Source organism: Haliotis rubra, unplaced genomic scaffold (assembly GCF_003918875.1).
Source record: "Haliotis rubra isolate DU_JTF1 unplaced genomic scaffold, ASM391887v1 Scf62, whole genome shotgun sequence".
In the NCBI taxonomy this organism is placed as follows: Eukaryota; Metazoa; Mollusca; class Gastropoda; order Lepetellida; family Haliotidae; genus Haliotis; species Haliotis rubra.
Genome location: NW_025767324.1, coordinates 822,603 through 894,691, shown reverse-complemented (window position 1 = coordinate 894,691; position 72,089 = coordinate 822,603). Strand labels below are relative to the sequence as shown.

Genomic DNA, 72,089 nt, shown 5'->3' with positions numbered 1-72,089 from the left:
GATGAAGTATGGTTGTTGTTTAATGTCGCGATCCGAGTTTTTCCATGCTCAATGGCGTCTGTCTGGAAACTATAGTGTCCGGCACAGACAATCCTGTGATTGATATCGTGAGCAATCACGATCGGGGTACCGTAATCACGCAATCAAGCAAGTTTTGTCTCCCAATTCGACCAGCATTGATTGCAATTACTGGTGACCACTAGCAACCAGGAATTCCTTTCAGTTCGATATGTCTATATAATTTGGGCGGTGAGGTAGTGTTCTCTCGTCACGCTGAAGACCGGGTTCGATTCCCCACATGGTTACAATGCATGAGAGCTCATTTATGGTGTACCCCGCCGTGATATTGCTGGAATATTGGTAAAAGCTGCCTAAAACCATACTCACTCACTTTATAATTTTATGCCAATGCCAATCTATCAAACCTACTTTGAGCAAATTATTACTGTCTATCTTTGATGGCTGGACGTGGTATAATCCTAAACAGCTTGACAAAAGAGAGTCCCTTTAACCACCAGGCATAGATATACTCTTAGACAAGACAAATCTTATGGATAAGAACTTCTTGATTTATTTTTCACAACGTTTCTGGGCTAGGTCTTGCCCCTTCTTCAGATTTGTCTTGTATTACAACGCCAACTTCTAAATGCCTTTGAAGAATTTCATATACTCTCATGTTTATGGTGGCTAAAAATCAAACCAAGAAAGGGTTTTTCCATGGTGATGTATTTGATACGGGTTTCACGCTAGTGTCTGGGACCTTGCATTTGCTGTTTTCAGGGTAGCAACCTTTTGGTAACGTGAATATTGTTTGTTCAAATCCTTCTTCTTTGATATACTCCGAGCATATATATGACATAGCATTAAAATCAGGAAATATGATACACCCGGCTTTATCACCCACACTGCATATCTTGACCATGTTGAACACCAGTGCTTGTCATCGTCCATTAGATCATGTCGTCAACATTCATGCAGTTGGTCTATAAACATGTTTCAACAGTGGGGTAAACCTAGTTTGTTTTTAGTAACCTGATAGGGTAGGGTAATAGGACATACTTTAAGTACATAATTTTTCATATTGCAAAGTAATGAAAGTATAGTTGTATACATATGTTAGTTAAAATGGAAGGTGAAACAGTTACAAAGACAGGCAATGTTTTGTTTGTTAATTATATAAGTGGCATGTGGACAAGGTCGGCAAATTCAGGGAGAATTTACTTTCACCTGATATATCTAGATTGCTTGAAAGCTTTTGTGATAACGTTCTTTCAGTAACATTTCTTACAAATGCAATATGTCAAGCTGCACAGTGTATGAAACGCAAACATGGCATAAATAGACGAAATTCACAACCTTGGTTTGACAAAGAGTGCACATTTCTAAGACTTGAGAAGGACAGACTTCTGGGGTGTCTTAGGCATTTTAACGATGGAGCATCGCTACGAAAGCATGTACTTGCCAGAAACAAGTACAACTGTACTTTAAAATCTAAAAAAAGAACTTACTACGGATCTGTAAAAGATTAATTACTTACAAATCTGAATAACTCAAAATTGTTCTGGAACACCATGTGCAGGCTTTCTTCATCTAAGAATTTTATTCCCAACATGACACTTGACTCGTGGTATACACATTTCAAAAACATATTTCAACATACGGATTCATTTAATGTCGAATTACATTCTATCGATCATGATATTGAAGAGAAGATAGCCCAAGACAGCCCTAGTATACTTGACGCTCCTATTACAGGAGATGAGATTTGTGCAGCGATTACAGAACTAAAATCATCCAAGAGTGCTGGGCCTGATCATATCGTAGCATTTTTTTTTCCTCACAGGATATTTTAGTTCCCTATATTCAGTTGCTATTCAATGTTCTGTTTGATCGAGCGTATTTTCCAGAATCGTGGTGTATGGGTCTTATTGTACCTATACATAAAAAAGGGGACACTAGTGTAGTTAACAATTACAGAGGTATATCAATTACAAGTATCTTCAGCAAGCTGTACATACACATTCTGAATAATAGACTAACATTTTGGTGCTCTTGCTATGAAAAAATCGTTGAATCGCAAGCGGGTTTTCGCAAAGGTTACAGTACTATTCATAACATTTTTATCCTACAGTCCGTTATTGAACGCTATCTCTCAAAAGAGAGGTAAAGTGTATGCATGTTTCATAGACTTTTCCAAAGCCTTCGACTTCGTGAATAGGACAAAACTGTGGAATATTTTAAGGCTAAGAGGAGTAAGCAGCAAAATGCTTAAATCAATCCAAGCCCTCTATGCAAGTGTTAAAGCGTGTGTCAAATTTAATAATAATTTATCAACATGTTTTGATTGTCCATTGGGTCTACGACAAGGGTGTATCCTAAGCCCTCTTCTTTTTTCCATTCTTATCAATGAACAAGCTTATGAAATCGAAGCATGTTGCGTACCAGGAATTCAGCTTCATCCTGAACTTGTACAGTTATTTCTTCTTTTATTTGCTGATGATGTTGTGTTTATCTCTGATACAGTGTTTGGTTTACAGAAAAGACTTGATGTCCTAAAGATATTTTGTTCTGAGAATTGTTTGACGGTAAATATGGAAAAACAAAGGTAATAGTTTTTAAAAAAGGTGGAAGACTGTCGAAGTATGAAAAATGGTTCTATAATGGTGTACAAATAGAATGTGTTTCCTGGTACAAATATCTAGGTATTTTATTCAGTAGGTCATTAGTATGGACCAAACACATAGAAAATGTATGTCTGCAGGCTAAGCAAGTTTTATTTGGTATTTTTAGATCACTGTCAATGTTTAAGCCATTACCTTTTCACTTGTTCTTTAAGATTTTCGACACCAAAGTTTGTCCAATTTTATTATACGGTGCAGAAATATGGGGACTGAATGTTGTTAACGAAATAGAAGTTATACATGTAGCAGCTTGTAAACGATTTCTAGGAATTAAATCCTCTGTTTCAGCGCATGTTGTGCGAGGCGAATGTGGAAGATATCCATTGTATATTTATACCATCAAAAGGTCTATCAAATATTGGTGTAAAATATTGAAAATGTCAAATGAGCGATATGTAAAGAAATGTTATAACATGCTTGTACAAATGGAAAGTAATGGTTGCAGGAGCTGGGCATCTAGGATAAAGCATATATTAGAAGTCTATGGATTTGGATTTGTTTGACAAGACAAGATGGTTCGAAGTGAAACGCTATTTTTTAATGAATTTCTTGGTAGACTCAAAGTTTCGTATCAACAGGACTGGCATTCTGCACTAATAAAAGGCACAAAAAAAATTTGGATACACGTTGTTTAAACCTATGTTCGGTGTTGAATCTTATATCTTCATAGTTAGCTATTTTAAACATAGACGTGCTCTTGCTCAGTTTAGATCTGGGTCTCATAAACTACGAATAGAAACTGGCAGGTATATTGGTGAGGCTAGAAATGACAGATTATGTAATATCTGTAAATTGCCATATATAGAAGATGAATATCACTTCTTACTTATTTGTAATAAATATCAAGCATTGCGGCGACTGTATATCCCTTTACACTTTTATGAATATCCAACAATCCAAAAATTTAATACGCTTCTGCAATCATCAAATGCAAGCATCTTAAAACATTTATCAGCATATATATATATCAAGCTATGTTACTGAGACAGTCTTCATTATAACATATTTTCTCACTCTGTAATTCTCAAAGTGTAACCTGGGCCTATGGCCTGTATTACTTTTCTGAAATAAACAGCCATATATATAACGCCGCATTGAACGATATTCCCGCTAAATGGAGGCTGTGTGTAAATATTAGGGTCTGGATCAGGGAATCCAAGGAATGACATAATGAGCTTCGATCTACGCAATTTGGCAACGATGTCCCAACCAAGCCAGCGAGCCTGCCCAGTCGATCCCATTAGTCGCCTCTTACGACAAGCATGGGTTACTGAAGATCAATTCTAACCCGGATCTTCATGGGTCAAAAGGAAAAGACCATGTGTAACATGGCAATTCACAAATATGTGTTGACGGCGTAATGTGAGTGAATTCAGGAAAGACACCAGATGTGCATAGCTAAAAACATTTGAGATGCTTGATCAATAGTGGATTATGCCAGCATCACTGGCCAAACATTTATTTAATTGTCGTGGTTTGGTCCGAATCAGTCTCCTGGGGACTGTAAGCACATTTGCTAGTTCGTCGGATCTACAGATCAGATCAGTCCACATCAGAGCAGATCAAAGCAGAATTGTATTACTCTTAAGGCTTTGTGTACATAGCATGTGGACGATTAACAGATCAGAGTTATACTCAACAAGTTTAGAAACTTGACATCCCCATTGTTGGTAATAATTAGGATGGGGTTAATTCTTTTTAGATTCTTGTTTCGCCGCTCACATGACAATGCCATGCAGGCTATTTGAACAGGTTTTGGCGACTGAGGTAAAAACTTTGTTAATAAAATACGAAATGCATCAATCACGTGCATCTAGACACGTGGTCGCCTTAGCGATCGCACCTGTATTGGAATTCAAATCAGTAACATGAGCTTATACATTGGATATAAACTTCTTAATAAATGTTACATGGATACATATACACACACGAAAAAAACGTACGTGATTTCATTGTTATCGTATGTGAATTTATTGTTAACCTTTATACACAAGAAAAAACCGTATGTGATCTTATTGTTATCTAAAAAGCAACAAACAACTGGTCAAATCCCACAACCTGCGCGTATGCATATTCTAATCCAAAGCCTCGGACACATTCGGGCTGTGACGTCATAGTGGAGAGACATCTGCCATTTTCCTTTGTTTAGAGTGTTCATCTACATGACAATGGTATAATTGTCCCTTTATTATCGGTGTGCAGTAGACGCGAGACGGGATATTGAGTTGTGTGTGTGTCCTTGTCCATCGCAAAGAGGTACCAAGCGTTTTCATACTTCCATGCTAAGGACTGATCTAGCGAGGATGAATTTTGAATACTTTGTGTTGCTATTAATTATATTAATTACATAATGTTACACATATTATATTTAGGATTACACTTTCTAGGCAAAGTAGAGATTCTAGTGCTTTCATTATGTTGAGTCCAATCAGGGATTGAAACCCACACTCTCCGAGTCAGGCACCTAACCGCCAGCACACAAGGTCAGCAATCCAACCCACTCAGCCATCGCAGTTTCCACGAAAAGGAAGTCTGGCAACTGTAACCTAGATCATGTTCTTTGTGTACACCTCTGACAAGTGTAAACAGGCACGGCTCCCGAAAGCTGCGGAAGTGTAATCCCAAAGATATCAGATGCTACATTTGATCATTTTCTAACTGGCATTGTGTTTTCATAGCTTTATCACCCTTATCCCACCACGCCGTATATTTTATCTACAGTGTCAATAGTGTGCAGGAGTCTGTCAAGTATATTGCCACAGATCTATGTTGATGTTAATTTATAGTGTTGTTTCATCAGTATTTAACAGGGTAATGAGAACAGAAGATGTAGGTATGACAATATGCCGTCATTGTTGGTTGTCATTCCGTCGTTCTGTCATCCTGAGAACTATGGAGACTCGTGTTAAAGTGAGTGAGTGAGTGAGTATGGTTTTACACCACCTTTAGCAATATTCCAGCAATATCACGGCGGGGGACACAAAAAATAGACTTCACACATCGTACCCATGTGGGGAACCCGGGCCTTCGGCGTGACGAGCTGGCACTTTAACCACTAGGCTACCCCACCGCTCCTCTTGTTAAAAGGAAGGGACAGAGGAGATACGTTCTCTCCTTGTCTCACACCTTCACTACATGTGAACATGTCACTTGTTATGCCTTTACTTCATTCCTAACTACTCGCCTCTTTCCGTGACCTACAAGAAGAATGACACGAGTAGTTACGAATGGCCTTTACTTGTCACACATAATCTCAAAGAATAATGTTCATCAAAGCGTGAAACGTTGTTTTCTCGTGAAGATCCGGGTTAGTATTGATCTTCAGTAAACCATGCCTAGGCGACATAAGGATCTGGTGGTCAGCAAGCTCTCTTGATATCAGGAAGTGAAGACAAGACCTTGCAACATTAAAAAAGCTATGTTTTCACATGTGACTGGCTAAAGCTATTGCCATCCTTTCAGTTCCAGGACCTTTCAGGTTTCGAACCATACCCTAAAGAGATGATTTCCCACCGGAGACCCTGTGAACAATTTATTAGCAAGATGATGAAGTGAAATGTTAACAGCTCTGGTCTTAATAATTTTTTAATACATTTGTCATCACTTCGTTCTGTCACATCTCAGTTTCAGGAGAATTGACACTGTCTTTGAATGCTGGTCATACAAAGATTCTTTCACTTGATTATTTGTATGGTAAAGGTACACAGCCTACAAGCCAAATGAAAATGGAAAATGAATTGGTTTTATTTATGTTTTGTATTATATTTTTCCTGATAGAGAGGCGTATAAACGAGAACACCACGTACTAAATGAACCATCATATACCATACTGAGTATACTGTGTCTGGGTGGGGTATCCGGATTAAACTGCGGTATGGTATCTCAGACGACTAGCGCTATTAACCCGACATTAGGCCGGACTAGTACAGGCAGCAACACACGTCGTACCTTAAATACATAGTATTACTGCGACGTTCAATCTCATTTTTCGTCGAGAATAGCTGCAAAATTGCTGATATGTATCGGGAAAGTGTCAGTTCTTCGGTTTGGCTTGTTGTTCAACACCGCACTCAGCAATATTCCAGCTATATGGCGGCGGTCTGTAAATAATCGAATCAGGACCAGACAATCCAGTGATCAACATGCGTCAACCAAGTTGGCGAGCCTGACCACCCGATCCCGTTACTCACCTCTTACAACAAGCATGGGTTACTGAAGATCAATTCTAACCAGTATCTTCACGGGTCTGTCACTTTAAGATAAAAAGAACCGTAATTCAATATGTTATACAACGAATCTTTCATACGATCACGGTGCCGCTCGCAACACATCGTCTTATTATAACGCATTGAGAGGTCTCTCAAAACCTAATGAGTGAGTGAGTGAATGAGTTGGTTCTTCATGGGTAGTCAGCTCTTTAATTCATACCTCTAAAAAGTGCCGTGTGGCAAACGGGAGGTAAATACTTTATTATTGTAAATAAACAAATGTTAAACAATTCACATTTAAATACCTTCTTCTTCGAATCCCGGATAGGACTCAACCCAACAAAAGTACTAGAATTTGCACTTTACTAAGAAAGTGTAATCCCAAACATATGATATGTTACTTCTTCAACTCAGTATATACTCGAAATAGTCAAACATCGCGTGATCACATTTTGGTAATCTGATATGAACGATCACTAAAAAAATAATTGAGGTACAATTTAAAGTCACGTCTACATGATTTCAGCCATACCATGACATTATTCATGAGACACACTAAATTACCCATGAATATCGCGCTTTCTTTAGTCCCGAGTAAACTCTGTATAATTTATGGCCAAACTTGTAGTGTATGTTTTCATTGTAGATATATACTGAGTCAAAAAAGAAACTTCACATTCTTTCTTCAGGGCACTATAAAAGAACAAGAGATGGTAAGATGGTTAAATTGTTATTATTTCATTGCTGAGATCTGTGTGATGTACTCGATACACTGACAGTGCCATAATCAGTTCCATTAGGCTACACCGCCGTTCCAAAACATGGGTATACAGAATGTCAAGTCACAAGAATAAAAATGAGAAATTTCTCTGTTCAATATCGTGTATGGCCGCCCCGCGCATTCACCACTGCCAAACACCGTCTCCTCATCGACTGCCTGATGCTTGTGAACACGTGGTTGGGGATTCTGCGCCATTGCTCTTGCAAGGCAGCGCCAAGTTCCTGCAAATCCTGAGGTTGGTTCCTAAGACCACGAAGCCTTCTCCCAAGTGCATCCCAAACGTGCTCTATTGGATTAAGGTCAGGGGACCTCGATGGCCAGTCCATGACGTTGATTCCAGCGTTTTGAAGGAAATTTCGTGTCAACATCGCGGTATGCGGCCGAGCATTATCATGCTGGAACTGTAGACCTGGGCCATGAGCCGCCATGAAAGGAACGAGTTCAGGGGTGAGCACCTGGTCGCGGTAAGCAGCAGCTGTGAGGTTTCCACGGATGACCAGAAGTCGGGAACGGTTGTTCCCACTGAAAGCACCCCACACCATGCAACTTCCGCCCCCGAATCTGTCGACTTCCTGTACACAACATTGGACATACCGTTCACGACGTCGTCTCCAGACTCTATGCCTGCCGTCCGCGAATCTGAGGGTAAACCTGGATTCATCGCTAAAGACGACTCGATTCCAGTCTCTCTGGGTCCATCGGAGGTGACGTTGGGCCCACAGCAGACGTTGACGTTGATGAAACGGCGTCAATATTGGCCCACGATATGGACGTCGAGAATGGAGATTGGCAGCCCGCAACCGATTTCGAATGGTCTGTGAGGACAGTCGACTTCTAAACATCTCAGCCCTGGTTCGTGTAGCCGGCAGAAATCTGTCACGTAGGTGACGTAGGACGATTTGACGGTCTTCCGCTCGTGACGTCACACGTGGACGACCCGACCTTGGGCGATCAGAAGTGGTGCCAGTTTGTTGTAGACGACCTCGCAAGTCATACACAGTACGACGGCTGCAAACCATCGCTCTTGCGACGTCAATAACTGATCTTCCCGCTTGCAACATGCCAACGGCACGTTCACGTTGCACATTTGACAATCGTGGCATTTCAAGTACCGTTAGAACTGTGGTTTCAAAGTGTTTTTTCAATTCTTGAGGCCAATGCAAACACGTGCATATGAAGGAAACTTCGATGCGAAGATCATGTGATCAACTGCACGTGCAAAACCTGATTTGGCACTAACGTCATTTGCATGACGAATGGATGGGTTTGAGTGGGTTTTGCTAACGTTTTTCTAGAGTCGAAAGATAGGGATCCCATTTCGGATACATACATGTATCATCAGAGAAAAATTATTCATTATTTTTCAAATTACATTTTGTGAAGTTTCTTTTTTGACTCATATATTTGTATGGGAACAGTTTTATGAAATGCTTATCGAAAGAAGAGTGAGTGAGTGAGTTGGTGGGTGGGTTTTTGTGTGAGTGAGTGAGTGAGTTTAGATTTACGCCGCACTCAGCAATGTTCCAGCTATATGGCGGCGGTCTGTAAATAATCAAGTTTGGATCAGACAATCTAGTAATCAACCGCATGAGCATCATTCTACGCTGGCGCGATACAGAGTTGCGTCCCTTGGCCATTCTGATTCTGTGTTTGTCATACCCTTGCATGTAGGTTTCGTTTATGTCTACGATCAACGTTACTTTGGGATTTCCTCGCGTATTTAATAAAATGCCATGATATAACTGAAATACTGATCAAACCAAGCGCATTTAGTTACTTGTCGAGTTTCATTCGTACACATCTGTGACCTGCATTAGTTGGGGCTCACCTTCTACATTGGGCTGACACCGTAATAACTGCAATATCGATCAAACCAAGCTCATTTAGTTACTTGTCGAGTTTCATTCGTACACATCTGAGACCTGCATCAGTTGGAACTACGAGGGGCGATCAAAAGTATGTAGATTCACGAAGAAAACGATACCAATGCAGTTATTTTGTGTTTTATTTTTCTACATATTATTTGTCAAGCTCAAGCAATTTGGTTTTGCTATGTTCCAGTCTCACGATCCCCATTTTGTTTGACCTTTTATCTTGGTACCCTCAAAAAACGCAAAATCTACAATGAATGCATCAAAAACTTCAGGAAACAAAATATGCAAGAAATATTTGTGTGTTTGAGATTGTAAGAAGTCCCCTAGAATCACACTTAGACATTAAAGTTCATAAAAAGCAATTTGAAATTACAATCGCTTGTTAAAGTGACTCCCCCCTTGTTGACAGGAAGAGCTTGTTTTGGAGACACTACCCATCCCCCTTTCAGATGACGTAATCATGAGGGCATAGCTTATTCTAATGTTTTCACTTATGCATACATGATGCCAAGGGTTCAAACTAAATATCGAATGGTCACACAAGTGTCAGCTCAGTGCCAGCTTGAATATCTGGACACAATGTTTTTGATAGATTAAAATAGGGGTGTCCTTAAAAAATAGCCCCCGACTTAATATAAATCAGGCAATCCAAATCTTTGACTGTTGATCATGACGGGAAGTCATCCAATACTATACTGAACATATTTTATATGACATTATCTGAAGGCATAGCATTATCCAAGAGGTACCAAAAGATAACTCGTTTTTCATTTACTGCAATTTTGTTAGAAATATTAGACCCCAATGTGTTGTGATGGCAAATATCTGGTTAACCACATTACCCACATATGTGAATTTTGGATATGGCTTTGCTAACGATTCCTTCAAAAGATAAAGGAAGCTTTTCAAACATTGGACATCGAGAATATATTTAGGCTACGTACTTTTTGATCGACCCTAGTATGCTCCAACATTGGGTTGACACCGTGATATAACAGCAATACTGATCAAACCAAGCTCATTTAGTCACTTGTCAAGTTTTATTGCTACACATCTGAGCCCTGCATCATTTGAGGCTCACCTCCAACATTGAGCTGACACCGTCATATAACTGCAATACTGTGTAAAGCGGCATTAATCCCATCTCACTCCCAAGTCTCATGACGATCAATAAGTCCCTCACTACTTTGTGGATCGATGCAACGGGCGGCGAAGCTTCCTCCAACGGACGAGGCACTGAGACATCAGGACAACTGGATCAAAATTAACCTTCAACTAGCAATAATGGCCAATTTAATTATTGTCTGAAACCAGCTTGTCCCTGATGATTTTGCTTTTCAGTAATAGTACATATTTGATTGAGTGAGTGAGTTCCAAAAGTAATTCAGCAATATCGCGTCGTGGGAATTGTAAGCACTCGTTGCGGGTTGAACTTGAACTATACATATGGAAATTAATTAAGCCACACCCGTATTTTCTCAGACTGAGCAACTTTAATGAACTGGTGAAAAAAATGTGTAAAAAATTTCATGCAACATGAATTTTGTTTTCAAAAGAAAGGGCTGAGGAGAAACATATCTAAGATTACTATGACATAATCTGGTCAATTTGAAGACGGTACAGATTTGGAAAATTTCATGCAAAAACCTTACGAATTGCCAATTTTTTTTGCCACGCACACATCTTGTTCCCTGCACTATGAAGAATAATGTCTTGCAAGGCCAAGTACTGGCCTTTCCTCAGTATCTTGTGCAACCTAACTGCACTCGAACAATTGATTCTAGGCGCCTCCTTATTCCTTGGATGAACCTCCGGATTTGATTCTGAGGAATCCTGTTCCATTCCTCATGCAAAGCAGCAGTCAATGTATTGAGAGTCTGGACAGGTGGGTCTCTCTTTCGAACACGACGGCCTAAGTTGTCCCACAGATGCTCAATGGGATTGAGATCTGGACTATTGACTGGCCATGGGATGGTCTCAACAGTATTCTGTTGCAAGAACTGGGTGGCAGCACGTGTTCTGTGAATTCTGGCTAATCATCCAAAAAGATCAAAATTTGGGAAAACAGCCTTCTCAAGGATCCCCTGTTGATACCGAGGCCCATTAAGGTTACCCCGAATGTTAATGAGGTCCATCTTGCAGCCAAAGGAAATACATCCCCATACCATGACTGATGCCCTCCTTGATATTGCGGGCCCCATCACTGTGTTTCTTTGTCTCCAAACATGTGTACAACTATCCACCATATGCAATATGAAACGACTCTCATCGGAACCCTACGCCGTGATGCATAGTGAGTGAGTTTAGTTTGAGGCCGCTTTAAGCAATATTCCAGCAATATCACGGCGGGGGACACCAGAAATGGACTTCATACATTGTATACAAGTTTTTAATCGAACCCGGACCTTCGGCGTTATGAGCAAACGCTTTAACAACTGGGCTACCCCATGACCCCTGACCATCATTACATCTTTAAAAACTTAACTTAGTCCATGAATATTGTAATCTTGATCACATGCAAAATGAAGCTCTTTGAAGGTTTCTTAAAAATGCACAGAAAGGTTCGAATTTTGCTAAACATGAAGAGAAAGATGATTTTGGGGATGTTGACGTCATCTCTCCAGTTGAGTCATTTTGGTATTTTATTGTACTGTGAATCTGCATGAAAATATGAAACAAACGAGACGGTCTCTCTGATCTCCTTTACCAATATTTCAGGTGGGCAATTCAGTCAAAAGGATTTGATTGTAATGTTAAATTTTTTAACTAAACAAAATCAGATCATAGATATACCTGAAATTTAACTTCTTGTCTGGATGATATTGTAACGTGTTCTATTTGGGATTTCACTTTCTCAGTAAAGTACAGATTCTAGTACTTTTGTTGGGTTGAGTCCCATCCGGGATTCGATCCCACGCTCTCAGAGTCAAGCATCTAATCGCCAGGTGATATTGTCTTGACTTTGTCAAGCAGAACTGAAATGCCTAGTCTCATGACTAAAGAAACACATATCAGCAAGAAGGGGAGCACGATGTTCTGAAACGTGCGATGTCAACATTTTCGGATCCTTCGTTTAGAGAAGACGAACTTTTAATAGTGACCGTCAAACCCGTCCTTAACCCGTTTCATCAAGGGCGGTTGGGCGGTGGGCTTTAGTGGTTAAAATGTGTGAAGCCCATTTCTGGTGTCTACCGCAGTGATATTGCTGGAATATTGCCTGAAGCGGTGTAAAACCATACTCACTACATACATACTAATATTTGTATAGCGCCAATATCTACTTTGACTGCTCAAAGGCGCTTTGTTTTCCCTCGATCATTGGTTGTCAATCTCAACGGCGCATCGTAATTTCAATCTCAACTCCCTGGGGATCATGCAACACTTGCAGCCATTTAGGCGCACCATGCTTACTAGGTACCCATTCACAGCTGGGTGGACTGGGACACATAGTCACAGTAATTTGTCCAGGTTTACTGCACGTTGCTGTACCCGCAACTAAATGGAATACGTGCAACCGTCTGGTCATTTACCAACGGATTCGTGGGTTCTTTTAAGTGCACTGGATCGTGTACTGTACACTAGGGGTTGTGACAACACTGAAAGAGTCTGCACACAAAGATGACTCCAAGGATTTTTTACACCCAGTGACAGGTGGGCTCAATCCCGGCACGCTGGATCACTAGCCCGGCGCCTTAGCTAGCTCGCCCACCCGCTTCCATCCACCCCGCACCAAACAAAGTCACCCCCTCCCCATCACCATCCACCCTGCCCACCACCCCCTTGCGTTCACGAATTATGGCTCCCCAACACCTGTATATTCGTATTTAGTATGTCTACAGCGTTTACATTAATATTACCCAATAACATCGTTAATACATAGACAACGTAATTGAACACTACAGTCAAGTGTGTAAATATACATGGGTAATATACACCATTATTTTAATGATTACTTTAATAATAAATGCCTTTCGGGATGTTATTTAGGGTAGAATTCACAGAACATTCTAGGGTTACAGTATTTGACATGGTAACTATGGCAACAATTCTTCGTACAAAACGTATTCGATTCCGTTGTATTTGAAACAAAATACATCCGTAATTATTTATATCCACACAAACGTTTTGTGTATTGACGCATACATTAAGGGGATAGCTTATCTCCTGGCTTTCTTAGTGAACTCGTTACACCGTATACTTTGAGGGGTGTTCACTGTTAAATCGGAGGCAACTAAGAAAACCATTTAAAAACCTCTCATATTCTGTGGTCATGAATGATTCATGCTTCAAAGGATGTTTTTAGTGATGTACATACGTCTATTACGTCATCGCATTCCTGAAAAGATTTAAAACTGCCATGAAGAATTGAATTAGAAGTATTTACATATTTTATAGGAATATAATGATATGAATTTTTATTTATTTTCTCTTTGTGTACATATTACCTCTTTTGTCAAAGTTTTGTACTGGTGGCAATTGGTAAGATATGAATATATATTATATGTATTGAATATCATATGTGATAAATATTTATTCTACTATGACATTAAAGGAATGATGTATTTTGAATTTATAATTTTTATTAAATATGAAGTGGTTTATGACCGAGGACTACTTCTGAATGAACCACTGCACTGAATACGAGCACAAGAGAAAGAGCTTGTTTTAAAATTAGATTTTAGTCATGTTAGGATGGAGATAAACCTAATCTGTTAGAATTTTGAGGTGATTCGTCGTTGATTTCATATTGGCCGCTGTATGAGAACTAATGTTTGAACTAATGTTTGATGAAATGATGTGATGTGTGATAATGTGCTATGATCCAATAACATAAATGACAAATATATAACTGTATGCTCATTGGCATTGTATAAATATGTCAAATAACGTGCAACGAATGATGTGAAAAATGTTGAAATAGTGACAAACAAATAAATGGGTGGGGTGGGGGTGGGGGTGTCCGGGGATTTTGTCCGTTTTTTTGTCCGGTTACCCTAATCTTTTCCATGTAAACGATTGACTTTAAATGAATGAATGAATGAATGAATGAATGATTGAATGAATTGGAGGAATGAATGTCTCAGCTATTAGTTAGGCACCATCTTGAATTGTAACCGGCGCGGACGTGAGTTGAAGGCAATTTAAAATCCTAGGGGTTGAAACAACTAGCGTGGTTGAATTTTACAAATGTGAAGACGATGTAAACAGTTCAGTAGTATTTAAGCTCTCATGTCAGCATGTCAACAATCAACATTTAACGTTTTAATCATATTTAAATAACAAGTACAAACTAAAATTAGGCATTCTGTTTTGTTTTCATCCCAACACAACTATGTATTCTTGCCCGTGCGTCTTCAAATGAAAAAAAAAACGAAAAATGAAACAAACGTCAGAACATGAGTTTATATAAGGATACAATCAAACATGAAAACATGAAGACGTTCTATATACAAAGTGAATACAAACACCAAACAGACTCTGGAGTTCCTGTCATTCTAACATTAATTGCTTTTCCAGCAAACTAATTAGTGCAGTTCTATAGAAGAATAAGAACATGACGCTCTAGGCAACAGGATAATCTGCCTTTTGTCAAACATTAGAAATGCGTAATCTGTAAGACGATCTCACTGAGTAGAAGATTATAGATAAAATTTGTTAAAGAAATAACACTTCAATGAAAGATCGAAGCTCATGTATAATTTCACGTGGAATCTGATCACATATATTGATATTTCTGTGGTTGGAATAATAATATAACCATTATTTGAACATTTAACATTTATTTGACTTGTTCAATTATTAAGGGGTATGTTCACCAGCCAACAATAGTACGGTATGCGTGTAAGTAAAGTCGAGGTCATGTCCCAGAACACTGAAGTAAACAATAGGATATACAACATTAGTAAGGCGCGAGTCGGTGTCAACAGTGTTATACATTATTGTTACATCATTTCCGGCACGTGACACAATCTCCACACTTTGCGCATGTTCTCTGTCATGATGGCGCCTGATCAGTAAGGCGCGAGTCGATGTTAACAGTTCGTGTTATGCATTATTGCTACGTCATTTCCGGCACGTGGCACAATCTCCACACTTTGCGCAAGCTCTCTGTCATGATGGCGCCTCAATAGTAGGACGAGAATCGATGTCAACAGTTAGTACTATGCATTATTGTTACGTCATTTCCGGCACGTGACTCATTTTCCATACTTTGTTCAAGCTCTCTGTCTTGGTGGCACCTCTTGTCCGAGGGAGAGATTCCCGTATAAAAAATGTCTGGAGCTGGGATCAACATCAGCTCCACCGTGGTGTGTCTGCTAGACTGGGTTCACGGATTTTCACCTGGCTCTTGTCAGCGATGGTATCAAATGCCACCAAGATTACTGACAGTTATCACGACCCAAATGCGTTATTCATGAAGTACAATAGCGCTGATATTTTCTTCGATTATCTAGAGCGCAGGAACAATTTAAGAATCATCCAATGTTCACAACCAAAATACACGTGACTTCCTCGAACCGTACCGGAACGTATGTTTCACAGTCGTAAAAAAATATAAGGTATCCCAGTTTGGCCCACAATCCATACACCATGTCCATGTTATGAGGGCGCCAACCTCTCCCTTTTAGGCATCCCTTCATGCCTCTTAACCTGTCTTGGCATCCATTTTGAGAACTCTTCAGTCATATCAGTGAATCAGCTTGTACGAGCAAATTAGATGGGATATTTTTTATATAGAATGTATGAGAAGGTGCAGATAATCGTTGGGCTAAATATGTTATTGATTTGTCACTCTTTGCAAGAAAAAGAGACGGAAAATAAAATTCACTTCTGAAGACATGGCAGATGAATACCACATAATCATTTCATGCACCTGAACACCACTTATTAGCGGTCGGCATCCGGTACACCATACGCGAGTTGGCACCCTGTGACGTTGCCACTTTTGTCTTTCCTGTTCCTGAACGATAAATTTCCATTACAAAATGGTTGTTTTCAGCCGAAAATACACTGATAGAAACAAATAAAGGAACAGATGCAGGTACAGGAGTTCCCGTATTCATTTCCAGGGTTTTTTGCTTTGTCTTGCACTGAGGGTTGAAATAAGGGAATAGATATAGGAGTACTTGTAATTTCATGTGTTTCTTTTATTTGTTTCCATCAGTATATAGAGCACCAAATTCTTTATTTTAACCCTTCCTCTTCACCAGTCTTGTTAATCCTAAGGCCAAGTGTTTGATTTACAAAAGGTCCGCGTCACCATTACTATTTACACGAGTTATCCCCCTTGGTTTGCGTGTGTTGTGATGGGTTACATCTTCTCGACAGTTGTCGGCCTTGTTGAAGGATCGCTGGAGGATAGACTGATGACCGGTGACGTTGACGGACCGGTGTTGATGTCGTCGTATTCGCTGTCGCATTTACTTGCATCATCCAGTTTGTTGTTACGCCTGAAAATGCAGATTTAAGACCAAATATCAAAGATGATGATACACAAGCGAAAGGGTTGCACCAGTGGTTGTCACCCGAGTTTAGTCATGTTAGGATGGAAATAAATCTGTTAGAAATCGGAGGTGGTTCATTGCCGATCTGAAACAACGAGCCATTTCAAAATCTAGAACGGAATAGGTTCAGCTTCTTTGAGTGGAATAGGTTTAACTCATTATCAGAAATAATCTTCTCTCAGTGCTTCATGAAAAGGAGTGACTTAAAAAAACAACAAATATATGAATAGGTAAATGTTTAAATAAATCTTTCAATACATCCATCCATACATATATATATATATATATATATATATATATATATATATATATATATATATATATATATATATATATATATATATATATATATATATATATATATATATATATATATATATAAAGAAAGTGATGAGAATACCGAGCGTACAGTAGTACATATATAAGAAGAAGTTTCTGAAATAATCACACGACACGGATCTTCTCCAACATGTTTCACTTTTATCTTCAGGGAGAAGTGATTACAGTTAAACGGATTATGTTATGACGTCAATTTGTCATGACGTCACAATGCAACTGTATACAAATGTTGTGACGCGGCGTTGCCATGACGTCACATTGGCGGCTTTATATTGACAGTACTAGTAGCACAATGAAAACAAGTATAATTCAGACACATTGCGTTACCTATTTAACGATGGACACAATTCTTTGATGAAAAAGTTTTCTTTAGCTTTACGCTGCATGGCGTCAGCAGTATTCATTTTATAGAAAGGGAATATTTTAAATTTTATTTCCTTTCCTGCTGCGCATTTGTCAATGTGAGCGCTTAAGGGGATGCACCTTGTTTTGGGGTCCTTAATCTGTTGTTTATGGACGCGCATTCTGTCCCTCAAGCACTCCGTTTGTCCAATGTATTCTTCATGACACCCTTGGCATATAATAACATAAATAATATGTTTTGCGGAGCAGTCCATGTTAGAGCGTACATGAAATAATTGTTTCCTGTTTTTGAACTTTATACATGAAGTTTCAAGTATATATTCACAAGTTCCACAATTTCCCCGTTTACATTTTGAGACACTGAATTCTGTAGGTTTAATACATGAGTCGAATGTGGCACGTGTCAATATGTGTTTTAAGTTACGGCTTTGGCGTTTACTCTTTATCATTGTTACATTAGCCATAATTCGATTCATTTTCATATCAGCATTTAAAATTGGAACATTTTGTCTTATGATATGAAAAAGTTCCGGATTCTTGGGGTTGTGCGTTGAAACATAGGCCAGATTGACAGTGTTATTTATTTGTTTATCACGAACTTTCAACAGTGTCCTTCTGTCTATGTTTATTGCTCTTTTTATTCCATCTTCCAAGAAGAACTGGGTATCCACGGGACTGTAGATATGATTTTAGTTCTGCAAGTCGTATGTTCCTTGTCGGTATTTGTGACACAATCATGCAGATACGTCTTGCTAAGTTATAGGGAATGCTTCTCTTTATATGACTCGGGTGGCAAGATGAAAAATGAAGGTATTGTTTAGTATCTGTAGGTTTATAATATATATCTGTTTCTAGATTACGTCCACATAGTTTTACCATGATGTCCAAAAATGGAATTTCAGAATAATTTGAGTCCATGGTAAAATGTAAATGTAAACATGAAGATAAAAGTGAAACATGTTGGAGAAGATCCGTGTCGTGTGGTTATTTCAGAAACTTCTTCTTATATATATATATATATACATACATATACACATACATACATACATACATACATACATACATACATACATACATACATACATACATACATACATACATACATACACATACATACATACATACATACATACATACATACATACATACATACATACATACATACATACATACATACATACATACATACATACACACACACACACACACACACATACATACATACATACACACACACATACAAACATACATACACATATATATAATATCAGATATCAACTATGATGATAAACGAGCAAAGGGTTTGCGCCTGTGGTTGTCACCTGTCAACTCTGCTAACAAATACTTGCTTAAAGGCACTCAACAATATTCCAGGTAAATGACGGCTGTCTGTGAATACACGAGTCAGGACCAGACAATGACCAACAACATGAGCATCGATCTACGCATTTGGGATACGATGACATGTGTCAACCAAGTCAGCGAGCCTGACCACCCGATCCCGTTAGTCACCTCTTATGACAAGCACGGGTTACTGAAGACCAGTTCTAACCCGGATCTTCATGTGTCCTTTTCACTTTAAGATCAAACCAATCGTAATTCAATATGTTATCCAGCGAATCTTTAATATGATCACTGCGCCCCTCGCAACACATTATTACACATCTGATTATCCCGCATCGAGAGGGCTCCCTAAAACATAATGAGTGAGTGAGTGAGTGAGTGAGTGAGTGAGTGAGTTGTGCTTTTTATGAAGCTTTAAGTAATCTCACAGCTTATTACTATGTATGCTGACTGATCTGAGAAATTATGTTGAACAGTATCATACATGTAGCCTTCATGCATCCTACATGTAACACCAAGTGGGTGTAACAACCACACATCGGATACAACAGCTATATCATACCTATGTCGTAACTGTAACACCAACATGTCACCTGTATCATCGACAATATATATGTGACACGTACATACCGACTATGTAACCAACACCTACAGTTAACTGTAGCATCAAGATTATACCCATCATGTACCTAATTACAACCATCAACAAAACATCTTATAAACATCCCACAATAATGACAGTATTATGCCTGTTACGTACCTACATACCCCAAAATAACATAAACATTATGCCTGTTACGTACCTACATACCCAATAACGTAAACATTATGCCTGTTACGTACCTACATACCCCAATAACGTAAACATTATGCCTATTACGTACCTACATACCTCAATAACATGAACACTATGCCTGTTACGTACCTACATACCCCAATTACATAAACATTATGCCTATTACGTACCTACATACCCCAATAACAAAAACATTATGCCTGTTACGTACCTACATACCCCAATAACATAAACATTATGCCTGCTACGTACATACATACCCCAATAACGTAAACATTATGCCTGTTACGTACCTACATACCCTAATAACGTAAACATTATGCCTGTTACGTACCTACATACCCCAATAGCGTAAACATTATGCCTGTTACGTACCTACATACACCAATAACGTAAACATTATGCCTGTTACGTACCTACATACCCCAATAGCGTAAACATTATGCCTGTTACGTACCTACATACCCCAATAACTTAAACATTATGCCTGTTACGTACCTACATGCCTCAATAACGTAAAGATTATGCCTGTTACGTACCTACATGCCTCAATAACGTAAAGATTATGCCTGTTACGTACCTACATACCTCAATAACGTAAACATTATTCCTGTTACGTACCTACATACCCTAATAACGTAAACATTATGCCTGTTACGTGCCTACATACCCCAATAACGTAAACATTATGCATGTAACGAGCTAACATACCAGAATAATGACAACAGTATGTCCCACTAGGTACATCAACATTATAATCTGTCACGTACCTACATTTTACCAGTTAATTTGAACATTATACCTGTGAGTGAGAGAATGATGAGGGTTTTCAGTAGAATCTAGACGACGAATATCAGAAATATCCTTCACAAACTGTACTCATGTGGAAAATCGAACCCGGGTTTACGGTGTGAGGAACAAATAAAAACTCCATCGCCCCCATTATATATGTCACATACCTAGTACATACCAGCATACCACAGGTTACATAAACATACGTGTCTTTACAATGTGTCCATATGATGCCCGTGACTTACCTGCATAATACCTCTTGCACCTTCTCCTTGACCGTCTTGTCAGATGCGCAGTAGTTGACGTCCTTGCATAGGCAGAAAAGGAGGACGCCGATGATGATGGCGATGGCGCTGACGATGCCCCACAGCTGCACTTGTTCTATTCTGTTGAACAACAACGAAAAGTTTTGCAGATGATAAGAAATTATCCAATCTCTACGCCTGCTTTTAAGCTATAAAGGAGAGCTTTAAGCTATAAAGGAGAGGAGGGTGTGGTTCGAAAGGTGTCCGAAAAGGTCTAGATCTGAACCTATGATGAGCTGCGTTGATGGAATATGTTACTTATTATTTCTCAGCGTTATCTATGAGGTTCAAGCACTTCTCAATAGTGAGTGAATCCCACTAAAGGAGACGGTTTCCTGCTGGTGGTGTAAACAGGTATTTCACACCCGAAATGATGTCATTACCATTTGCACAACGCTAGCCAGACAGATCTTTCTTCAAGTTTGGGAAAAGGTGGAATTCCTCCCTCTGTGACGACTTTGCAATCTCTGGTGAACAGGGAGGATGTTTGATGAGTTCAGAGTCACACTCATGCATTATAACCATGGCAGTCTTGTGGACAGGTAAGCCATTCGGGTGGAACAACGCGCCATCGAGATTCCTTTGGAACCGATGGATCGGATTTTGCCTTCAAATATAGAAGAAAGTTTTGCTTTGAAAGTTTTTCAGTCTTTGACTGATCTTTGCCAAAAATCAGCTGGGTCTGCTGATAAGAGATGTTGAACCTGGGACATTTCCATTTAAGAGTGAGAAGACTTGGACATATCCAATTAGAACCTCAGAATGTTCTCAACGTATGCGAGATGGCTAGTATACTGGCCTGTTGTCTATCACCCGCAATAGCATCATTTATATTTTACAGTTTCAATAATGGTTGTCTGAAATCTTGGAAGACATATCCAATTTCAGCCTCAAAATGTTCTCAATTCATGTCCAGTGTACTGGTGAGTTGTCTTGAACCCGTAATAAAATCATTTATGTTTTACAGTTTCAATAATGGTGGCAGTTGAAGGTTTTCCTGATCATCTCCGAGGTTCTCCTCTTGAACTCAGTTGTCCACCTTTTAAATGTGGGAACGGAATGAGCATAGTCCCTGAAGTTCACACCATTGCCGCATTGATGGGAGTTGGAATCAGCCCTTTAACCTGGCGATACTTTTTCCATTTCTATAACAAAGATTACCTCGTCACTTTGATACCAGTAGGCAAATGGTGCCCGATTGTGTATTGGGTTCAAATGCAGCCTGTAATGATGAACAGTATTGTACTTGATATGTACAAACTCTTAAGGGTGTACTATACACCCTCCTCAGAACTCAGAACGTTTCCACCACCCTCGCTGTTTTGGAAAATAGGATAGACAAAGATGAACATTTGAGATTTCTGTGGGTAGCACTGACAAACATCACTCGTCAAAATCAACATTCTTGATATGTCTGAGGTGGCAGAAAGATAGTAATCGTAATCTGCAGGATCTTTACTGAAGGACGAAGTGCAGTCTAAAGATGAAAGGACGTTTGAGTTCATCACTGGGACCAACACCTTTGATCCCATCTCTGGGTTTAGAAGAAGGATAAATCAATGCAGTGCAAAAATTCGTAATTTCATGCTCCAGAAATGTTCTCCACTCACAGCTAGGAATGCTATGTCCACAACAGTATGGGATTTGAAGAGATATCATATCTGAGGGTTATTTGCAGATCGGGGCGGTGGGGTAGCCCAGTGGTTAAAGCGTTCGCTCGTCACATGGGTACAATGTGTGAAGTTTTTTTCTGGTGTCTGGTGGATATTGCTGGAATATTGCTAAATGCGGCGTAAAACTGAACTCACTCACTCACTATTGAGAGGTCAGTATTTCTCACACCAATATTCCATAGTTGCACAGGCTGCTGTGACTGACGGTGGCCTTGAACAGTTGAATCTTTCTCACACCCATATTCCATAGTTGCACAGGCTGCTGTGACTGAGGGTGGCTTTGAACAGTTGAATCTTTCTCACACCCATATTCCATAGTTGCACAGGCTGCTGTGACTGAAGGTGGCCTTGAACAGTTGAATCTTTCTCACACCCATATTCCATAGTTGTACAGGCTGCTGTGACTGAGGCCGGCTTTGAACACTTAATCCTCCCCCCCGAAGTCCACATTTCCGTAAGCTGCTGTTTGTGTTGGTCAGTAAAAACAACCCCTATCTGCAACTCAGACACTGCCACAGATGACTTGTATCTCTTTCAGCAACATAAGGGTAAAAGGTTTACAGACGGTAATGGCTTGAACTTGCCGTTAGTTAAGGGTAAATGGGACAATTAGTCTGAAGGTCAACTGGACAAAATGCATTGAAATGGAGGGTTATTATATAAAATACAATGGAATCCATGTAAACTGGATTGTTTTTGGACCGAAACGTATGGCCGGTTTTGTCACCATTCCGAATAAGCGAGAATTTTAACGTGAGATACAGACATAGAAAATAAAGATAATGACAAAGTAATGGTACATTTACAAAGTGCATTTGGTACCGTATTATTCAGAGCTCTGTTTCAACTCCAATGCACTTACAAATATACAATGAATTCATCTTTGTGGTCCTTGCTTTTGTATATGAATTGCAGAACATACTGAATGCCACAAAAAATGATTTTAAGAAACTTTCACGTGATCTAAAAGTGGAAAAGGGAAGACCACATGAGTGAGTATGCTTATGCCACAAATATCATGCCTGAAATTGGATTTACTCAATGTATCATTTTCAGGAATCAAATCCAAACTTTCAGCGTCACGAGCGAAGGCCTTTGCCATGGGTTACCCCATCGTCTTTATGAAATGGGCAAAGGATATATTACATATGTTTGTTTATTTGTTGATCATGTCTTCAATACGTAAACGAAATACTTACAAATTCCTGGTGGCAGCTGGCTCGCAACATGTAAAAGAGCTGTCCTTTTCACAACACTCTGGTTTTGTTGCATCCTCGCACTGATAGGTGTTCCCTGTAACGTCTCCAAGCTGCTGGTTCTTCAGACACTGCTTTCCCCAAACCACATCTGCCAACACAATTAAAACACATCAGTATGTTAAAACTAGACAGCAGATTTCAAGCGCTGCTTCCTCCTAAACGCCTTCATAAAAAGCTTTTTTGGCATACATTTTAATATATAATGTGAGTCTTAAATGATAGCTGCTAACTGCTAACGAAATTACATCGTCTCATTAACGTAACTGGACGCCATGTCCAGATGGTGGTTCCTCAAGCTTCAACTGTTTCTTCATCATGTTTAGATGGTGGTTCCTCAAGCTTCAACTGTTTCTTCATCATGTTTAGATGGTGGTTCCTCAAGCTTCAACTGTTTCTTCATCATGTTTAGATGGTGGTTCCTCAAGCTTCAACTGTTTCTTCATCATGTTTAGAGATTGGTTCCTCAAGCTTCAACTGTTTTTTCATCATGTCTAGATGGTGGTTCCTCAAGCTTCAACTGTTTCTTCATCATGTCTAGATGGTGGTTCCTCAAGCTTCAACTGTTTCTTCATCATGTTTAGATGGTGGTTCCTCAAGCTTCAACTGTTTCTTCATCATGTCTAGATGGTGGTTCCTCAAGCTTCAACTGTTTTTTCATCATGTCTAGATGGTGGTTCCTCAAGCTTCAACTGTTTCTTCATCATGTCTAGATGGTGGTTCCTCAAGCTTCAACTGTTTCTTCATCATGTTTAGATGGTGGTTCCTCAAGCTTCAACTGTTTCTTCATCATGTCTAGATGGTGGTTCCTCAAGCTTCAACTGTTTCTTCATCATGTTTAGATGGTGGTTCCTCAAGCTTCAACTGTTTCTTCATCATGTCTAGATGGTGGTTCCTCAAGCTTCAACTGTTTCTTCATCATGTTTAGATGGTGGTTCCTCAAGCTTCAACTGTTTCTTCATCATGTTTAGATGGTGGTTCCTCAAGCTTCAACTGTTTCTTCATCATGTCTAGAAGGTGGTTTCTCAAGCTTCAACTGTTTTTTCATCATGTCTAGATGGTGGTTCCTCAAGCTTCAACTGTTTCTTCATCATGTCTAGATGGTGGTTCCTCAAGCTTCAACTGTTTCTTCATCATGTCTAGATGGTGGTTCCTCAAGCTTCAACTGTTTTTTCATCATGTCTAGAAGGTGGTTCCTCAAGCTTCAACTGTTTCTTCATCATGTCTAGATGGTGGTATCTCAAGCTTCAACTGTTTCTTCATCATGTCTAGATGGTGGTTCCTCAAGCTTCAACTGTTTCTTCATCATGTTTAGAAGGTGGTTCCTCAAGCTTCAACTGTTTCTTCATCATGTCTAGAAGGTGGTTCCTCAAGCTTCAACTGTTTTTTCATCATGTCTAGAAGGTGGTTCCTCAAGCTTCAACTGTTTTTTCATCATGTCTAGATGGTGGTTCCTCAAGCTTCAACTGTTTTTTCATCATGTCTAGATGGTGGTTCCTCAAGCTTCAACTGTTTCTTCATCATGTCCAGATGGTGGTTCCTCAAGCTTCAACTGTCTCTTCATCATGTCTAGATGGTGAATTCTCAAGCTTTTACTGTTTCTTCATCATGTCCAGATAGTTGTTCCTCAAGCTCTAACTGTTTCTTCCTGTGTTTAGATGGAGGTTTCTCAAGCTTAAACTGCTTTGTCTGGCCCTTACCATTATTTAGAACTCGTCGCGATATTTCGGGAATATTATTTAATACTGCTTTGATCAGGTTTGTAAATATGCTTCACTCTTCAGGCACATGGCACAATGGTGAGTGCTACCGAAGTATTTTGACGAGCAATGTTAACTAAACACTGTGCTGATAGTGCTAAAACAAACCAGGAATGGTTACTCGATGGTGATGGATTCGATACTGGATTTATACTTGTTGTTGTTGTGGTGTGTGGTGGTGGTGTGTTGTTGTGTGCTTAGGGCTCAGGTCACAATTCAGTTGAAATTAAGCAACGTTGGGCACGAAGAGTCTTGGCTTGGTGACTGTGTCACAGCTTGACTCCTGAGAGTTTCTAGGACTTCAGTCCTGCCCCGCATCGAAGCACATGTGACACATGTGGTCTCACCTTAGGCAAGTGAGTTTGTTCAAATTTGCCTCTGTTCACCCAGCAGAAAATGGGTACCCAGTGCGACTATTAACCTTCTAGCGCCTAACATGCAGCTTGGATTATTCGGGGTAATACTGATCAGATTGAGCGTTTTGAGCAGGATATCCAGCTTGGAAAAGGCGAGTTAAATTAATAATAAATATAATAAATTTTCTGTGGACATAAAGTTAGTTAGTTGCGGTGACCATTTATAATAACGTTTTATACCCTTTTACTTGCTGTTGCTCGTCAGTGCATGTCGAGTTGTTTACTGAGCTGCGATTAAAGTGACAAGCGTTTTCCCATGTTGATACATCAATCACAGGGTTAGTAATACAATATTGGCCCATGGGAAACATGTTCAACCTGCTGGTGGCTAATTAAACAACGCTAAGTACATATGCCATTGTACACGTGAACCAATCGTGTACAAGGACGATGTCAGGGGAAATTTCAGATAATGGATCACATGACAAATATCCGTTAATCAACGCTCTATACAATCAGTTGTTTTTCTATCGCTCAGGGGCTGCGTCAACATCCTCAGTTTTGGCGAACACCTGGTGTCAATATCAGTTTTCAGTGATCCGTTCATCTATTTTGATCGCTGTATTGCCTTTGACAGAAAGACAGATTTATTCAATAAAGAGGCCTTGGGCCCATGATACATACTTTCTTGGTGATATCATGTAATAAATGAGTGAGAATATAGCTGCAGAGCAGGCACAGCTATACACATTTGTAATAAATATTATATGGACAACAAAATGCATTTATAAAGTGTTGGTTATAAATGATGACGAGCCTTACTGTGTACCAGTGATAACTGAAGGGCTAAGTGCTTTGGGTTTATAGTATTGGGTCAGTTTCCATACTTTATATAAACACATACGTATACTATGCAGGGTAGAGACAATACTGTGCACCAGTAATAACTGCAATGCTAAGTGGTTATGGATTAGTAGTGTTGGCTCTCAGTTTCCATACTTTATATAAACACATACGTATACTATGCAGGATAGAGACAATACAGTGTACCAGTAATAACTGCAAGACTAAGTGCTAATGGATTAATAGTGTTGGCTTGATGCTTAATATAATCTGTTTAGGCAGATTACGAAGGTTGGATATACTCTTGCTTCTACGTGCGCACGCACACACACACACACACACACACACACACACACACACACACACACACACACACACACACACGCAGACGCACGCACATGTTGGCTGCATGCGAAAGTAAATGTTCTGTCCACTTTAAAACTAAGGTACTTTTGACTGAATGAGGAACCATCCGATAATTTCCAAACTGTGGAATGATACAAGAATATTTTATAGCCACGAGACATTTATCTTAGGACTTTCAATGTATTTGATTTCTTTGCATTTACTGTAGGTCATGTGGGCAATTAAACACTGAATTAAATGCTGATCGTTAAAATATGAACTAATAACGTTTAAAACTTTCTCCAGCTTCTGGAACTGTCGATTTGGATATGCATTGATGTTTGATGGAGTGATGGTTTCCTTTTCTGTTAAATGATCGATATGTGTTGTTTATTTTGACAGCATTGCTGGTGGAGGACGTTATCTTCATGTTGTTACCGACGTCACACCCAGGTGTAAACGATATGTCAGTCACTAGGCAACGTGTTATAGATTGAAGCCATTGTATTTATAGTCTTAGTACGACAGTAATGACATGCCATACAGCATATTTCAAAACAATTTTAGCTGCGATATCATGAATAACCACACTTTTTAATAGTGTATGAAATGTGACTTTTATAGTAGTTGCTTCCATGAAATTTGAAACGTCAACTTCAAGTTCAACGAGAAAAATCGATTATGGGTCTAAACATCTTCAACCGGGTCAAACAATTTTCTATTTGGTGTGGTATTGCATACTAGCGAGTGAGTATGATTTTATGCCACTTTTACCAATAGTCCAGCAATATCATGGCGGGGGACACCAGAATGGGCTTCACACATTGTACCCATGTGGGAATCGAACCCAGGTGTTCGGCGTGTCGAGCGAACGCTTTAACCATTAGGCTACACCACCGCCCCTGTCCGCCACAGGGTGACAAGCATAGGTTAATGCTGACCAAATGTAACCCTTAAGTTCCAAGGATAGGTTAATGCTGACCAAATGTAACCCTTAAGCTACAAGGATAGGTTAATGCTGACCAAATGTAACCCTTAAGTTCCAAGCATAGGTTAATGCTGACCAAATGTAACCCTTAAGCTACAAGCATAGGTTAATGCTGACCAAATGTAACCCTTAAGCTACAAGCATAGGTTGATGCTGACCAAATGTCACCCTTAAGCTACAAGGATAGGTTAATGCTGACCAAATGTAACCCTTAAGCTACAAGCATAGGTTGATGCTGACCAAATGTCACCCTTAAGCTACAAGGATAGGTTAATGCTGACCAAATGTAACCCTTAAGCTTCAAGCATAGGTTAATGCTGACCAAATGTAACCCTTAAGCTTCAAGCATAGGTTAATGCTGACCAAATGTAACCCTTAAGCTACAAGCATAGGTTAATGCTGACCAAATGTCACCCTTAAGCTACAAGCATAGGTTAATGCTGACCAAATGTAACCCTTAAGCTACAAGCATAGGTTAATGCTGACCAAACTGTAACCCTTAAGCTTCAAGCATAGGTTAATGCTGACCAAATGTAACCCTTAAGCTACAAGCATAAGTTAATGCTGACCAAATGTAACCCTTAAGCTACAAGCATAGGTTAATGCTGACCAAATGTAACCCTTAAGCTACAAGCATAGGTTAATGCTGACCAAATGTAACCCTAAGCTACAAGCATAGGTTAATGCTGACCAAATGTAACCCTTAAGCTACAAGCATAGGTTAAAGCTGACCAAATGTAACCCTTATTCACCACCAGGTTCCAAGCATGGGTTGTAGGGGATGCATGTAACACAGGGTAAGAAGGATAGGTGTCAGAATCCTGTTACTGTCGAGCGAACGCTTTAACCACTAGGCTACCCCACTGCCCGTACTACATACTAAAATAAAGTGTTTTTAAATCAACTAACGCTAGTGAGTGATACGGGTTTAACGCCGATTTTAACAGTCATATTTCGCTATGTCTGATTAAATGAGGATGAAATCCCGAAGTGAGGCAGGTCTTGCACGTTTACCGCTTTGGTTAAACGCTTGAGCACAGAGTTGGTGCTGACAAACCCAGAACCATTATTGTGGCGAAGCGGGATTGGAACCCGCTATCACAGGCTTCTGGCGTGTCTAAGGGACGTGCCACTGCCCAGTAAATCGGGTCAACCGTGGCCTCGCAAAACCTAGACCTAACGAAAGTACATCGTGTCATAAACGTAACAGGATGGGGTGATTGACCTAGACGAGTGCTCATATTTGTTGATCACTGGATTGTCTGGTCCAGACTCGATTATTTACAGACCGCCGCTATATACATGGGCACTTGCGGCTTTAAACAAACGAACAAACGAACGAACGAACGGAGGAACGAAAGAACGAACAAACAAGCACGCAAACAAACAAAACATTAACGTGAATGGGAGTTTCACAACAAACTTGTGTATGCAATATGTATAAATGAAAGATAGCTGTGCTCTCTAAACAAAGTAGGAATCTTGAAACGTAAATGTTATGTTCTATCGTCCAAAGAAAGATCAGTTCTGAACAATGATAGAGATAGGGCCCAATCCCAAAGCCCCCGAGAACTGTTACGTCTACCATGTAATCTGTGTGTGTGCATTGTTGGTCTTTGTTTATACTGCAAATGTCGTCAAATCACTCTGAGCCATTTTCATCATTTATAGCATCAATCCTGTACTCTTGTTGAGATGTATTATTTGTGTTTAGATCGGGAATGCCTCGTCAACGACGTTGTGGACATCTGAGGGTTACCGGACTGCTTCAAACTCTCAACAGGCAACGTATGTTCAATGTGTCTGCTTGTAGACTGCTTGTAGCAGTTTGCGAAATAGTTTCCAAATTTTCCTAACCAGTCGGGCTTACTACGCCTGTAAGTTACTAGCCCACAAAATAATTCACTAGCCGGAAATTTTAATGTAGACACTAAGCAAAAGATTACTAAAAGGTAAAATACCATCAAAAACAAATAAGAAAACACATGTCTGAATTTCTGAAACATTTTGTTTATGCTCAAACAACTTAAATGAGTCATCATTAAACTGCTAATATGATGAAATTTTTATCAGGCCATAATCTTGCATGATTTAAAAGTGTATTATAACTTAACAAGTCGGAGAGAGCGATATATTTACAAAATGACCCCATGAAAATTCACTAGCGAGTCGGGCCAATGACTGTGGAGATTTACAGTCCCGACTGGATTTTTACTGGCCACTGGCTATTTCGCACACTGTTTGGAAGATGTTGTTTTGCAGGCACAACATTTTAATGGTATACTCAAACAAGACCATGATGATTAATCGGAAACCAGACTTTGAGAAATCGACTCTAAACGGCCGATCGCATCGCGGTTCACTTGCACCAGGCCACCAAAGTTCAATTTACTGGTAAGAACATTAGACATGGTCTTGATACAGCTAATCTGGTTTCTTGGCGACCACGTGTTGTACTACGTGCACCTTTAACAAACTAAAACATTCTGACAGGCACCAATTGTGATTGGAGATTCGAGAGGACAAGCTGGTGGGATCGCGAGGATATCGCATCATAAAAGCGGCATTCGGGGGCATGCACTACCTACAGTGCAACGCGGCCTTCGCCGATATGCACTGACTTCCGGTCAAACGGCCTATCTCGACGTCCACTGACTTACAGGAGACGACAACTTCATCGACACGCACAGCGTAACGAACAACGTGCTCTTCCTCGACGTACACTGACTTACAAGAGACGACGCATTCATCGAAATGCACTGCATAACGAGCAACGTGCCCTTCCTCGAAAAACACTGCCTTACGGACAACGCGGACGTCACCGACAGGCACTGAATAGCGGGGCATGCACTGAATAACGGGGCAATGCTGCTTTCACAGACATCCACTGAACCATGGGCGACCATATTCGCCTTTAGTGACTATGCAGCTGCTCCGTGTTGCCTATCCTGTGTTGTTGATCATTGGTTGATATGGTGAAAATCAGGTATATTTACACAACAAACCTATGTCTATAAAACAGCTTTTTATATTGACAGTGCACAAACAAAGCCAGGTAGAAGTATAGACACAATCCGAAAAACACTAGCAACAAAAACAATCGCCTTTGGTTATTCTGGCATGAAAATGAAAGGAAAATACAAAAGGAAACATCAGCGAATATCAACTATTGGCAATCAATATTTCTCAGCCTACGATTTACCAGAAGATAAAATAGAAGAATGAAATTCCTTTGAAATAAACCGGTTGTAACACTTGTATCCCCATGCATGCCTGACATCCTACAAGCAAGTGGATCGCCTCGTCAGAGTTTCCATATTGAAATAAGCATATGGCCAAACCTCGATGATAGTAATGCATGTTTCGAAATTTCAAACGTTCAAAACGTTTTGGTTCTCATCCCACATTAATGCTGTAATGCTTCAATGTTTGTAGTGTGAGGAAAAACACAAGTTCAATTGTATTAAAAAAAAAATTCAACTTTGTACATAACTGGTGTCACAGCTATCTTATAGAAGATGTAGCCTATAGTACTGGTGATTACCAGTGATAACTAGCTCCTTATAAGTGATGAGTTAGGGAGTTTAGTTTTACGCCGCACGCAGCAATATTTCAGCTATATGGCGGCTGTCTGTAAATAATCGAGTCTGGACCAGGCAATCCAGTGATCAACATCATGAGTATCGATCTACGCAATTGGGAACCGATGACATGTGTCAACCAAGGGAAAAGCGTATAGCTGAACGTCGCTGGCGCACGTCCAGGTTAGTGATTAATCGTCAGCTATATTCTGCTGCACGGAACCATGTCACCAAGTGTATCAAAAAGGCTAGATCAGAACATTTACACAGCGAGATCGAGGCACACTCTCAAAACCCTAAACATCTGTTTTCCACGTTGTTTAAGCTCTTAGGAAAACAAATGACGTGACTTTACCACAAGGCGACCTTCAAACCACTGCCGAGGGCTTCAATACATACTTCATGGAGAAAATTGCCAAGTTACGTCACTCTCTTGGAGCTGTATCTCGTCTAAGGAATTTACTGGTCAGCCGCTAGTGTCTTTTGATCCTGTGTGTCTGTGATGCTGATATTAGAAAGATCATTATGTCCTCCAAGATAACATGTTGTCACCTTGATCCTGTACCCACCAAGTTCTTCCTGAAATTCTTGACACTGGCATCTTTCCCTCCTGCTTCAAAACCGCCATGATAAAGCCCCTTATAAAGAAGCCCTCACTAGATTCTGAACAGTATTCCAACTACCGACCGGTTTCTAACTTATCTTTTTTGTCAAAAGTGCTGGAGAAAGTTGTGAAACACCAGTTAACTCGACACCTTAACAAATTTCAGTTAATGGAAAAGCATCAATCTGCGTACAGAGTATCACACAGTACAGAAACAGCTTTGAATTGTGTGTTGGACAAGATCATTAGTGCTGTCGACTATAATAACATTGCCATGCTTGGTATGCTGGACCTTTCGTCTGCATTTGATACCATTGACCATGACAGGTTAATGGATCGACTGCATACTGAATTTGGTATCTCTGGAACTGTTCTGAACTGGTGCCTCTCATACTTGTCTGACAGGACTCAGTCTGTACAAATTGGTGAGCTCCGATCATCTCCCTCAGTACTCAAATGCGGTGGACTCCAGGGCTCCGTGTTGGGACCAGTCCTCTTCACGATGTATACCAAAACCTTGGGTCACCTTATAGCACAGTACCGGGCAATTAGCCACTTCTATGCTGATGATTCGCAATTGCTTGATAAATTGGATCTGTCAGAGACTAACCAAGCCTCCACCATACACAACATGGAGTTGTGCCTCAGTGACGTCAAGTCCTGGATGACAGCAAATATGCTGAAAATGAACGACAGTAAAACAGAGACAATACTGTTTGGTCCACCTGCTAGGTTGAAAAAGTGTCCCCTCCACTGTTGTGAAAAATCTGGGAGTCTACTTGGCTAGCAGCATTCGCCACCAACTGACCCAAGACACCACCGCTCTGCTTGTTCGCTCCTTCATTCTGTCACAATTGGACTATTGCAACAGTCTGCTTACACGTGCCTCCAAAACCCAGATAAAGCGCCTACAATCTCTCCAAAATAAAGCTGCCCGTCTTGTTACCCGTTCTAAGCCGTCCTGTGCCGTACAGTTCATTCTTGATTCCTTACACTGGTTACGGATCCATGAAAGAATTGATTTCAAGGTACTCACTCTCGCTTACCAGTGTGTTAACTTCACGGCTCCCCCATACCTGTGTGATCTTCTCACACCATACACTCCTGCTCGTGCCCTCAGATCCAGTAACCAACACCTGCTGGATCCTCCATCATTCAACCTCAAGACATTTTGGTGCCCACTCTTTTGCTTCAGTCGCAACCGTACTATGGAACTCACTTCCACTTAAACTACGTACGTACAGCTCCATCCCTTCAAGTGTTCAATCGTAACCTCAAAACACACCTTTTCAGTCGATACAAACAGTAACTCTCTCCAAGCTCATATTTACGACTATCTTCTACAATACTGATTCATGTGACTTTTGATGTGTTTGTTTTTAAACATTTGTGCGCGCTTTGAGCATGCCCCCTTTGTGGTATGGAGTATTGCGCAATATAAGTACCCGTATTATTATTATTAAGTCAGCGAGCCTGACCACCCGATCCCGTTTGTCGCCTCTTACGACAAGACTGAAGACCAATATTCTAACCCGGATCTTTATTAGTGATGACAAGTTAAGGACAGTAGACATATACTGTCGTGTTAACCTTTCGAATTTATGAACTAAAAATCTTAGCCACAAAGTATTTGCTCCGTTTATGAATTTAACAAAATGCTAAACACGTTCACTGCTAAGCATGTAGATTGTGTTGAACGAAAAAACACATTTCCTAAAGTGCAAACAACGTTAGGATATAACTAAAGTACATGAATATCGACGTTTTTTTTGACAGAGACTTTAAAGTCTTTAGTTTCGTTGTACTTTAACATATCTCACCAGAACTTATCGTATAACATTTATTGCAACATTCTACGTCCTTATTCAATTGATGTACAAACACACCGTCGTTTAAATCGACATCAGCAAACACAAGTTACAAACAGTGTGCATGAAGTGATAACAACACAAGGCTATAATGTCGTATCAGTCGATCGTACATCTCAATGTTCGCTTTTACTTTGTCTAGTATTGTTAACACATGCTAGAACCGACAACAAGCGCATGCTGGTATCGATCTACTCTCGTCGCCGACAATGTTGCTGTTTTGATTGCCATCCTGAAATGCAACTATCATGGGAAGCTGACAATACATGCAAATCTGACGACAGTTGTAGCAACATTCTGACAAGAACTCCAGTAGGGAGCTATAGAATGACATATTGGTTTGGACAACCGTCAATGATTCAATGAAACATGGCAGCATATATGTCAAGCTTGTATGCGTCAACAACCAATGGATCAATGTCAGTTTCTTAATGATGTTCTCACTGAATGCCGCACCACCACCATTGTGTTGATCGATTATGATATAACCGCCTGTTTGATGAAATACGAACACCCAGAATCAACTAATCAATCGCTTTCTTGATGTAACGTGTAGGATCTGAGGAATAGGCGATATTGACAGCCACTTGTGTTATGACCAAACACATGTTGTTTTTTCCACATGTGTCAACTGAATTAAACAGGTGAAGGAATTCAAAGGTTTTCTCTCTGCATTTTCCCTAAAAGGATATAATTCAAATACCCGTAAAAATCCTGGTTAAAATTGATCTTCAGTGTTTTCACATATGCATTTTGAAAAGTTTCTTGTTTGGAATATTTATATATTATCATAAACAAGAACTTGTGGAAGAACATCATTATTTACTTTTGAAATCCAGTCATGAGTATGGAATTGCACTTTTCAATCCTAAAACATATGTTTAATTGGAAAAGGAAACAATTCGCACAACCAAATCAAAGGTCAACAACATTAACATGCCATGACTGCTAAATATTGACCGATCGCTCCGAGAACCACATTCTTAATTTATCAGTTACTGTATTTAATTCTAAATCAGCAGGAATTCATCTATAAATATCAACCCTGCGGTGATAAGATTACATGACAGGCATGTCATACATAAATAAAATGCGTATTAAATCCTGATGTTATTGGAATGTTATAGCAACCTGTTTTGGTGACGCTGAAAAACATACAATTTAACGTTAGAACAAAGTAATTTTCTAACGTTGCCACAACAAAGCCGTAACGTTGTGACAACGTTGTAGCAACGTCGTTTTTACTTGCTTGGTGATTCGATCGTCCGATTTTATGGTAAATTCAACATTTAATTCTATAGTGTTGCTTCTCTGACGACAGTTAATTTGTTCAGGTTTAATGATTCAGTCAATAAGAAATGTGTTGTGGCGTCTATAACCTACTCCGTCAATGCAATGATCTCCTCAACTTTCTCCCAGACAGTGAATTGATTATTTATAAGTGTCACACATGGTGAACATGGAACATACATACATACATACATACATACATACATACATACATACATACATGAATGCATAGATGCATGCATACATACATACATATATGCATGCATGCATGCATACATACATACATGCATAGATGCATGCATGCATACATATATGCATGCATGCATACATGCATGCATACATATACATACATACATGCATGCATGCATGCATGCATACATGCATGCATTCCTTGTGCTGAATCCCCATCCTGGACCTTCCTTCTAACCAACAGACAGATGCATGTATGATTGGATTCACCATAAGGACCGACTCTTCCTTGTGCTGAATCCCCATCAAAGACCATCCTTCTAACAAACAGACAGATGCATGTATGATTGGATTCACCATAAGAACCGAATCTTCCTTGTGCTGAATCCCCATCCTGGACCTTCCTTCTAAGCAACAGACAGATGCATGTATGATTGGATTCACCATAAGGACCGACTCTTCCTTGTGCTGAATCCCCATCCTGGACCTTCCTTCTAACCAACAGACAGATGCATGTATGAGTGGATTCACCATAAGGACCATTCCTTGTGCTGAATCCCCGTCCAATACCTTCCTTCTAACCAACATACAAATGCATGTATGCTTGGATTCACCATAAAAAGGACCAACTCTTCCTTGTGCTGAATCCCCGTCCAAGACCACCCTTCTAACCAACAGACAGATGCATGTATGATTGGATTCACCATAAGGACCGAATCTTCCTTGTGCTGAATCCCCATCCTGGACCTTCCTTCTAACCAACAGACAGATGCATGTATGATTGGATTCACCATAAGGACCGACTCTTCCTTGTGCTGAATCCCCATCCAAGACCACCCTTCTAACCAACAGACAGATGCATGTATGATTGGATTCACCATAAGGACCGACTCTTCCTTGTGCTGAATCCCCATCAAAGACCATCCTTCTAACGAACAGACAGATGCATGTATGATTGGATTCACCATAAGAACCGACTCTTCCTTGTGCTGAATCCCCATCCTGTACCTTCCTTCTAAGCAACAGACAGCTGCGTTTTCGATTGGATTCACCATAAGGACCATTCCTTGTGCTGAATCTCCATCCAAGACCATCCTTCTAACCAACATACATAAGTTGGTTCATCATTCCAATCAAGATAAAGGTGTTCCCCAAGGCAGTATTTTATCTGTCCCACTGTCTAACTTAGAAATCAATAGTCTATCAAAGGCGTTCAGTGATTCCATTGTTGGTCCCATTGTCTACCTTAGAAATCAATAGTCTATCAAAGGCGTTCAGTGATTCCATTGTTGGATCACTTTTAAAGGATGATTTTTATAATTCGTGTCGTGGTAAACATAAGAAAACATACTAAAGCTGCAACTGTGTCTCAACTAAAATCAGAATTGGTCACTGGATCCTTCTCTCAATTTATGAAAAGAAGGATAACCCAGATCCTGTTTTGTTGTGAATATAGACATCAATTCAGTCAAAGCGATGAGACTCCAGTCAAGGTTTTGGAAGAAGCTACATTTATGGAACTCATACCGTTTCATCTGTTTCACATTTAGATCCATTAACAAAGATTTAGGATGACAAGAAACGCTCCACAAGAAGGGAAGGATGACTTTAACATTTCCAGAGTCAACTTAATGTTCCTGCTGGTACATTTCACAGCGTTTTAATTACATTGGAGTATGTTCCTTCCTTCAAAATTCCAAAGAGGTTCTTTGATCAAGATTTCAACATTCAAGGCCCCACCTAAAGATTCATAATAATTTACCGTGGACATGTGGAGGATCTTTCCAAATTTGATGCATCAGTTACAAAAATGATATCTGATGCAAATCTCTTTCTTGACTTGCACTATACATTTAGGATATTTTTCGAGATGAACAATTGACAAGTCTTAGCATGTGTTTATGACGGGCACCACCGGTCTGGCAGGATACGCTCACCTTTTCGCAAACACCTGCCATTATCGCTATTGAAACAGTCATACACTGTCTGTGTGAATTCAAGGCACAAACTGCCACTGACGTCCATTTTTGTAAATAAAAAGTTTTACGGTTCCGGGTATTATCGTGACCAGATTTTGAATCTTTCAAAGGAGTGACCATACGAGTCATTTATATTTAATGTGTACCCGGCTAACTTTGCGAACAGGTAAGTACTGTGAATGATACGAGTCACGTGCAATTCAGGTTTACAATAATTGCACCAAAAAGTATTGAATAGATAACGTCAACATGAGTAGATTACACTTGGGGTAAAGGGCAAAACAGTTGTGCAAAAATGTTTGAATCGATCACTGAAAATATTGTAATGACACGAGATGTTCGCTAAAAGGCAAAGGTGAGATTATGTCCCCAATCTTCCTGCAGGGTAAGGAAACGCTTACGTCTTATCGACCGTGCCTTCCAAAGGCACTGATACCCAATGACAATTTATAAAGTGTACCACATTAAACCTGTGGTGATCATCAATTTATAAAGTGTACCACATTAAACCTGTGGTGATCATCAATTTATAAAGTGTACCACATTAAACCTGTGGTGATCATCAATTTATAAAGTGTACCACATTAAACCTGTGGTGATCATCAATTTATAAAGTAAAGTACCACATTAAACCTGTGGTGATCATCAATTTATAAAGTGTACCACATTAAACCTGTGGTGATCATCAATTTATAAAGTGTACCACATTAAACCTGTGGTGATCATCAATTTATAAAGTGTACCACATTAAACCTGTGGTGATCATCAATTTATAAAGTGTACCACATTAAACCTGTGGTGATCATCAATTTATAAAGTGTACCACATTAAACCCATCAATTTATAAAGTGTACCACATTAAACCTGTGGTGATCATCAATTTATAAAGTGTACCACATTAAACCTGTGGTGATCATCAATTTATAAAGTGTACCACATTAAACCTGTGGTGATCATCAATTTATAAAGTGTACCACATTAAACCTGTGGTGATCATCAATTTATAAAGTGTACCACATTAAACCTGTGGTGATCATCAATTTATAAAGTGTACCACATTAAACCTGTGGTGATCATCAATTTATAAAGTGTACCACATTAAACCTGTGGTGATCATCAATTTATTACATTAAACCTGTGTGACTATCATTAAACCCATTAAACCTGTGGTGATCATCAATTTATAAAGTGTGATCCACATTAAACCTGTGGTGATCATCAATTTTACCCCATAAACCTGTGTGACCATCATTAAACCATTAAACCTGTGGTGATCATCAATTTATAAAGTGTACCACATTAAACCTGTGGTGATCATCAATTTATAAAGTGTACCACATTAAACCTGTGGTGATCATCAATTTATAAAGTGTACCACATTAAACCTGTGGTGATCATCAATTTATAAAGTGTACCACATTAAACCTGTGGTGATCATCAATTTATAAAGTGTACCACATTAAACCTGTGGTGATCATCAATTTATAAAGTGTACCACATTAAACCTGTGGTGATCATCAATTTATAAAGTGTACCACATTAAACCTGTGGTGATCATCAATTTATGTACCACATTAAACCTGTGGTGATCATCAATTTATAAAGTGTTTATAAACCTGTGGTGATCATCAATTCATAAAGTGTACCACATTAAACCTGTGGTGATCATCAATTTATAAAGTGTACCACATTAAACCTGTGGTGATCATCAATTTTATAAAGTGTACCACATTAAACCTGTGGTGATCATCAATTTATCAATTTCAATTTATAAATAAACCTGTGGTGATCATCAATTTATAAAATTAAACCTGTGAGGTGATCATCATTAAACCTGTGGTGATCATCAATTTATAAAGTGTACCACATTGAAATTTATAAAGTGTGGTGATCATCAATTTATAAAGTGTACCACATTAAACCTGTGGTGTGATCATCAATTTATAAAGTGTACCCACATTAAACCTGTGGTGATCATCAATTTATAAAGTGTACCACATTAAACCTGTGGTGATCATCAATTTATAAAGTGTACCACATTAAACCTGTGGTGATCATCAATTTATAAAGTGTACCATTAAACCTGTGGTGATCATCAATTTATAAAGTGTACCACATTAAACCTGTGGTGATCATCAATTTATAAAAAGTGTACCACATTAAACCTGTGGTGATCATCAATTTATAAAGTGTACCACATTAAACCTGTGGTGATCATCAATTTATAAAGTGTACCACATTAAACCTGTGGTGATCATCAATTTATAAAGTGTACCACATTAAACCTGTGGTGATCATCAATTTATTATAAACCTGTGGTGATCATCAATTTATGTACCACATTAAACCTGTGGTGATCATCAATTTATAAAGTGTACCACATTAAACCTGTGGTGATCATCAATTTATAAAGTGTACCACATTAAACCTGTGGTGATCATCAATTTATAAAGTGTACCACATTAAACCTGTGGTGATCAATTTTATAAAGTGTACCACATTAAATTTGATCATCAAAGTAAAGTGTACCACATTAAACCTGTGGTGATCATCAATTTATAAAGTGTACCCACATTAAACCTGTGGTGATCATCAATTTATAAAGTGTACCACATTAAACCTGTGGTGATCATCAATTTATAAAGTGTACCACATTAAACCTGTGGTGATCATCAATTTATAAAGTGTACCACATTAAACCTGTGGTGATCATCAATTTATAAAGTGTACCACATTAAACCTGTGGTGATCATCAATTTATAAAGTGTACCACATTAAACCTGTGGTGATCATCAATTTATAAAGTGTACCACATTAAACCTGTGGTGATCATCAATTTATAAAGTGTACCACATTAAACCTGTGGTGATCATCAATTTATAAAAGTGTACCACATTAAACCTGTGGTGATCATCAATTTATAAAGTGTACCACATTAAACCTGTGGTGATCATCAATTTATAAAGTGATCATCAATTTATAAAGTGTACCACATTAAACCTGTGGTGATCATCAATTTATAAAGTGTACCACATTAAACCTGTGGTGATCATCAATTTATAAAGTGTACCACATTAAACCTGTGGTGATCACCAATTTATAAAGTGTACCACATTAAACCTGTGGTGATCATCAATTTATAAAGTGTACCACATTAAACCTGTGGTGATCATCAATTTATAAAGTGTACCACATTAAACCTGTGGTGATCATCAATTTATAAAGTGTACCACATTAAACCTGTGGTGATCATCAATTTATAAAGTGTACCACATTAAACCTGTGGTGATCATCAATTTATAAAGTGTACCACATTAAACCTGTGGTGATCATCAATTTATAAAGTGTACCACATTAAACCTGTGGTGATCATCAATTTATAAAGTGTACCACATTAAACCTGTGGTGATCATCTGTACCACATTAAACCTGTGGTGATCATCAATTTATAAAGTGTACCACATTAAACCTGTGGTGATCATCAATTTATAAAGTGTACCACATTAAACCTGTGGTGATCATCCGGACTCGGAGCATAACGAGTACCGATAACATTTTGCAGAAACAATATCTAATTGATCTTGCCTCTGTGGTGGAGCTGTGGACAAAGCTGTCTGGTTTAGACTTATATAAAGGAATTCCTTAATGTATTATAAATTCAAAGTAACTTGAACCAGTTAGGGTCGTGGGAAACACAATGCGTTGTTCTTCCCAATCGAGCAATGTAAAAATAAAATGAATGTTCTGGTTTTCTTTCGAAATGTCAACCTTTAAATTTAATAATCTGTAAATAGGATCCTCAGTCAAATTCCAATAACCCTTCATCTTTTCTGAAAATGGATATTATAGTTACGTATCTTAATCAAAATTACATGTTCTTCTAAAGTTCGATTCATTTAAAGGTACATTTCGACAAATTTTAGTCAATGCTGCTGTATCATTTTGAACTCTATTTTCAATATCTATTTACCATTTTACTACGATTTTAAAATCTAAATAGGAAAATGCCCTTTCAAATCTACATTTCAACATATTTTATTAATGTTGCATGTCTAATTCGTACATAAAGCAATGCAATACAATAGACTTTAATGAGGTAATTTGAAATCCATATTTTATTTAACATCTTTTAAGTAAGTAAACGTAAGCTTTACAAAAGACATAAATGACACGAATTCCATTCCATTTACAATACATTTGACTCACTGCTATGCTGTATTTTCTGTAAACCCAGCAGTTAACACCGTGCCGAGACACTCAGTCAGTTAAAAAATATATCATTGTAACCCATTCAATTCCTCTTTCAGCTCCCATCAGTCATTAGAGATGAATAATCACCTGGCGAAGGCATTTGGTTATTACAGCAAACTGTTCGAAAAGGATAAACACAAAGGTGAGGAAACATTGCCTTAAGAGTATGAATAGTTCACGCAAAGCAAAATAGTGATGTTTATTGGTCACTGAAAATAAGTAATGACACTAGTGTTCACGAAGAAACATTCCAAACACAGTCATGTGTAGTCGTCGACCTGTGACGTTTTACTTCATGAATAAAGTATAGCGTATTCCACCTCAACGTTCAGAGGTGATCACATTTCAGAGGCTGCCAGGTAAATAGGCTAGGCGAGGCTAACAGTGTTTCGTTAATATCACTGTGTGCGTGTTACCATAAGTGAGTGAGTTGGGTTTTACCCCGCTTTTAACAATATTCCAACAATAACACGGGGATGGGGGTAGGGTGGGGAAGAGAAAAAAAAGGGGAGGGGGCAGAAATAGGCTTCACGCGTTGTGTCCATATGCGGAATCGAACCCGGGCCTTCGATGTGACGAGCGAACTCTTTAACCATTAAGCTACCCCACCGCCCGAGTTACCTTGACGGGGAGGGACAAATGCAGGGATGCTTGGTTAAGATGTTTTCATTGGTAAAACCAATACGCACGAGTAGGGTGCTGACAGATATATAATATAAACATAATCAGGACGACGGTCTTTAAGAAGTTAATAGTGAGTGAGTTTAGTTTTACGCCGCACTCAGCAATATTCCAGTTATATGGCGGCGATCTGTACAATCTAGTGATCAACAGCACGAACATCGATCTACCCAACTGGGATACGATGACATGTGTCAACCAAGTCAGTGAGCCTGACCACCCGATACCGTTAGTGGCCTCTTACGACAAGGAAGGGTGATGAAGACTTATTCTAACCCGGAACTTCACAGTTCCGCAACCACTGAGTCTGATGACATGTACACAGTATCTATACATAATGATTACAATCATTATGTGACATTTTATTCTGAAATATTATATGTAATTACGCTGCCCAATGCATCTTGTACTCTAGGTATACCCGGTCGTGCTCATGCAAGTTGCACTCCAGTTGTCATTATAGGAGTTTTGGAAAAAAGAATTCAAAGTCGCTACAAAATTTATATTGGTCACGGCGTGCCCAATTTAAGGCTACAGCCAGCATCAATGTCACTGGCTTGCATTCATGAATAAATCATGTTACGCTATAGGCTGATCTTGATCCATATCCCATAAAGACGATCACTGTGACTAGTTCACTTTGACAAGGGCAAATGTCTGTCCTGCACATAAAGGTTCGGAGCATAATAAAACGTTTAATAATTGAAAAGCCTCGTCGGCTTAAAAGATAAGAGGCATTAGAGTAGCCATGTTCTAAAAGTGCACCAATGTTAAGAAATGAAAATAATGCCATGCTTTACCGATAGCACCTGCGTCATATGTAAATACAGAGTATATTTAATATTGAACTGAACATTCTTTCACATATGCCTTCGATCACAGTCCACGTGGCTAGGGGTTATAAAAAGTGTGTGTTTATTAACGGCAGGTGTACTACTGCCCAACCTGTAAACAAAACAAACAGTCAAGTGATGGACTATATAGTCCAATGAGATAATAGAGGATTTACTTATTTGGCATATTTCAAAAAAATGTGTACAAGCACAGAAATTCGGCTATAAACACAGAAAAACATATAAGAAATATGCCCGTTTTAAAAATCAGTACATGGCAGGTTGATTATCTCGGGGAAAAATCTAGTTGACTCAGCATAATTAATAAACGCTGCTGAGCTTATGATGGAAGTCACGGCAAGGGCAAGACCTACACCTTCATTTCGTCCACAACAACTCCGTAATGTGTTACAGATTTGGGGAATCTCATCATCTACACTTTCAGCAGAGCACAACCCTCAACAGCAAACCATTCGCCGTTAATCAGATTAAATAAGCTGTGAGAAAAACACCCACTTCCGTTTACGCACGTGGGCGGTATTAACGTAACCAGGTATGAAGCAAGTGTTATCAGATTTCTGTTTGCTGCAATCGCGTGTTAATGCTCTCTTTGTTCTGTGATAATGAAACCATGTCTCAAACCTTCGACTAAGAAATATCAGTAGAAATATCGACTAAGAAATATCAGTAGTTGTAGTCATTTCCCTTATGAATAATATTTTTGTTTTGTTTTGTGGTGGTCGATTTGAAACTGATGTTGAGTTGTTTGTGTTGTGTACTCGTGGTCTATAGGAAACTTATGTTGGTTGGTTGTGTAATAGTGGTTTATTTGAGACTTATGTTGATTAGTTGTGTAATAGTGGTCTATTTGAAACTTATGTTGATTGGTTGTGTAATAGTGGTCTATTTGAAACTTATGTTGATTGGTTGTGCAGTAGTGGTCTATTTGAAACTTATGTTGACTGGTTGTGCAGTAGCGGTCTATTTGAAACTTATGTTGATTGGTTGTACAATAGTGGTCTATTTGAGACTTATGTTGTTTAGTTGTGCAATAGTGGTCTATTTGAAACCGATATTGATTGGTTGTGTTCTCGTGGTCTATTGGAAACTGATGATGATTGGTTGTGTACTCGTAGTCTATATGACAACTGATGTTGATTGGTTGTGTTATCGTGGTCAATATAAAATACATACAGATTGGTTGTGATGTCTTGATCGATAGAAAAAAAGATGTTATTGTTTTGCAGTAAATGAAAAGTTCCCCAAATGCCCACCGTTTCGTAATTCCTGATCTAAAATGTGGATCGGGTGGCCATATGAACAACACTTGGAATGATTACCACAAAGAAATGGTTAATGGCTTGGTAAATATTGCGATTTGTACCACACGATGATATAGATCACTGCCATGGTGCCATCAGCGCTTTGAGCATGTACTAGTTGCGTGGATATGTGTGCTATACAAATATCCTATAATATTTATAATGGTGTTTGTTTGTTTAGGTCTCAGCACCAATTTGTTAGCAGCAGCATGTCTGTCTGTAAATTATTGATGCTGGTCCAACAAACTATTGATATTTAACTCAAGGTAGGTTACGTGTTTCTCCTCAGACTGATGTGGATACTGTCCTATTTTTAGGATTTAGTCATCTCATGATCAATCAAACCCTAAAACTAATATATTACCAGGTAAAAGGAAGTATATGAATACACAATGCCATTTAGAAGGTGGTCAAATGTAACACATGTTATATTTGGATTACACTTTCTCAGTAAAGTACAGATTCTAGTAATTTTGTTGGGTTGAGTCCCCTCCGAGATTCGAACCCACATCCTCAGAGTCAGGCACCTAATGGCCAGCACACAATCCCATGGTAGATGGGACTAAACCCAACAAAAGTACTAGAATCTGTAGTGTACTGAGCAAGCGTAATACCAAACATACAAAAGGAAGTGTACATCAATTTTATGTTGAACGCTAAGATGTACAAGTAATGGTTATGCGGCAGCATGTATAAGAAAAGGGTTACCATAATTATGTTGGGAACTAAGTGTTTCGTCGACTTTTATCACCATAGTAACCTTTTGATAACTTTTGAAAAAATTTGGTCAAGTCCATATTTACACTTTCTTTCGCAAGACAGTTTCCATCATACAGTCTTCAAACTACAAATAAATAAAGAAAATAGAAGCGACAAAACCCTTTCCATATTCATAAGAAATCTCGATTGTACAATTGTAACTATATCATTAGCAGATATATGTTTCAGCTGTATTTCAGTATGATGTTTGTGAACAAATCGAATCTGGACCAGACAATCAAGTGATTGTCACATGCGATACGATGAACAGAGCATGTATTTATGAATCACTATGGAATAGCGATGACACCAGGTGTTCCCATCCATCATAAACATATGCAAAGTCTAGTCAATTGTACGCCTGAAATAAGTCGGGAATGTACACTAAACACCATAAGAAACGTTACGCTCCTTCCTTAATGGCGGAGGTACCTATCTTCAGCTGGCGTTGTGATGCGTGGACGTCCACTTCTTGGTCTGTCTACGGTGACCCCAGTCTGTTTGAAGCCCTGAATATGTCTTATAAGCATGATATGGTGCCGTCCAAGGGAATTGGCAACAACATTGTATGTCGACCCCATCTGGCTCTTTCTCTCTCTCTTCAGCTGTTAATCGTGGAAATATTTCTCGTACTCGTGTATCATATCATGTATTCTAGGCTCTCTTCATACACTATAGAATCTACACGTGAAATGGATGCAAATACTGCTTGAATATTGATGCGTTTTGGCGATTGATATTGCTATGTGTAAACAGAAAATGGAAAAATGGTACTTTGCAAGCAAAAATGTTAACAAAGATAATTTTAGATGTTCCTAAACATTTGTTCACAATATCAAAGACACGTTTGACTTGTTTTCACTAATGCAAATCAGCAGAAAATGTTTTAAAAGACTGATTATATTACAACTTTACACACTCTACAAACAGTTTTTGTTTTAAAAGTTGAAAATGGTGACTTTAAATGGTTAATCTTTGTCCTAAAGCAGAATTTTATTTCAACCTTTCTTTTGGACATCAAAATCACTGTCATTGGTTTATTTTGGCATGGACGAATATAGGACAATTTAACTCTTCTGAAAAAGATGCATTTCACCTAAATATGAATGCATTTGAGACTTTGTTTTCGAGATTTGCATAAAGCTGTGTTGTTAGCTTTCTCGTAAACTAATATCATTGATAGTTTTTCAGTAATTTATAAAGGTAGGAGGGTAACGTTTCTTTTGGCGTCTAGTGTATAGTATAAGTCAAATAGGGAAGTACACCGGACATAATTTTTGTCACTGATGTATCAAATTTCAAAATGTCCTCCACATGTCTACCATACGATTTCTTGAAAGCTTTACTGGGGCGAAAGAGGTAATGTTTCAGAAATAGATTTCCACAGGACAGAACTTTACTAAGTGTTATTCAGTCTGTGCCAGTGAATTGTCGAGAAGTTTTAAGAAGCAAACAGTAAAACGCTATTGTGTGCCGTATTTATATGTTGATTAGCATCGGGCAAATGGGAGGCTGGGGGCGGCAGTGGGGGTAGCCTAATGGTTAAAGCGTTCGCTTGCCACGCCGAAGACCCGGGTTCGATTCCCCACATGGGTACAATGCGTGAAGCCCATTTCTGGTGTCCCCCGCCGTGATATTGCTGGAATATTGCTAAAGCGGCGTAAAACTCACTCGATTACTCGGGCATATGATAGTTATAACTTGGCCTATTTTTCTGACATCATGCTCATGGCATTTAATATTTATTAATTGATTGACATTTGTTATCGCTTGCCATTGATTCATAAAAGGAAACCACATTTTCGAAATATTTCGCGCAAAGTCCTAATGTGTTTTAATGATAGTGATTTAAACTTTTATATACATTTCCTTTTTTCGATATGGAAAGGGGATGGTCGACTCGGAGTTAGTATATTTGTTTTGTGTAGGTAAATCTGGTATCTCAGTCTGCTGGCACTATTAAACTGGCGTTAGACTTGACTAATACAAGCAGACCCATCTACACGCCTACGCACGCACACACACGCACGCACTCAGATGTGAGTTAGTGAGTTTAGTTTTACGCCGCACTCAGCAATATTCCAGCTATATGGCGGCGGTCTCTAAATAATCGAGTCTGGACCAGACAATCCAGTGATCAACAGCATGAGCATCGATCTGCGCAATTGGGAACCGATGACATGTGTCAACCATGTCAGCGAGTCTGACCACCCGATCCCGTTAGTCGCCTCTTACGACAAGCATGGGTTACTGAAGGTTCATTCTAACCCGGACCTTCAAGGGTCTCAGATGTGAAGGCACGTAGCTGTATAGGTGAAATATTCTTGAAAGCGAGTTTATTTAAAATAAACCCTTCATTTCATTTCACCTAATCTTTTGTAGTGCACAGTTTAGTTTTAAACGTTAGGAGCTATATTATAGATGCGTCAGTTTCAGCATGGGAAAATGACATTCTACCTATATGGCGATAACAAGGCTCAGATGAAACTGATACATCTGTTAACGTCAACATATATTGTTTCAAGGAGACTATAGTGTTCTGTAGATGTTAATATTAACCTTTTAATCCATACACTACCCTTTATTATAGACTATTGACATTTCAACAAGACCTCCTGTAACAAATAGAATTCCGTCTCAAATTCGAAAATACGATCCTTATTTATAACTTATTGATGATGATGATGATGATGATGATGATGATAATGATGATGATGATGATGATGATGATGATGATGATGATGATGATGAACACAATAAAATGAAAATGATCTCCAAAGTTTTTATGATTTTGTTAAGGAAAGAACAAGAGTAGAAAGGTGACTCCTGTAATGGCCCGCTTGAACCCGTGATCTGGAGGCTAGATGATTAAATAGATTCAATAGTGAGTGAGTGAGTATGTTTTTATGTCACTTTTAGCAATACACCAGCAACATCACGGCTGGGGACACCAGAAATAGGCTTCACATATTGCACCTATGTGGGGAATCGAACATGACGGGCGAATGCTTTAACAACTAGGCTACCTCACGGCCCCAAAATAGATTAAATAACACGGACGGAAGTATAGATGTTAGATTACTAGTTTGCCCATTCGATTGAAGAGACTAAAATATTATATATGAAAAACGTCACAAGTTCAGTTTACTTCTCTCTGCATTACTGCATTTTTTGCTTAATTACTACAAGTTTATGCAGTTGCTTCCTTGCAATGTGTGTGCGTGTGTGCGAGTGCGAGTGCGAGTGCGAGTGCGTGTGCGTGTGCGTACGTGGGGAATGGACAAGGCACAGGGGCAAGTACACTATATGCTATGCTAATATGAAGATTAGGGTTAAAATTGATCTTCAGCAAAACATGCTCATAAAAGGCTGCTAACGGGATCGAATGGTCAAACTCGCTGACAAGGCTGCTGCATGTCATCGTATATGTTCTCAGTGTCAATCACTGGATTGTCTGGCCTAGGCTCGATTATTTAAAGCAGCTGACCAATAGCTGGAATATTTGTTGAATGCGGCGTTAAACGACAAAGAAATGAAACTTCAGAATAAGTCAACAATCACCATAGAACTAGACTAAGATGGCGGGAAATATCGTAGAACTTAATTTATTAGGAGTCAACGAAATGTAGACAGATTGACTGCCATTGCTGATGGAGGTACACACTATAAGAACACTGTTGGCCAACAGTATGGATTTTCCTGACTCGTATCGCACTGGCTCCACACTATCATGAAACTGAATTGCTTTATTAATAAGTAACCTTTGAGGCAATGGATCAATATTTTAAAATAGACTAGATTTATTTCATAATGGTATTTTTCAAATGCTTTCAATCCACTTTTTATTTTTTATTTCTGAATTTCAGTGTGTCTGACACGTAGACAATAGCAATTTCCTGGGACATACTGTTTCTCGATCCTTAAATTGTTAAATATTTTTAATGGTTATTATTTCTTTTAGAAATGTCACCTCTTCCAAACCCGTTGAAACTGAATTCAGTGAATCGATTAAATGCAGTGGTACTAGAACCAGCATGAATGAACGGCCGACCGAACGAATGGTCTATATTTTAGGGCTGGATATTGCCCTGATTCTCATATTGCGATATATTGCAATAATTCAAGAGATATTGCAATACATATTGTGATATATTGACTGGAAGGTTTCTGTCCAAGTGCGTACATCATAAATTTTTAATAGCTCTCTGTGTGCGACATCATCTTCTTAGTTGCTGTTACACCATTTTTTCAGGCTTCCTGTCCCCATTATGTATGGGTGTATGCCAGTGGTGTACAGATAAATGATATAGAGCCTTAATGTGGAATGTTTCATTGAAGTAAATGTATTGCAACAAAGTTTTGCGAACATAATGATAAAGGTAATACGCTTCAACAGAGTGCACTTCAATGCAGTATTTAATTATTGTTACTGTTTGTCAGTGATTCATTCAGATTCATCTCCAGTATAAACATGTGTTGACATGAACTGTTGTAAAATGAAACAAACACATGATTTAGGTGAATTACTTGAGCTTAAAATCTCATGTGACCTCCAATAACTAAGATCCTTCACTAGAATGTCATTGCACAGTCCTACAAAATTTATAAGACTTTGGCCTTTATCATAAATTGATAACATATGTCCCATTATGAAACAAAACCCAAAAACCCCAAAATAATGTGAATTGTGAAATGGTCACCAAGAGCCAGTAGCTGTACTTATAAGTCCAAATAAAGATTAGTCAAAATTTTTAAGGGCATTTAGAAATGGAATGCATAAGAAAAGCAAGATTTATGGATGTCAACTTTGTTATTGTGAATATTCATGACCTGCTAAAGGAGCAAGCATACACTCCGAAACGTTGTGTTATTCACAACAATAAGTTGACATCCATAAATCTTGCTTTTCGTGAAAGATTGGTCCATTTAAGCCCACTTAATTCCCAAAACGTCACATATGAAACCATTCAAACTCCAAAACTTAAAGCATTTGGTAGAATATTTGGCACTTTTGGAGCCACTTATAAGGACACTTCCACTCGTAAAATATTACATGAAACAGAAAAGAAAGCATATTTGGCACTTTTAGAGCTCATTTTGTTGCTGTGGAAATCAAGGGTAGATAATTCAAAGGGGAGCTAACTCTGGATGATGCAATATATTGCAGAATCTGAACCATATCGCAATAATCGTATCGCGAGATACTTTACCGGTATATACCGGTTTACCGGTAAGATTGCACAGCCCTACTATATTTCCTCCAATGGTTATAGAGTGTAGAATTATTACAAATGCGTTAATATATATTTAGACTAAGATCAGTTCAGAAGCTATTGAAAAGAACATAAATTTAGATATGATACATCAATAGATTTGCTGAGCAAGATAAAGCCACTCCGGACCTTCCCCGAAACATTTTTTACACACTGAATGTAAACTACCTTGCAAAAGAATTTATCACTTTTAATGTAATTGTATAAAAAAACCGCTGGCACAGGTTTAAACCCAAGCAGAAAACATTCGCCAAAACGCAACATGGTCCCAATAACAACGCTGCTGTCCGAAAGATTCGAAAAACGCAATTGTGGTCTAAATGCACGTGCATGATAGTGGCATAATTACCGATGTGGACAGAGCAGGCATGCGGTAGCCAAAAAACACCACGAATATGCCAAGACTTACGCAGATCCACCACCGGAACAGATTTGTGACGGCGACATGACTAGGACACGCCATCAACAGACGAAGAGTCCTTCGACGTTTTGGTATGGCTGGTAAACAAGCCTACCATCCCTTCCGAGAAATGGCTTTGGCCCGTTTACGCAGTCAACGCAGACTGCAACAGGCACGAACTTTACGGTGGCCGCGATGTGACTGGGAGAGAGTGTTTGTTCCGAACGATGTGAGAGGAGGGCGACTGGCGCGAAACTGCGTTCAAGAAGTTCATCCGTTCGATGGAGGAGGCGTCATGGTATGGAACGGCATCTGTGGCCAGAGAACAACAAGAGGAAATCTGAATGCTCAGCGATAGAGGGGTGAACTGTTGAGATCTTTTGTTGTTCCCTTTATTCGACAGCCAAGAGGAGTCATTTTGCAGCACGACAACGCAAAGTCTCACATCGCTAGAATTGTTCCAGAATACCTGCACAACGTTAACGTCAACGTATTGCCTTGGCCAGCACGTCCTCCATACATGAACCCATTGATCATCTTCATCGTCAGCTGAGACAGCGCATACCACCATCGACAGGAACTTGAACGGACTCTCATAGAACCCGGATTCCTGCTGACGTTATCCGCCGACCGATGACGTCAATGGAGAGACGTGTGTTGGTGTGTATGGATGTCCTGGGGGGTCACACTCGCTATTGATGACGTGTCCCCTGACTCCTGTCTCATGATGTGACTCTTTATGCAATTTTTGAATGAACTCGGATTTGTGTATTATATAATTTCGACCCCTTGACTCTTTCTGAAGGAATTGCGGCAAATGCAAGACCAGCATTACAATGGGTTTTCAGTCAAATCATTGGAAAATGATATCTGTTTGTAAAATATTTATCATAAATCTTACATACGTCTTTGTTTCTATTTTGTTGTCAAATGAAGTCAGTGGTAACATTCTTTTGCCCGGTAGCTTATATTCTACAGGTGCAGTAGAAACTGCAGGTTCTTGGAACTGAATTCTCTGAAGATGGCGTTAACGAACGTAGTCCGTGTTGGTAGTTCCATGCATTCTACGATATGTATAGTTCATTATGTCTGACAAAGAATAAAATATCAAATTCATACTGGAAGAGGTTACTTCTTCCAACCAATTCAAACGGTACATCAGCTAATTGATTAAATTCAAAGATACAGTAGATTTGTGTCTGTACACAAAATTCTCGGAATAAAGATATTGTTTAAGAAAACAATCATGATATTCTACATCTTCCAAATAATCAATGGCATTCATGCCAAAAGTATGATATATCAGTAAAAATAACACATGGGCAAACTGACTAGCGAAGATTGTTTATGAGTGTTTTAATTTCTGAATTCATAAATCTTTGAGTGTAAAGAAGTGTTTAAATGATTTATTCATATGAGTCATTGGCTGATTAGCAATTTGAACTATAAATATGCTTCGTTCCGCATAGAGTTCCGACTTTTTACTTGCATCGGTGCGTTCAGTACATTCCGTTATAGTGTTGACGGTTTGACACGAATTTTCGCTAACAGAACAGCAACGGACTTTTCAAAAAACAGGAATTGCGACGCGGAAATTAATTCACACTACCAAACGTCGCATAGTAACTGGCTTTATACTTTAAAGCATCTGGTAATTGTAGAATATCGTATTATATTCTATATTGTGAGTGAGTGAGTATGGTTTTACGCCGTTTTAAAGCAATATGCCATCAATATCACGGCGTGAGACACCAGAAATGGGCTTCACACATTGTGCCCACTTAGGGAATCAAACTTGGGTCTTCGATAGGGCTGTGCAATATTACCGCTAAACCGGTATATACCGGTACAGTTTCTCGCGATACGATTATCGCGATATGGTTCAGATTCTGCAATACTAGTATATTGGGTCATCCAGAGTTAGCTCACTTTGAATTATCTGCCCCTGATTTCAATGGCAAAAAAATGGTCTCTAAAAGTGCCAAATATACTTTTATTTCTGTTGGTTTCGGGTAACATTTTAGAAGTGGAAATGTGATTATAAGTGGCTCCAAATGTTCCAAATGTTCTACCAAATGCTTTACGTTTTGTGGGTTTGAATGGTTTCATTTGTGACATTTTGGAGGAATTAAGTGGTCTCAGATGGATCAATTTAGTATTTGGACTTATAGATAGTCTCTGACTCTGAGTGACCATTTCATAATTCACATTATGTTGTTGTTTTTTTGGTTTCATAATGTGACAAATGGATCAATTTATCATAAAGGTCTAAGTCTAAGGACTGTATAATTACATTCTAGTCAAGAATCTTAGTTATTGGAAGTCACATGCGATTTTAAGCTTAAGTAGTTAAACTAAATCATGTTTTGTTTCATACTGGAGATGAATCTGAATGAATCACTGACAAACAGTATCAATAATTACATACTGCATTGAAGTGCATTATGGTGAAGCAAACAACACTGACCATGAAAACCATGTTATACTATAACCTTTATCATTAAGTTCGCAAAACTTTGTTGCAATACTTTAGTCAAACATTCCACGTTAAGGCTCTATATAATTTTATTTATCTGTCACAATGGGGACGGGGACCTGAAAGTATGGTGTAACAGCAACTAAGAAGATGATGTCGCACACAGAGAGCTATTATGAATGTACGATGTACCACTTGGGCAGAAACCTTCCAGTCAATATACCACAATATGTATTGCAATATCTCTTAAATTATTGCAATATGAAAATCAGGGCAATAGGTTATCTCCCAATTGATAGACACCCATTTGACAGACACCCAATTGACAGACACTGAACCAGAAGGTTAATTAGGGTAACACCTACGGGTATAATGGAACAATCCACTGTCTAGTGAGTAGAGCAGCGAGAGCCTGACACAGGTTCGTTATTGATAAGTTTGATTGTGGGTAAATAGAACTTTGTTGAAATAGAACTTTGTTGAAATAGAACTTTGATTAAATAATAAATGATTTCACTTCTCAAAATTGATTTTACTATCAATTATTATCGAATATAAAAACAGCTTTGTCACTGGTTTGACTGTGTTTATTGATAGAAAAGACCCCTCCCGATAATAGCATATGTACAACAGAAGTTAACTGAGAAAACGTTTTGTTGGAGAGATATAGATAGATATGTACATATTTGGAAACATTCTGATTTGCAGTAAATTAGACACCCGCAGTGCCATGTAAGCTACGATTAATACCAATCAGTGTTCTTATTTTAACAATACTTTCTAAAGATTGTAACAGTTTATGTCTGTGAGTAGTATACAATGGACATTCAAGGAAGTAATGAAAAACATTCTCACATCCATGGCCACATTCACATGATGCGTCATATTTTAAATATTTATTCTAAATATATCGTAATTAAGTGCACTCGTCATATATGTGTGCAAAACATATAACTTCTTTATTCCATATGAATAATATTTAGGTTCACATTTGTCTTTATTTGATTAAATAAATAAATAATATAGCTTCAGTTTGTTCCTGTGTTTTTATTTGGACTATTCCATTATAATGTGAAGGTAACAGGTAGTAGATAATCTGTTCACTGAACCGTAAATGTTGTTGTTTTAAGGTGTCTGCGAACTGGCTGTCTGCGTAATGGGAGGACACCGGGCAATATCCAGCCCTAGTCTTCGGCGTGACGAGCGGATGCTTAACCATGCGGTCAAGTTTGTTAAGACAAGCACCACTTCGAGATTTCCTCGCACATTAGGTTGCATGGTGCAACAGAAATGTGTAGCTCAATTATACATTAGATCATCATATAGATGTCTGTTTTCACTTTCATCCTTACTAGACTGGTTTCAGTTTGTTAATATTATCTAAACCCTTTGTCAACTCAGAACAGTCCCTTAACAACACTTAGGGGAATCCCTGATGTGGTCCTGGCAACATGTTTGTCTTAAGTGGCGACTGAGTTGTTTAGGTGGTAATACTCTCTGATTTGAGTGACTGCATCGTATCCCAATTTCGTGGATCGAAACTCATGATGCCAGTCACTGGTTTGTCTGGTCCAGACTCGATCATATAAATGCCGCTGACAAAAAAGCTGGACTCACCCACGCACGCACGCACACTGCAATACGAATAGTGAGTGAATAAGGTTTTCGACGCTTTGAGCAATATTCCAGCAAAATCATGGCGGGGGAAACAACTCGCATATGAATGTCGTTTTCTGATTGGCTGAGCCAATCGATGTACCCCGCTTACAAGCGAGTAACATTTGTTATGTTACCCGCTGGAAATGCCGAACTGTGGGAATTCGTTTGGTACTTCGTGTTAGCAGTGTTTGGGCTGTTGCCTAACCCCGGTACCCCTTATTATGATCGAATACCCGTGCTTCAAACAGTTCAAAATTAACGTTGACGTGTTCGGTAAGATAAATATGTTGTTCACTGGTCCCTCGGGGCCTATGGGTTGATGTACCCTCGTGACCAGTGAACAACTTATATTGTACCCATGTGGGGAATCGAACCTTGGTCTATTTAACTATAAGGCCACTCACCGACCTCCAATGCGAATCGAACTCCATCTCTAAACAGTTGCGTCTTTCACGACAGGTTAAGTGAGTCATTACTCCTGATGAGTAATTAATACGTGTTCATGTTGACGAAACAGTTTATATTTAGAAGTGTATAAATATTTTGGTACCGTGATACAGACAAACGATTGCTCATTTTCAGATAAACAAATGAAATTATTTACATCGTTTCCTGGTATCAATACAAAGTGTGCATATTTTACAGTGAGTGAGCGAGTATGGTTTTACGCCGCTTTTAGCAATATTCAAGCAATATCACAGGGGGGACATCAGAAATGGGTTTCACACATTGTACACATGTTGGGAATCGAGCCCGGGTCTTCGGCGTAACAAGCGATCGCCTTAACCACTAGGCTACTCCATCGCACCATAAGACATTGTTACTGAAAGCAGACGCCTCTTAGTCGCAGTAACTTGTATGTCACAGATAGTATATACATCTAATGTGGGTGGATGGGTAGGTAGGTAGGTAGGTAAATTGGGGTTGGTTGGTTGGAGTGAAGATAGATAGGTAGGTAGGTAGGTAGTTAGGTATGGAGGTAGATAGGTAGGTAGGTACGCAGGCAGGGTGGTAGGTAGGTAGGTGGGTGGGTAGGTAGGGAGGCAGGTAAGTAGGTGGGTAGGATGCTGGTGGGATGGTAGGGGTTTAGGTATATTGGTAGATAGGTAGGTAGGTGGGTTGGTTGGTAGGAATGTTGGGAACGAAGGTAGATTGAGAGGTAGGTAAGTAGATTCGTTAGTAGGTAGGTTGACAAGTAGGTAGGCAGGTGGGTGTGTTGCTGGGTAGTTAGGTAGGTAAGTAAGTAGGTGGGTGGGTGAGTGAGGAGTAGGCAGGCCGGTGGGTGGTTAGGTGGGTACTTGGTAGGTAGATCGGTGGACAGAAGTAATCCTGGATGTGAGGAAGGAAGGAAGTACGGATGGATGGATGGAGTGAACTCGTTGTGGGTTTATACATTAGAGCGGAGGTCGGTACTAGTACACGAACGATCAACTCCTAATACATGTATGTCACTTGTGATGCATGTAATCTGAATATCGAGATCGAGCTTCACAAGTTACAACAACAGCACAAACAAGTAAATTGTGACGTAACAGGCAGGGTTAAGGTGATATATTGTAATTACCGAATGGATTGTACCATACTACATCCCATGTAATGCCCTTTCCCAAATCTAAAGGTTGAGGTTGATGTTTCACGTGACCGTGCAGCATTGACCTTGATTTTGTTTGTTGTTTACTGCCGCATTCAGCAATATTCCAGCTACATGTGTATAAAGATTCGAGTCTGTACCAGACAATCTAGTGATGTACATCATGACCATCGACCAGCGCACTTCGGACATGCATTAACCAATTCCGAGCTTGATCACCCGATCTCGTTAGTCGCTTGGGTTTCTGAAGACCAATTCTAACCCAAGTCACATTGCTCAGATCAGAGTTTACTGATCACTATGTAATTGATAGTGAAATGTCGGCAAAGTGGGTTCGGAAGATACATCTTCCCTTTACGCGAACACCGGGTGTCATCACTTAAGGTCAGTTATCGATTTATATAAAGTTCATGACTGTGTTGCCTTTCGCGTTCAATCGAATATATACTCACACGAAAAAGCACGCAAGTCGAGCATAAAGCATACATGTATGCAATGTTCAGAAATACCAACAGGGTCAGATAGACAAACAACTGAGTGAAGACATTTCATTGGCTGCAAAGACTGATGGCATCATTAAGTTTCCGAATGTTAAGGGGTACTCAGGTTCTGGTCAATAGCCAATATGTCAATACCTAGTGTGACCAGGCTGGTTTCTCTCAATTCGAGTTAAGCGTGGCATGGTGGAACAAGGAGTGACAGGCCCAATTTTTGTGCACAGTCTTTACCCACTAATGTTGGTGACAATTCGTGCATGTTCGATTTCACGCGAAATGTGTGCATGATACCCCATTGCTCATTGGTATGGTGCGTTTTGGTGATTCCTTCTTTTGATGTGTTTCTACTGGGACCTTCCAAAACGCAAACAAAAATTATTGATAACACCATCAGGCTTCACCGTATGCCAGATACTCACATCAATTTAGGGTTTCGAGTTTGTTTCCCATTTGGCTAAAAACGTATGCGTGTGGGTATATTTCGGCAGACAGTTTGGGACAATGTAATGATTATTGTCTCATTAGACTATTAACTATGGAATCCTAGAAGGGACATTGTCGCCCAGACAAAAACAAGCAAAACGTTCTAAAATGAACCAAATCGCGACTGTACGACAACACCACAATGTCCCTTCTAGGATTCCAAACTTGTATCTACGTACTTTATATTCTCACCGGGCCGATGGGTCAGCCTAGTGGCAAAAGCGTTTTCGCGTCATTCCGAAGGAACGAGTTCGATTCCACAAAATGGTAAATTTTGTAAAACTCACTTTTTTGAATCCCTCGGGATATCAGTGGAATTATTGGTACCAGTGGTGTTAGGTCATACTCAATCTGTCTCTTTTCACATCTTATTTTCGCCTCTCACTTTTAAATACTGTGTCAAATTGTAAGGAACGTTCATAAACAAAACACTGATCCCTTGCCACTGAGATTAAGAAAGCTCCTTACTTCATTGAATATTCACCTACTTTCGGTTGTAACGCTACAGTGGTCTATAGTTTAGTGAACTTCTTGCTGGTGGAGTACGGTATGGGCGGTATGAATGGGAATTCCGATAAGCTACGGAGATTTCTGGACATCAGAAAGGAACTTCTGAAATCTACAAGCGATCTCATCATCAGGGAGATTAAGAGACCTCCTTATCTCATTGATCATTCAGCTAGTTTCGGTTGTAACACTACAGTGATCTATAATTTTGTGAACTTCTTGTTGGTGGAGTTCGGTATAGGTGGTATCAATTTGAATTCCAACAAGATACGGAGATGTTCGGACATCGGAAAGCAACTTCTGAAATCTCCAAGCGATCTCATGACCAGTGAAATAAGATACCTCCTTAGTTCATTGAACATTCAGCTAGTTTCAATGGTAACTCTACAGTAGAAAGACGTTAACAAGATTTTCACCCTATAACCCTGCGACTGTAAACATAAACCTAGCCTGAAGATATGTCGAAGTGGATAACTACAAAATGTAACAGTAATTGTTGGGCGAGGAGTTAAGGTAGTTCCTACATTCCTGACAATGATTCCCGGGTTCCTCTTACCACGATTTCCAAGAACGTCATAAGACTCTTGGTCAGAAGTGGTTCGATCAAGATTGCAAAATCAAGGCTTGAGAAAGTCCTCCAGAAAGTATTATCTGTAGACATGAGGAAATTTCAATTCCCTTTTTTGACGTGAACCACTGACTGTTTACTGGTGAACAACTGACTGTTTACTGGTGAACCACTGCTTCTGCATACGGTACAGAGCAGGATACGCTCACCTTTTCGCGAACACCTTGGTATCATCACTATATCACGTTGTTCATAAACACATTTCCGGATTGTACAATCGACTCTGCTTATATGGCAATACGAGCAACCAGGACAGTGAATTATAGATGAACAGTAGGACCCTACACCCCAAATAGCTCATACCAACAGGACATTTAAACTGTAGTTGCTTCTGACTGATGGTCTGGGGAGAATGTACTCAGTATCAGTGATCAAGACACTAAATAAAACGATATACTGTTCGAAAGAGTGATCCATTTTGTTCAGTTGTGGACAATGAAAAGCGTGGTCACTTGTCACTCAGAAATGAGAGTCATAGGACACTGTTTACGCGATACTAATGTCCAATATTGTCATCTGCATTGTCGGCCTTTCCGTTAAACAGTGAAACAACAGAGCGTTGGTTGGGTTTAAGCCCACTTTCAGAAAGGCCGCTGGGAATGGAAACCGTAAAACCAAGAATTAATTGACCAAGTAGGTATCCGCGAATTCAGTACACGTATTAAATCCTCCATGATTGTTTTTTGTGTTCTGCGGGATTTTCAGATATTTGCGCAGTCCCATATTTATGAATTTTTAAACCTAACTTTCTTTGATATATTTTACACATTCGAATGTATCCTGAATACATATAGATTACAAGAGCCATGAACTTACCCACACACAAACACACATTTGGTATTATAAAGAAGATCAAATGTACCGTTATATTAGAACAACGTAAGTCACAGCACTAAGAAGTTAAATTCTCGTGATAAAAGATGAATGATGTAAGTCGGAGAGAGAGAGCTATAAATTGTCTCCTCAGGGTACATCTGTTCTTAGGTTCATGTGTTTCCACCTCTTGGTCTGACATATTTCTAGATCCTTTTTCAAATCTTACCAAAACGAACCCCGGTTCATTTTGGGACCTCCCGGTAATATTTAAAAGCTATTTTCAAATCGGTTGTATACAGGCTATAAAGGTTCAGTCTTTGAAATATTAATATTCTTTATGAGTCTGAAAATGAGGACACAAACAGATATATGACAATAATCTGGCATTACGTTGGTTACCTCCAACCCAATGAAATTTGAGAAGGTCGAGACAATATAATTTTCTTAAAAAACATCATGTCATACCCGCCACCATTTTACAAAAACAAATTTGAATACAATAATCATTTAACCCGGGCACTGTTTAACGTATAGAACCACAGGTTGACGAAACAAATCTTGACATATTTCTTGACATTTAGCGACAAGCATTTAAGTGCGCATATTTCACAGCAGCATGTTAGAAATGTCAAAATCTTTGCTCACCTATATATAACTGTAGAATTAACACCAACGCCGGTACGATCGAGCTTGACCCTAACCGATTATTCCAATGTATTTCCATTGCGGCAGTTATAAGGTCCGCTACCTCATCCTGTCAGTGTCTTCTGCTATCCCGGAGCAGACGACAGTTAGCAGACGTGTTTCCTGATCGCCCGGGCAATATCACAGACGATCATGCTGCTCCGCGAGTTTCTGCGCATATATTGATTATCTAGGCTTCAGGTGGTCGTTGAGGGAGGTATATGTTGCAACGGTGTCATACACTTTCGGGTAGATTTCAAAGCAAATGAGTTTTTTCTTCAATAGTACGTGGAATTAAATTGTCCCTAGGGAAGACCACTGGGTTGGGCAGAGCATTTTTTATTCATGCTTTGGGGAAATGAGTTTGAGCTATCAACAGGGCGGTTTTATTGCATTGGGTGAAAGCTATATGCGGTTTTTCGACAAACGAGTGCGTGGTGAATAGTGGGGTCTGGGTTAGATCATGCGCAAACCCAGCCAGTCGAACGCTTTCCACTTACGGTGCATTCTAACGGGGTAACAACGCATGGCATACGACTTGTATTAACATTAAAGATCTTTGCGACTTTGGGTTTGTGTAGTTTTAAGTCGCATACAACGCGCGAGATACTTAACAACATGGTTTTGTCCAGTAAAGAAGAGACGCTCGCGTTAAAGGGAAACTCATCTGGAGCAATTCCCTGGGACTGGTTGTTGCTTTTGTCATTGTTTTTCCCCAGCGACTACCCCTACGATACCCCAGAATTCTTGACTGGGGTGTGATCACCCCAATAGGTAGTATAAGGGCGCATCCTTACATTGATCAAAAGACATGGAATACAGTCCCGTCTTCGTCTTAGCTACCTATTTGCCCTTTAATATTTCCATCTTCATTATTTTGATAACAAATCAAAACATTTTGAAGTTTAACTACATCTAGCAGTGGTAAAATATGTTAGAATTGAAAGAAAAAGAAGTCAGTGTACGTCTTTATATTGTTGCCTTATCAACCCAGCATAATTAATTTATTACTATATTTGTATGCACTTTGGATCTTCATGAAGAAGTAAACGATTTGTTCAAGTGATTTAATAAAATGACTGTAATATCTAGATATTTTATAGATTGCCTAAGTGAATCATATTTCTCTCAAAATTAAAACCGACTAAAGTTACAGCAATAATATGCAGTTATTACTTTGTTCCATTCATATGTAGCCATCAGTATCCACAATAAAAGGATATGCCATTCATCTGCAGCTAACAAAGAAACCTGTTCCATGTCATGTGTCTAATATGGAAAAAAATATAACGTTATGACCAGTGATAGTTTCTCAACTGACAACGCCACTATGTTTCAGGGCCCCGTTTCAGAAAGCTACCGTAGCGCTCCGACTGCCGTACCTCCTATACTGTAACATACACTTACGCCAGCCGTAGCGCTACGATAGCTTAGTGAAACGGGGCCCAGGTGATTCATATTGGTGTATAGTCTCACTGTCCACCCAGGATAGCACATCTGACAACTTTTTACATGATGTCCGCCATTCTTAAAATAGATTTAGCAATCAATCAACATATTGGCGGTTAATCCTTTGAAGGAAGGACGTTGTTTTTACACAGGCACTTTACGACTTTACGACAGAATGTTGGTGTATACGTTTCTTGTGACCTTAAATGTAGAAGGGTCTTAAGTGTAGAATAGTCATGAATATTCTACACTTAAGACCATTCTACATTTAAGGTCACAACTAGTGATCAACAAATATGAGCACTCATCTAGGTCAGTCACCCCCTCCAGTTACGTGTATGAGACGATGTACTTTCGTTAGGTCTAGTTTTTTGCGAGGGTGCGGTTGGCCCGATTTACTGGGCAGTGTCACCACATACGTTAGTAAACCTATCCTATATACATTAACGCTACCGACTGACGAATCCGCTGTGCAAGATAAGGTAAGGTAATACATCAATCAATGGTTTATCAGTTAATCCTTTGATCGATGGTTTTTTTCTTTCTTAACTCAGTTGATAATTCCTCTTGCTGTACTTCCATGCGAATATAACATAACATGTAATGCATTTGCCACATCAGACCTCAATTTATAATGTTGAGTGTTTACTCCAGACACGAGAAATGCTAAATGGGAACCTTTGTTGGGTAATCTGAGTGGTGTTAACACTAATTATACCTGTTATAAATGCATTAACTGACCATCAAGGGAGTAGTAATCGCAGTATTTTGGGATACGAACGGAACTTCATTATTGTATAAGAAATACATATAAGCATTTGCTGTGTACTAAAGTTAAAAATGTATATACCTATTTTTTAGATGTTTCTAGCAATGGCAATGTGGGATTTATTTGCTTTACACATTCAAATAAATCAAAAGTGTGTTTTTAATAGGTCAATATATATAATATTGCTGCATGACATGATCAGATATTGAGGTAAAAATAACCCACACGGATCTCATTGTTGAGGGAGTTAGTGAGTTTAGTTCTACGCCGCACTCAGCAATATTCCAGCTATATGGCGGCGGTATGGAAATAATCGAGTCTGGACCAGACAATCCAGTGAGCATTAGCATGAGCATCGATCTACGCAATTGGGATACGACGACATGTGTCAACAAAGTCAGCGAGCCTGACCACCCGATCTCATTGTTTAGGTTGAAGAAATGTTGTCATGTGTATATGCATATAAACAAGGCTAAATGACAAGTCATGACAGCTGGACGACGTAATTAGATAGTTGGCACGGAGCATAAAACGCTCTAGATCAACGCCCCTTTAACTTCAGTATGTATATCACCGCCACTAAAAAGAAGAGAATAAAGCCTACGCCGGCGTTGGTTCGACGACGGATTTTGGGGGCGAAACAGCGTTTAAAGGCACAATGTCACACATTTTCGACAATATTTTGTCCCATATTATACATAGCGGGGCATATGCACCCATTCCAGCTTTCTATTGATGCAATAAAAGACTTATTATCCCTTACAACTTGCCTGAAATCGATAATTGAAACTTCGAGGCGAACAGCTTCCAAACAGGCAACACTTGCCTTATATGAAATATAAACAATTGCTCGCGGTGTTGTCGGTGTTTGCCGAACTGGTTTCAATCACCAGAGACCATATAATTAATCTAATAATATTATATGGTCTCTGCAATCACATAGTGGTGAGTAGGATATTAATAAAGAGCGCTCCAAGGGACATAACTCTATGGGGTTCGCTTGAAATAATGTTCGTCCGGTTGAGGGTGCGAGGGTCGATTTTCCATTTTGCAACGTTGCATTAATTCATTGGAACTTTTTTATTTTAATGTTAATCTAAATACGTAATTTTGTTCGGGAATAAATATATGGTAGCTTCCCTGAGGGCTGATATTTAGTATTATTGAGGAAAATGCATTATGTGTTTTAAGAGAAGTGTGGGAAGATCATATATCTTCCGTCGTGTCTCAACATAAAGGGACGTAACTCTGAGGTGGACACAGCTGCAGATTAAAGCGATATGATTGGTCGAGAGCCGGCATCTTATAGTAGGAATTAGGATATATCCTATGTCTTAAAGGTGGGCTGCAAGTTGTTGTATTCAATTTAATATTATTAAGATTAGCGTATTCCGACTTAACAACTGTGTTGTATGTCTTAGTTGCATCGTGAGATGGTACAAGTACTTTTAACCAACACATTTCTACATGTAAGGGCAGCAACAAAAAACAAAACAAAAAAACAACAACAAAAATACAAAAACAAAACAAAAACAAAAACAAAACAACAAAACAACAAAACAAAAAAAACAAAAAAAACAAACCATTCCCACACCGCCGACTCGAACCTAAAACGTACCGCCTCGACATATATAATGTTTATCTTTCAGTCTGTCGCTGCCACATGTCCAAAGAATGCGGGATATTGCAATAAGAATTACAATAAGTGAGAATGAAGAACAATATTCAGATAATTTTGTCTTTCTTAATATTTTTTCCCGACCGACCGAGCCATGTTCAGAATTTAGTGGGTATGTGAAACACATAAAAAAAATGATGCCCTAACATTGTCTGTATTGGCAAATCAACAGCTGTGCTTCTCGCTTAGTTATTCTGCTCGGAACCAAAACATAGATATTAATCCTTTTTACAACCAGCAACAAGTTTTAGAAATCTCACGGTGGGTGTTAATAATCTCGACTACCGGTGCTCAATGGCACGGAATTAGACAGTTCGATAAACCAATCATACGACTAGGCTATGTTAAAGTAATTGCATCTAAAAGCTACCACTGGTTCGTGAAACGGGTCCCGAGTGAATTTTCAGCGATAGGCGGATGAGACACATGAGAAATCGGTGCATGCTGCGTGTATACTTCATCTGACCAGTCAACGTTATTTCAAGATCTAGAGAATGTGAGTGAACGAGTGGTTTTACATATCAGCGACATTCCAGCAATATCACGATTAAACGCTCTAGGACAACGCTACTCCTCAAACAATGCATAAGTGAGAATATATTTTGAGATTTCAAATATATGTTCAACCTTTTGATAGGATATTGACACCAGGAAACATTTATTAGCAAGGAATAAAAGCAAGACAGTTGTGTGCAAGAATTACAACCTGAATCAATGATTGGAACGTCTATATGGTTATGATTTATGCGCCATGAGCATGCATCAGGGGGTGGACACTTTACAAATACCCGTTATCATTATTATTAATATCATAAAACCATTTAGTGGTATTCGATACCATTCGTCCAGAAAAATGAAACATGTTATTCCCATTTAATGTTAATGAAAGGAGACGGGATTTATAAAACATGCCCTTTGTCCAGGTTTCCATAGCAATGAAACATGCCCTTTGTCGATACCATTCGTCCAGAAAATTCCATTGCAATGAAACATGTTATTCGTCTGGATTTCAATGTTAATGAAAGATGCCATTAGACGGGATTTCAAAAGCAATAAAACATGCCCTTTGTCCAGGTTTCCATAGCAATGAAACATGCCCTTTGTCCAGGTTTCCATAGCAATGAAACATGCCCTTGTCCAGGTTTCCATAGCAATGAACATGCCCTTTGTCCAGGTTTCCATAGCAATGAAACATGCCCTTGTCCAGGTTTCCATAGCAATGAAACATGTCCTTGTCCAGGTGTCCATAGCAATGAAACATGCCCTTGTCCAGGTTTCCATAGCAATGAAAACATGTCCAGGTGTCCATAGCAATTGTCCAGGTTTCCATAGCAATGAAACATGCCCTTTGTCCAGGTGTCCATAGCAATGAAACATGCCCCTTGTCCAGGTGTCCATAGCAATGAAACATGCCCTTTGTCCAGGTGTCCATAGCAATGAAACATGCCTTTGTCCAGGTGTCCATAGCAATGAAACATGCCCTTGTCCAGGTCCATAGCAATGAAACATGCCCTTGTCCAGGTGTCCATAGCAATGAAACATGCCCTTTGTCCAGTTTCCATAGCAATGAAACAATGAAACATGCCCTTTGTCCAGGTGTCCATAGCAATGAAACATGCCCTTGTCCAGGTTTCCATAGCAATGAAACATGTCCCAATGAAACATTGTCCAGGTTTCCATAGCAATGAAACATGCCCAATGAAACATTGTGTCCATAGCCAGGTGTCCATAGCAATGAAACATGTTTGTCCAGGTGTCCATAGCAATGAAACATGCCCTTTGTCCAGGTGTCCAGGTGTCCATAGCAATGAAAGCATGCCCTTTGTCCAGGTGTCATAGCAATGAAACATGCCCTTTGTCCAGGTGTCCATAGCAATGAAACATGCCCTTTGTCCAATAGCAATGAAAAACATGTCCCCATGCCCTTGTTTGTCCAGGTGTCCATAGCAGGTTTCCATGAAACATGCCCTTTGTCCAGGTTTCCATAGCAATGAAACATGCCCTTTGTCCAGGTTTCCATAGCAATGAAACATGCCCTTTGTCCAGGTTTCCATAGCAATGAAACAGGCCCTTTGTCCAGGTTTCATAGCAATGAAACATGCCCTTTGTGCAATGAAACATGCCCTTTGTCCAGGTTTCTATAGCAATGAAACATGCCCTTGTCCAGATTTCTGTAGCAATGAAACATGCCCTTGTCCAGGTCTCTATAGCAATTAAATATGCCATTCATCCAGGTTTCCATATCAGTCAAACCTGCCATTTGTCCATGGTCTCATCAGCAAGGTTGGCTCAGAACCCACACTATAATACGCTGTTATTTGACGTCACGAAGACACCGAGTGCGACGAACTGTGCGACGAATTTGTGTAGTGACGTCTCGAGTGTTGAGGGAAGATTCGCTGATGTAGACACATGAAAATGACGCCACTGCGGAAAGTCCTGTTTCTAAATAAATTGCGATCGTGTGTTCGAATTCCTCGAACGGCCAAAACAGCCGATTCTACTATAATTGATGATAATTGAAAATCAGTCTTGATACCAGGCAATCGATAAAAGGGTTAACTCATATAGCGTAAATGTTTTGAACTAGTCCAACTCAACACACATATTCATACATATTTCTCTGGATCTCACCACACGAAAACAATCAGGGGCGGTGGGGTAGCCTAGTGGTTAAAGCATTCGATCGTCACGCCGAAGATCTGGGTTCGATTCCCCACATGGGTACAATGTGTGACGCCCATTTCTGGTGTTCCCTGCCGTGATATTGCTGGAATATTGCTAAAAACGTCGTAAAACTCAACTCACTGAAAACAATCCGTACCCGAAACACATATGTATGGATCACTGAAAACCTAGTGACACCAGGGGGTCGCGAAAGGTATCGACTAGCATGGCGAGCATTCGGCATTAGCACAAGCTGCATAAAACGTAATCCTTAATGTCTGTATTTTACGAAATATATAACTAAATGTCCATATTATTGTGTTTTGTATAGCCAGTCAGGTTTAGTGATAATTCTGGATCTGTATATTTTTCAGGGGATAATAGGAAATTGGGATGGGACTTGTGGACTGGTATATATCACGGAATATATAACCATGTTGCTTATTTATATCAGGTTATTGTGACTGTTCGGTTTAAAACCAGGAACCTCATTTCTATTTTGGCTTGCTAATGAAGCTTGATGTGGCTTCAGGTGATGCGGCTAGATGTGATGTGGCTTTAGGTGATGTGGCTTGATGTGATGTGGCTTGATGTGATGTTGCTTCAGGTGATGTGACTTGATGTGATGTGGCTTGATGTGATGTTGCTTGATGTGATGTGGCTTGATGTGATGTGGCTTGATGTGATGTGGCTTGATGTGATGTGGCTTGATGTGATGTGGCTTGATGTGATGTGGCTTGATGTGATGTGGCTTGATGTGATGTGGCTTGATGTGATGTGGCTTGATGTGATGTGGCTTGATGTGATGTGGCTTGATGTGATGTGGCTTGATGTGATGCGGCTTGTTGTGATGCGGCTTGATGTGATGTGGCTTGATGTGATGTGGCTTGATGTGATGTGGCTTGATGTGATGTGACTTGACTGTGATGTGATGTGGCTTGATGTGATGTGCTTGTGATGTGATGTGGCTTGATGTGATGTGGCTTGATGTGATGTGGCTTGATGTGATGCGGCTTGATGTGATGTGGCGTGGCTTGATGTGATGTGGCTTGATGTGATGTGGCTTGATGTGATGTGGCTTGATGTGATGTGGCTTGATGTGATGTGGCTTGATGTGATGTGGCTTGATGTGATGTGGCTTGATGTGATGTGGCTTAATGTGATGTGGCTTGATGTGATGTGGCTTGAGGTGATGTGTCTTGAGGTGATGTGGCTTGAGGTGAAGTGAGGTGACTTGGTGTGATGTGGCTTGAGGTGATGTGGTTTGATGTGATGTGGCTTGATGTGATGTGGCTTGATGTGATGTGGCTTGATGTGATGTGGCTTGATGTGATGTGGTGGTGATTGATGTGATGTGGCTTGATGTGATGTGATGTGGCTTGATGTGATGTGGCTTGTTGTGATGCGGCTTGATGTGATGTGGCTTGATGTGATGTGGCTTGATGTGATGTGGTGATGTGGCTTGATGTGATGTGGCTTTGATGTGGCTTGTGATGTGGCTTGATGTGATGTGGCTTGATGTGATGTGGCTTGTTGTGATGTGGCTTGAGGTGATGTGGCTTGATGTGATGTGGCTTGATGTGATGTGGCTTGATGTGATGTGGCTGGTGTGATGTGGCTTGAGGTGATGTGGCTTGATGTGATGTGGCTTGATGTGATGTGGCTTGATGTGATGTGGCTTGATGTGATGTGGCTTGATGTGATGTGGCTTGATGTGATGTGGCTTGATGTGATACGGTGAGGTGTGACTTGACTTGATGTGATGTGGCTTGATGTGATGTGGCTTGATGTGATGTGGCTTGATGTGATGCGGCTTGATGTGATGTGGCTTGATGTGATGTGGCTAGATGTGATATGGCTTGATGTGATGTGGATTGATGTGATGTAGATTGATGTGATGTGGCTTGAGGTGATGTGGCTTGAAGTAATGTGGCTTGATGTGATATGGCTTGATGTGATATGGCTTGATGTGATGTGGCTGATGTCATGCGGCTTGTTGTGATGCGGCTTGAGGTGAAGTGAGGTGACTTGAGGTGAGGTGAGGTGACTTGAGGTGAGGTGAGGTGTGGTGACTAGAGGCGAGGTGAGGTGACTTGACTTGAGGTGAGGTGGCTTGAGTTGAGGGCTGTGTGTCGCAGCTTCAACTAGTAGGGACAAAGACGGTTTTTGTTGTGGGAACCCACTGAAATACCATGCATACCAACCCAGACAAAGTACACATTATATCCTGGACGACCATTGCTTGTTTTATCCCATTTAATGGTTACCACAAGTAGCATATTTTGTCATATTCTTCGAACATATGGCAAGTCGATCGAAACAGACCTTTCACTCTCCCAGCAACGTCTCCACCACAGCGGCGCCCTACTGAGATTAAAACAAATCTTTACCGCAGGTGAAAGCGTCCAGACTCTTTGTTGTTTGTCTGTTTGGACAATGCCCGTTCAGTTCCAAAGAAGCATACGTCAATCGGGAGAATGGTCACAGAGAAAAACAACCCGTGAAAATCCGGGTTAGAATTGATCTTCAGTAACCCATGCTTGTCGTAAGAGGTGACTAACGGGATCGGGTGGTCAGGCTCGCTGACTTGGTTTACACATGTCATCGGTTCCCAATTGAGTAGATCGATGTTCATGCTGTTGATCACTGGCTTGTCTGGTCCGATCACGATTATTTACAGAGCGCCGCCATATAGCTGGAAAATTGCTGAGTGTGTCGTTAAACAACATCCAAAATCCAAATCTTGTTCTCGTGAGCCTTACATCAATACATGTGTATTGCAGCTCAGTGTAGCTGCTATCTATTAAATACATGACACGTTTTATTTGTAACAACTTTTTTCTATTATGTATCACGACGTCTCAGAGCTAATTCTTCCGACTTCATCAGGTGAATGGTGAAGATAAAGGAGCATATCTGATGAAGGAGCAGAATTAGCTCTGAAACATCGTGATAAAGAATAAAAAAGAAAAGATCCATAAAAAATCTGTTTTTCTCTTTATTCACTCTATCTCCCTCATTCCCTGGAGCTCTAATAAACACATTGACATTGATTGTTGATACATATAGTTTGGAGCTTCGTACTAGGAAAGGGGCGGTGGGGTAGTCTAGTGGTTAAAGCGTTCGCTCGTCATGCCGAAGACCCGGGTTCGATTCCCCAAATGGGTACAATGTGTGAAGCCCATTTCTGGCGTCCCACGCTGTGATATTGAGGGAATATTGCTAAAAGCAGCGTAAAACCAAACACACTCACTCACTCGTACTTGGAAAACCGAAGAAAGGCAACGTGACGCATCATTGTCTGCTGTGTGATTTGTTGCCATGGGATACTACTCAAGAGAGGTTGATGAAAACAAAGCAACGTTCATCTTCCCCGAAAGAGCTCTGTTTCCGATGCGGTGGGTATACAAACTTAATAATCGTTAAATTCTTTGAGCGACGCAACTGAACATTGTTAATTGAAGGTCGGCATTGTTTTCTGCAGCAACCTTAGAATAAAATCATTTATGAGATCCAAGGACGGGAATTTATTGAACAATGTAATTAAACTTTCATGCTACTTCATTTGCGAGGTTTGGAAAATCGATACATTGACTGGTTAGTGAAATCTGTATGTTCACACTTGGTGGTCCCTTGCACGTGCGAGGAACATGATTGGGGTAGTGGTCTACGGTGTTGCGCCTAGTGGCTGTCAGATCTTCCAGAAGGTCGAAGGTTGCTCCAATAATGGTACTTTGTCTAGGTGAGTGAGTGAGTTTAGTTTTATGCCTCACTCACAAATATTCAATCTATATGGCGGCGGCAGGAAAACATCGAGTCTGGACCAAACAATCCAGTGATCAACAGCATGAGAATCGATCTACGCAATTGGGAACCGATGACATGTGTCAAGCAAGTCAGCGAGCCTGGACACCCGATCCCGTTAGTCGCCTCTTACGACACGCATGGGTTACTGAAGACCAATTCTAACCCGAATCTCCACGGGTCTCACTTTGTCTGGTAACGTACTCGGACGTTGCAATAGGCTACGTGTTGTATTCTGTATTCATCTGACATGATATGCTACTCATTTCCTAATGTTGTTTTGTCGCGTTTACAACAATCATGCCTCAGCAAGACTTTTCAGTCTTGAAGATATACTCATGGTTGGGGTGGGGAGGGGGGTGACAACCATTATTGGCATGAGTATATGTGAAGGATATGTTTAAATGTAACGCTCCAGTGACAAAAATGATGTCCGATGAAATCCCCATTTTGACTTGTACCGGTTTCTGTCAGGTAAACAGTTTGCTTGCCTTTACATGTACTTTTGACGGGACACCTAGTGAGTGAGTGAGTGTAGTTTTACACCGCTTTTAGCAACATTCCAGCAATATCACGGCGGGGGACACCAGAAATTGGCTTCACACATTGTAACCATGTGAGGAATCGAACCTGGGTCTTCGGCGTGACGAGCGGACGATTTAACCACTAGGCTACCCCACCGCCCCAACGAGGCACCTGGTGTCATCACTGTTTGATAGGGAATCATAAACACATGCTCATCGTACACTAGACCCTGCAGATTGTGGAGATTTCCTATACTGATGGAATAGGTTTTCCAAGCGCCAGGCAGGGACCAACAAGTAACATACTTTAACGTCTTTTGGTATGACACGGCCGGGGATCGAACCCGTGACCTTCCGCTCTCCGGGCGGACGCTCTAACCGCTACACCATGGAGGCGCTTCTATATGATAAATACGGGCAGTTTTCAATATAAACTCAAATAAAGTATATAATTAATCACAAATACTTTACCAAAACAATAATCAAATCACAAACATATTGGACATAAATACCAAGAGAATAATTCCATAATTATCTTAATAACATACTTATTACAATATCGGAATTTCAATTTCATTTTATTTTAATGGGGAAAGGAAACCAAAACATGTTCAAACT

General features: G+C 39.5%; 1 protein-coding gene across 1 annotated transcript; it reads right to left on the bottom strand.

The window, feature by feature from the left end:
• Positions 1 to 14,929: 14,929 nt before the first annotated feature.
• LOC124256167 lies at positions 14,930 to 60,721 on the bottom strand. Its single transcript, XM_046690125.1, has 4 exons — positions 60,542 to 60,721; positions 23,861 to 24,008; positions 20,929 to 21,069; positions 14,930 to 16,995 (listed from the first exon to the last, which is right to left on the bottom strand). Exons 1-4 carry the CDS (start codon positions 60,618 to 60,620, stop codon positions 16,857 to 16,859), a joined length of 507 nt encoding a protein of 168 aa, XP_046546081.1. The 5' UTR covers positions 60,621 to 60,721; the 3' UTR covers positions 14,930 to 16,856.
• Positions 60,722 to 72,089: the final 11,368 nt, after the last annotated feature.

Coding starts and splice junctions, on each gene's coding strand:
- LOC124256167 (XM_046690125.1), bottom strand. CDS start 60,620: ATGGAAATACATTGGAATAATCGGTTAGGGTCAAGCTCGATCGTACCG. Junction 24,009..60,541: donor AATTCTACAGTTATATATAG/GTGAGCAAAGAT, acceptor TTGTGTTGGCAG/ATGTGGTTTGGGGAAAGCAG. Junction 21,070..23,860: donor CCAGCTGCCACCAGGAATTT/GTAAGTATTTCG, acceptor GTTGTTCAACAG/AATAGAACAAGTGCAGCTGT.